Raw genomic sequence first — 72089 nt, 5'->3', positions numbered from 1 at the left:
ATGACATCTCAAATGACATCACTGATGACATCACTGATGACATCATCCATGTGATAATACAATACACCTCCTCACACTGTAATCTAACACGTTATACACCTAGTGTTAAATAGAAACTACCATTCTTGAAACCATTGACACAGTAAAACCACTTAACCACATATGCACTCACTGATTTCTAGGTCTACACACACATCCACTCATTCACCCATACAATCTTTCATGCATACAGTCACTCATCAATACAAGACCTACATATACACTCATACACCAATACAGGGACTCACACACTGCCACTCATCCATTGGGTTACTCCTACACCTAGTCAGTTATGTAAAGAATCAATCACACTCCCATTTCCACAACTATACAGTTATACACACAAAACCTTGCTTATTTAAACATAGACTAACATATACTTACTGTGTTTTACAATCACTGATACAAGTACATATTGATAGATATAGTCACTTATGCAATCACAGGCAGTTAGATATAGTCATTTATATATGACAACTCTCACATGCAGCAGCTTACACAACAACAAACATAATGATGTACACATTCAGACAGTTTAGTCAGATACCCATGCATTCACTAAGACACATTTAATTACTCACTCATGCAGTCAGTCATGCACCTACTAAATCCTTCATCGAGACACTCAAAGATACACTTACTCTTCAATATGTAAAACATATTTTAACTTTACAGAAACACACAGACACTGGATGATGTCATCAGTGATGTCATCAGTGATGTAATTTGAGATGTCATCAGTGATGTCATCAGTGATGTCATTTGAGATGTCATCAGTGACGTCATCAGTGATGTCACTAACCGTGTCATGAATGATGTAATATGTGACATCATCAGCAGTGCATTGCGGGCGCGCGAGTTATAGTGAGTCCAACTAACTATAACGTGGGAATTTCATTGGTTTTATGTAAAATTTCCAGGTAACTATCACTGGTGTGAAACCTATGGTTTTTTCAGTGAATTTAATAGGTTTTTTAAATGCTAATTCCTAACTATAACTGGTCTGAAACCTATGGTTTTTTCAGTGAATATATATATATAACAAACCCTTCAGTGCATGCGTTGAACAAACAGGCACAGACTCCGTTAATGCACGGTACAAAATTAATACTTTATTGAAAGCGTGCTGCCCATGATGCGTTTTGGCCACTTCCATAGATAGATAGATAGATAGATAGATAGGTAGATATTTTTAAATAGCCAATATCATGCTTTGATGAACAAACTAAGGAAAAACATGATATCATAATCAATAAGTCAGAAAAAGACAGTAATCTTGTGTTTTGGCACAAAGACCAATTTCTTGCACAGTCCCTATTCCCGGTTGGCCGATTATATCTACGCAGAAAAGCCTAATGGAAAAAAAGACCGAGTACCATCTCTTGTATTACAAAAACCTGATGCTGAGACTGATAAAAGGAATGCAAGATTTATCACTACCTTTAGTCAGCAGGAAAGCAAGATACGCAACATTCTATATTCGCAGTGGTCTATTGTGCTGACTGACAGATATCACACTTAAATCTATGTTACCAGAAACACCTGCAATTACAGTTAGAAAGGCTCCCTCTATGAGGGATGCACTTGTCAAATCAAGCCAAGAAAATACACCCAAAACCACCTGGTTGACCAAAAAGGGCTTTTTCAAGTGTAATTCCTTTTGCGCTTGCACATTTTCCACTAACAGGGTTGATTACACCACAGCATTTAACAACAAAATACTTCCTATCAAGGAACACTTGACATGCCACTCTGAATATGCTATATATAAACTTGTCTGCACTTGTGGTCTTGACTATATTGAGAGTACGAAACTCCCCGTACATAAACTCATTTTGCAACATATGAGGTGTCGAAAGGTAGGGCCGAATTCGACCAAGAACCCTTCAGTATTTGCCCGGCGTTAGCCGCCTTTCATACCATTCGAGATTACCAAACAAAGAGGCAGGCGCTGGAGACAGAAGGCAGGAAACAGGAGTTTATTCCGACGGAGCAGAACACGTCAAATCAGACAACAGGGTATCTTCTCGAGGTGCTCTAAACGCATCCTTGAGGCCTGGCCTCTTATACACAGGTTTATTGCTTTATTACATAAAACACATTCTTGTCAATACTTTGATGTACGGAAAGGCATCCTCGGAATCTCCGCTCCAAACCCGTTCCCACACACATTTACAGTAAAAGTCCCCACCCCGATCTCAGTAGGTGATGACTATCGCGCAGCTGGATATCCCGCCGGCTCCCGGAATGTGTGCGGCTGATCAGATCTCATGGGGTGGGGGCTTTTATCAGTCATAGATTCTTTGAAGAGGGACAGCTTCCTACTGTAAGGGGCAATAAACTGTATCCGCAGGGCTAGGTGATGGCCTGGGATCGGGCGGGACAATCGGGCACAGAGGAAGGGGTTCATCAAAGGATGCGTGATCATTAAAGGGACGGAGGGAGGTGTTAGTCGGGTACGGGATGTGGCTCAGAGGCAGGGCCGCGCTGAAGGGGTGGTTTATGGCCCAAGCATGTGAGAACGTGGGCTGTCAGCGCGCGGGGGATGCTGGCGGGGTCAGAGAGGGAGAGAGAGAGAGACGCGCTGGCTATCGGCAGTGGGCAGAGAGGCCATGGCGTTCAAAATGGCTGCTACTTACGTGCACATTTGAGCTAAAAGGGGACAAGATGGCGCCGATAATGTTTACGTCGCAATCTAGATTTTAACAGTCCTCCCTTTTCAACATATCTAGCCAGCTTGTCAATTTATGTCTATCCCCATCATATTACGGATTTCTACATCATACAAAGCTTTCATGCGTTCAGAGGAAGGATGAAGGCTATGTAGCAGGTACCTCCCCAGCCCTTTGGGAGCCAGGTGTAGGCTTTTGTACCACAGACGAAGTACATGTTTGGAGAGGTGACAAAAGAGGGTGGGTCGGTTGAGTACAAAGTTCTGGTGATGCGGCAAGTGCTGTGGCCAACCATTTGTATCCCATGGCCTGTGATGCATACGAGGCTCGAGACATTGACGACAGATAGGGCCACCGTCAGGGTGGCAACTGTTCGTTTCCGGAGGTAGGAGAAGGTGGGTCTGGCTGGATTGTTGAATATTTGCATCTCCACCATTTCTTTAGCGGGGATGTCCATGTGAACAGAGGCATTGGAGGATAGTGGGCGAAAAGGAGCAGCAGCTCTCCCGGTTTTGTTCAGCCAGACTCCATGATAAAAGTGTGACATAGTTTCGCTGGAAGTGGCATTGTCTCTGTAGCTCTCTTGCAAGAGGATCAGCCAGGCAAGGCAGGAGCCATGAACAGAGAAAGGTGAAGGGATGAAGGGGATGGAATGTCCGGTGGCATGTGGTATCAACACACAGATCCAGCAATTCGTGGCATTTGCAGCAAGGTTGTGTTGGTGCAGCAACTGTATGAAGGAGTTGTTCCAGAACTCCTTACGCCTTTCTTGGATTTGAGGTGAAAGAGAGACCAGGTAGTGTTCTTTCATGGTGGTAGGCTGTGCAGTCGTTAGAAATGTCTTATGAGCCGGTGCGTTCTCTTCCACGATCCAGAAGGTAGTCATGAGGAGGAGGCAAAAGAGAAGAGTGATAAGAAGAGCAATAGTCTTTGAGCTGTGCAAACTGTCAGTTTTCGGGTTCCTGTAGTGGGTCTTCGGATGTCCGGTTGCTTCCATCATCTTCGTATCGGGCGCTTCCATCATCTTCAAGGTGCTCAGTAGTGGGCAGAACCACAGACTTCGTTTGGTTTCTCTCCGGGCAGCCTTTGTAGTGTTAGGCCGCCGCTCTGAGAATGATAACTTAGTCAGTGGTCTACTTAACCGAAGCTCCCTCCTTTCGTCGCAGGTTATACCCTTCTCTGGATGGCACAGTGGGATCAGGGAATTTCGCCAATTCGAGTGTCTCTGTCTCAGGGTAGCAGCTCAGGGATGGTCGGTCTTTGTTCAGGTGCTCACGTCTTCGGTCGACGTCAGGGCCGGAGAGATTTTCTTGCAATGATGTGCATGCAGCAAATTTCGCTTCCCCTCCACTCGAAGAGCTGTTCGGGTGGTGATCAAGACTTCCCAGGGGCCCGTCCAGCGGGGTTCCAGACTCTTCTCCCGCTGGAAATTCCGAATCAGGACGAAATCTCCAGGCTGGATGGTGTGTCCGGGGCCCCTGGAAGCATCGGGGATGGCCTGCAGCACCTGATGATGAATAACAGACAGTGTTTTAGTTAGGTTATACAGGTAGTCAGACATTAGGACGTCCGGGACGTCGTGAATAGATGTCGGTTTGGGTGCGGACCAGATACTCATGGGCCGGCCGAAAACGACCTCGTAAGGGGTCAAGTGGTGTTTGGTGTGGGTGGAACGCATTGACAGCAATGCTAGGGGTAGGGCGTCTGGCCATTTTAGTCCTGTGGTAGCCACTATTTTCGCCAGTTTTAGTTTCAATGTGGCATTGTGCCGCTCGACCAGTCCAGCAGATTGGGGGTGAAAAACTGCGTGGAATTTCTGTCGTACCCCCAGTCCTTTCAGGATGAGCTGGATAACCTCGGCTACAAAATGGGGGCCATTGTCACTCCATAAAATACGGCAAAGGCCGTAGCGAGGGAAGAACTCTTTCAGTAGTACTTTTGCAGTGGCAATAGCAGTGTTGTCACGCGTCGGGTAGGCTTCCACCCATTTGCTAAAAGCGCACACAACAACAAATACATACTTCAGTCCTTGACATCTCTCTAACTGGATATAGTCCATCTGTAGGACTTCAAATGGATGGTTGGGGACCCCAAACCCTCCCAGGGGTACGACAGTTTCTTTCCCAGGGTTGTGTTGCAGGCAGACTAGACATTGCTGGACTAATCGTTTGGCTGAGTCTGTAATTCTATCGTTATGCCAAACTCGGGAGACAAGTTCGGCCATAGGGGCAGATCCTATGTGTGCAGGGGAATGGGCCATCGTCAGTATGGGGATCAGGTACGAGTTGGGTAGCAACCATTTGTTCGTGTCTTTTGTCCGCCAGCAGCCTTCATCATCCTTCAATCCCACCCGTGCCCATTCAGTCAATTCTTGTGGTGAGCTGGCCATTTGGATGTCCCTAATAGTTTCCCTAGCGTCCGTCCATTTTTCTGCTTGTGACCTAGTCACGTACATGCGAGTCGTCGTCCTGTTCTCGGCTGTGGTACGGGCAGTGATGTCGGCCAGTGCATTTCCCTGTCCAATGATGTCTGTCACCTTTTTGTGTGCATTGCATTTGATTACGGCAAGTCGTTTGGGGAGGAGAACCGCTTCAGTCAGAGCGGAGACTAGATCTCCGTGCAGGATGGGCGTGCCATGAGATGTCAGAAATCCCCTCTCCTTCCATAAGAGCCCAAAATGATGAACCACCCCGAAGGCATACTGGCTGTCCGTGTAAATGTTTGCTGTCGTCCCCTTTGCTAGGATACATGCTCGTGTGAGGGCAATCAGTTCTGCCGCCTGGGCGGATCGTTGCGTGATGCGGGCGGTTTCAACTACAGTTCGGGCTGTGGTAACTGCATAGGCAGCTGAGGTGGTGCCGTCGGGGAGTGTAATGCAAGAGCCGTCTACCCATAGCTCTCCGTCAGGGTTTGGGAAGGCAGTGTCTCGGAGGTCAACTCTACTCCTAGTCTGTTCGTCCGTGAGGGTCACACAGTCATGTATTGGGGGCACATCGGGATCGTTTTCAGGCAGAGGCAGCAAGGTGGCTGGGTTCAGTGTGGTGCATCGTTTCAGCGTGATGTGAGGTGCGAGCAGTGTCAGTTCGTACCCAGTCAGTCGCGCGCTGGTCAGGTGTTGTGTCTTGGTCTGGTTTAGGAGGGTGTCAACAGCATGAGGCACTAGTACTGTGAGGGAATTCGAGAGTACGATTCCCTCACTTTGTCGGATAGAGACAGCAGCAGCGGCTACTGCTCGAAGGCAGGCAGGCAAAGCTCTTGCTACAGGGTCAAGAGTGGCAGAGAAATAGGCACATGGTCGTTGCTTGGGGCCAATGGACTGAGTCAGGACAGACAAAGCGCATCCCTCCCTTTCGAGAGTGTAGAGAGAGAAGGGCTTTGTAAAATCAGGGGTTCCTAGGACGGGCGCTGAACAAAGGGCGTCTCGTAGTTCCTTAAAGGAGGATTGACATTCAGGGGTCCAAGGGAGCGGGAATGGGACATCTTTAGCCAGTAGGGAAAGTAGTGGTTTCACAATGAGGCTGAAATTTGGCAACCATTGTCGGCAGAAGGAGGTGAGGCCTACCAAAGAGCGGATTTGCTTCGGGGTTTTAGGGATAGGGGTCTCTAGAATAGCCTGTATTCGATCGGGTGTGAGCTTTCTCCCGTCTTTGGACAAGAGGTGGCCTAGGTAAGTGACTTGAGGTTGGCAGAATTGCAACTTGTTCTTGGAGACCTTGTGGCCATTTTCCGCGAGGAAGTGCAGGAGTTGGATGGTGGCTGTGACTGCAAGTGGAGTGGTGTCGGCCGCCAAAAGGATATCATCGACGTACTGTATCAACACCACTCCATCCGGCAATTGGACTGCATCCAGCTGTCTCTTGAGTGCCTGGCTGTAGATGCTTGGACTTTCAGTGTAGCCCTGGGGTGCTCTGCAAAATCTGTATGAGCGGGATTTTAAAGTGAAGCCGAAAAGGTAGCGGCTGTCCGAGTGAATGGGGATGGAGAAGAATGCGTTCTTGAGGTCGATTACTGTGAAGGTGGTGGCAGTGGAAGGAATCAGGGTCAGAATGGTGGTGATGTCTGAGACTACAGGGTACTGGGGTACAATCACTTTGTTGACTTCTCGTAGGTCGATGATGAAGCGGTACGCTTTTTCATCTCCCTCACCCTGCTTCTTCACAATGGGTAGGATAGGGCTGTTGCAAACATTGCTAACTACTTCTTCTACCACTCCTGCATCTACCAGGGACTGGATGATTTTTACCAACGCCTTCTCGCCTTCGGGTGATATCCGATACTGTGGGAGTTTGGGGAGTACTGCGTCCTGTCGAACAGTTATGTGTACAGGGTCTATCATCATGCGTCCTACGTCCGAGTCAGTCTTTGCCCATAGGTACAGAGGTAGGGTGTCGAGTAAGGACAAGTCAGTGTCAGTGATAGAAAACATGCGTTGTGTGCGACAAGATCTGAGCAGTGTTGGGTTGTCGTACAGAATGACTCGAACTCCGTCTTGGGAACACCTAATAGTAGCTCGAAAATGTTTCAATAAGTCAAGTCCCATAATGGCGTCGGGGGTGTTTGAGGAGAGCAAAAACGTCGTGTCAGTGGTGTTATTGTCCAAGTTAAAAGAGATCGTGTGGACAAGGGATTAGTGGAGGGCGTTCCATCAAAACCTATTGATGTCACATGTGAGCCAGACAAGGGTGCCCTGGGAATCAATTGTTTAGACAACGCACTACGTGTTGCACCAGTATCTACCAGAAATGGAGACTTCGTACCTAGGACCTTAGCGGTGACATAAGGGCCTTGCTGGTCAACATAGAGCTCGACTGGATCCCTTCCTTGCCCTTGGCAGTCCTATGCAAAGTCGTGGGCATTGTCGCAGTCAGACTGTTGGCACTGATTCTGTCGGGGACGGTCAAACGTGTTCGGTCTGCTAAGTCTGTCATTGTTGGTGTCGTTTGTGTGCCCTCGTCCCTGTCCTCTATTTCTCGGCCCGCACGCTACGTCTCTCGTGTCTTTATTTCTGAGTGCTTCTTGCAGAACTGGACATTGAGACTTCCAGTGGCCATATCTTTTGCAAAACGCACACTGGTCCTCATCGAGGTCTGTTCGTGGAGTGCCGGGTGCGGGTGTGCGGTCTCTAGGGGGTGGATTTCTAGGAGCATTCGACTGGTAGTTTCCTCTATACTGTTCCCTTCCTATAGTCACCCCTTGCAACTGAGCAATCATCACCCTCTCTTTCAAGTCCTTTTTCTTCTCAGTCGCTTGATCGTTCTCGTTCTTTTGTCGCTCATAGTATTGAGCCATCTGAAGGATAGCTGCGGGCTTGGAGGCCGCCCAACTACTCTCGCTAGTCTGTAGTTTCTGCGAGACTTCTGGTGTCAGGCCTTTCACATAGTTCTGGACAAACAAGTGATGTCCGGTCGCAGTGGTCATGTCCTGGCCGCTGTAATCGGAGAACACCGTTTCAAACCGGGAGAAGTATTCTGATACGTCTTCCTGGGGTTTCTGGCGACAGGCCGTTACTATCGACCAGTCCACCTTCCTTTCTGGAACTAGGGTTTTCAATTTCTGCACAATCTTATCTGGTAAGTCTAGAATGGCCTTCAAAGATTTCTGTCCCGGCTCCCGTTGTTTGTCAACATTACCGAGTTGTTTCCAGGTATGTCCGAACAGCTCAAGGTGGTCGACTTTCCGGATTTGCTTCCACACATCAGCTGTCAGACATAGCCCGAAAAACAAATTGATATCCGCTAGGGTCATAATCGTTGAACCCAGAGCGGTGGCTAATTCTGTATAGAAGGCTGTGGGGTTCTTTCGCAGATCAGGCAAGGACTTTCGGAAAGTCAGGATGTCTTGCCGAATCCATGGTTGGTAAACCCAGTTGTAAACTACCCTCCCTCTCGCATCTTGGTGGTTAATATCGTCGTGTGTTCCCTGTCCTCCTGGGGGAACCCAATAGGGAGGAGCCTCCTTTATGGGCATCATCGTGTCAATTTTTTCTACTCCGGCCTCAGTTACTGCAGGAGTCGTGGTGTTAGTCTCTGGTTTCTGTTCCGTGAGGTGGCGGAAAACTACAAGCGTACGCGTGAAGAGGTTCGTCACATCACACTCGTCCCCATCTCCGACATCAACTTTTCTATACAGAGTCGTTAGGTTTTCAGGGCCTTTTCCTTGGTAGCGGTCTTCGTAGGCATTAAGGGTATGGTAACAAAGGCGTACGACAAAGTGTCGCCTGTGGCTATTGGCATATGTATGGTACATATCCGTTATATAATCCTCACTTTCCTTCCGCACTACCAGTGTCTTTACAATCTTATCGATCCCTGCTCGTTCATCCTTACTTAATCTATTCGATCTCGCAGGGTCTTTCCTCCCAGCTTCGGAATCATCTGAAGTCGCTGCTCGTGCTGCGCTGGGCACGAGGGGTTCGGTCGGCGCAGAGGCCATGGGGACCGAGGCTCCGGCACTACTCTCGTCTGTCGGTGGGGGTTGCGGGTGCTGCGCTAAGGGTTGGGAAGGGGCATATGGAGGGGGCATGTAGATGATCGGGGGACCTAATAGTAAATCATCGTTCGTTCGCTGTTTCAAAGGTAGCTCGGGGTAAAGTGTAGAGGGTGTCCTGACGGGACACTGGCCTGATGATTCGGAATCTTGTTTTAGCTTGGTTTCCTCTCTTTCTTTTATTTCTTCCTTTAATTTGTTAGCGGCCAGGTGAGCTGCCTTGCGTAATTCCTTTTCTAACCTGACCTCATTTCTCTTCTTTCGCTGTTTTGTTTCTTTGCGCCACATGCCGAAGCTATCGAGCATAGTGGGTGTTGTCTTATTGTTATAAAGGGCTGTTTCCAGCGCGTTTATTTTGTCGTTATCAAAGAATCCTATCAGTGGCCACTGACTTCCCCGATCCTTTCTCGTGTATTTATGCCACAGCTTACTATAAGCCACGGTGACTAGTCCATATTTAGTAAACATGTCCTTATTAGGGGTGCCCTCCAGTGGAGCCGGATGGTTCACCTCTAATAAGCGGTCCGGGTCCGAACCAACTACCAACAAACGGGGCAAAAATAGGCATGACGGGTTACAAAGGGGACAAAAGTCTGCACTACCTATCCTTCACTATTCACAAGCACTAAACAGAGTATTGCGACTCTGTGCTTATTTGTATATAGAGAATAACCCAAAGAGAACCAATTCCGAACGATCAATGTTCGGACAAACAATCAATCAAATGAGGGATAAAAATAGGCATGACGTATTACAACGGGGGCAAAAGCCTGCGTTACCTATCCTTCACTATTCACAAGGACTAAACAGAGTATTGCGACTCTGTGCTTATTTGTAAATAGAGAATGATCCAAAGAGAACCAATTCCAAAACAGTAAATGCTTGGATAACAATCAATCAAATGGAGAGGGAAGTAGGCACGACGGATTACAAAGGGGGCAAAGGCCTGCGTTACCTACCCTTCACTATCTGCAAAGACTAAACAGAGTATGGCGACTCTGTGCTTGTTTGCAAATAGAGAATCTCTCAGAAACAATCAAATGAGTAATACTAGTATTTTCAAACAATCAAACAATCAATTCGCAATTTGTCGTGTTACACGACCTTACCCGGACCGCATGGACAGTTTCTCGTCTTCCGCTTCCAGCGCCTGATTGTCCTCTGTTCTCCGTAATTGCTGTGGCACTCCTGATGGTTCCCAGTCAGGACGGTAGATCCCTCGAGAGAGGTCTGCTCGGAACCGGTGAAGTTCGGATGATCGGCTGCCAGACGAGGGTCTATCGGGCAGGAGCTCTTCCCGATCGTTGCAGTCGTTCACTCTGTCGTTAGGACCTCTCCCACTGGATCCATGCGTCGCTGATGGGCCCCACGTTTGGGACACCAATTGTCGAAAGGTAGGGCCGAATTCGACCAAAAACCCTTCAGTATTTGCCTGGCGTTAGCCGCCTCTCATACCATTCGAGATTACCAAACAAAGAGGCAGGCGCTGGAGACAGAAGGCAGGAAACAGGAGTTTATTCCGACGGAGCAGAACACGTCAAATCAGACAACAGGGTATCTTCTCGAGGTGCTCTAAACGCATCCTTGAGGCCTGGCCTCTTATACACAGGTTTATTGCTTTATTACATAAAACACATTCTTGTCAATACTTTGATGTACGGAAAGGCATCCTCGGAATCTCCGCTCCAAACCCGTTCCCACACACATTTACAGTAAAAGTCCCCACCCCGATCTCAGTAGGTGATGACTATCGCGCAGCTGGATATCCCGCCGGCTCCCGGAATGTGTGCGGCTGATCGGATCTCATGGGGTGGGGGCTTTTATCAGTCATAGATTCTTTGAAGAGGGACAGCTTCCTACTGTAAGGGGCAATAAACTGTATCCGCAGGGCTAGGTGATGGCCTGGGATCGGGCGGGACAATCGGGCACAGAGGAAGGGGTTCATCAAAGGATGCGTGATCATTAAAGGGACGGAGGGAGGTGTTAGTCGGGTACGGGATGTGGCTCAGAGGCAGGGCCGCGCTGAAGGGGTGGTTTATGGCCCAAGCATGTGAGAACGTGGGCTGTCAGCGCGCGGGGGATGCTGGCGGGGTCAGAGAGGGAGAGAGAGAGACGCGCTGGCTATCGGCAGTGGGCAGAGAGGCCATGGCGTTCAAAATGGCTGCTACTTACGTGCACATTTGAGCTAAAAGGGGACAAGATGGCGCCGATAATGTTTACGTCGCAATCTAGATTTTAACAGTCCTCCCTTTTCAACATATCTAGCCAGCTTGTCAATTTATGTCTATCCCCATCATATTACGGATTTCTACATCATACAAAGCTTTCATGCGTTCAGAGGAAGGATGAAGGCTATGTAGCAGGTACCTCCCCAGCCCTTTGGGAGCCAGGTGTAGGCTTTTGTACCATAGACGAAGTACATGTTTGGAGAGGTGACAAAAGAGGGTGGGTCGGTTGAGTACAAAGTTCTGGTGATGCGGCAGGTGCTGTGGCCAACCATTTGTATCCCATGGCCTGTGATGCATACGAGGCTCGAGACATTGACGACAGATAGGGCCACCGTCAGGGTAGCAGCTGTTCGTTTCCGGAGGTAGGAGAAGGTGGGTCTGGCTGGATTGTTGAATATTTGCATCTCCACCATTTCTTTAGCGGGGATGTCCATGTGAACAGAGGCATTGGAGGATAGTGGGCGAAAAGGAGCAGCAGCTCTCCGGTTTTGTTCAGCCAGACTCCATGATAAAAGTGTGACATAGTTTCGCTGGAAGTGGCATTGTCTCTGTAGCTCTCTTGCAAGAGGATCAGCCAGGCAAGGCAGGAGCCATGAACAGAGAAAGGTGAAGGGATGAAGGGGATGGAATGTCCGGTGGCATGTGGTATCAACACACAGATCCAGCAATTCGTGGCATTTGCAGCAAGGTTGTGTTGGTGCAGCAACTGTATGAAGGAGTTGTTCCAGAACTCCTTACGCCTTTCTTGGATTTGAGGTGAAAGAGAGACCAGGTAGTGTTCTTTCATGGTGGTAGGCTGTGCAGTCGTTAGAAATGTCTAATGAGCCGGTGCGTTCTCTTCCACGATCCAGAAGGTAGTCATGAGGAGGAGGCAAAAGAGAAGAGTGATAAGAAGAGCAATAGTCTTTGAGCTGTGCAAACTGTCAGTTTTCGGGTTCCTGTAGTGGGTCTTCGGATGTCCGGTTGCTTCCATCATCTTCGTATCGGGCGCTTCCATCATCTTCAAGGTGCTCAGTAGTGGGCAGAACCACAGACTTCGTTTGGTTTCTCTCCGGGCAGCCTTTGTAGTGTTAGGCCGCCGCTCTGAGAATGATAACTTAGTCAGTGGTCTACTTAACCGAAGCTCCCTCCTTTCGTCGCAGGTTATACCCTTCTCTGGATGGCACTATGGGATCAGGGAATTTCGCCAATTCGAGTGTCTCTGTCTCAGGGTAGCAGCTCAGGGATGGTCGGTCTTTGTTCAGGTGCTCACGTCTTCGGTCGACGTCAGGGCCGGAGAGATTTTCTTGCAATGATGTGCATGCAGCAAATTTCGCTTCCCCTCCACTCGAAGAGCTGTTCGGGTGGTGATCAAGACTTCCCAGGGGCCCATCCAGCGGGGTTCCAGACTCTTCTCCCGCTGGAAATTCCGAATCAGGACGAAATCTCCAGGCTGGATGGTGTGTCCGGGGCCCCTGGAAGCATCGGGGATGGCCTGCAGCACCTGATGATGAATAACAGACAGTGTTTTAGTTAGGTTATACAGGTAGTCAGACATTAGGACGTCCGGGACGTCGTGAATAGATGTCGGTTTGGGTGCGGACCAGATACTCATGGGCCGGCCGAAAACGACCTCGTAAGGGGTCAAGTGGTGTTTGGTGTGGGTGGAACGCATTGACAGCAATGCTAGGGGTAGGGCGTCTGGCCATTTTAGTCCTGTGGTAGCCACTATTTTCGCCAGTTTTAGTTTCAATGTGGCATTGTGCCGCTCGACCAGTCCAGCAGATTGGGGGTGAAAAACTGCGTGGAATTTCTGTCGTACCCCCAGTCCTTTCAGGATGAGCTGGATAACCTCGGCTACAAAATGGGGGCCATTGTCACTCCATAAAATACGGCAAAGGCCGTAGCGAGGGAAGAACTCTTTCAGTAGTACTTTTGCAGTGGCAATAGCAGTGTTGTCACGCGTCGGGTAGGCTTCCACCCATTTGCTAAAAGCGCACACAACAACAAGTACATACTTCAGTCCTTGACATCTCTCTAACTGGATATAGTCCATCTGTAGGACTTCAAATGGATGGTTGGGGACCCCAAACCCTCCCAGGGGTACGACAGTTTCTTTCCCAGGGTTGTGTTGCAGGCAGACTAGACATTGCTGGACTAATCGTTTGGCTGAGTCTGTAATTCTATCGTTATGCCAAACTCGGGAGACAAGTTCGGCCATAGGGGCAGATCCTATGTGTGCAGGGGAATGGGCCATCGTCAGTATGGGGATCAGGTACGAGTTGGGTAGCAACCATTTGTTCGTGTCTTTTGTCCGCCAGCAGCCTTCATCATCCTTCAATCCCACCCGTGCCCATTCAGTCAATTCTTGTGGTGAGCTGGCCATTTGGATGTCCCTAATAGTTTCCCTAGCGTCCGTCCATTTTTCTGCTTGTGACCTAGTCACGTACATGCGAGTCGTCGTCCTGTTCTCGGCTGTGGTACGGGCAGTGATGTCGGCCAGTGCATTTCCCTGTCCAATGATGTCTGTCACCTTTTTGTGTGCATTGCATTTGATTACGGCAAGTCGTTTGGGGAGGAGAACCGCTTCAGTCAGAGCGGAGACTAGATCTCCGTGCAGGATGGGCGTGCCATGAGATGTCAGAAATCCCCTCTCCTTCCATAAGAGCCCAAAATGATGAACCACCCCGAAGGCATACTGGCTGTCCGTGTAAATGTTTGCTGTCGTCCCCTTTGCTAGGATACATGCTCGTGTGAGGGCAATCAGTTCTGCCGCCTGGGCGGATCGTTGCGTGATGCGGGCGGTTTCAACTACAGTTCGGGCTGTGGTAACTGCATAGGCAGCTGAGGTGGTGCCGTCGGGGAGTGTAATGCAAGAGCCGTCTACCCATAGCTCTCCGTCAGGGTTTGGGAAGGCAGTGTCTCGGAGGTCAACTCTACTCCTAGTCTGTTCGTCCGTGAGGGTCACACAGTCATGTATTGGGGGCACATCGGGATCGTTTTCAGGCAGAGGCAGCAAGGTGGCTGGGTTCAGTGTGGTGCATCGTTTCAGCGTGATGTGAGGTGCGAGCAGTGTCAGTTCGTACCCAGTCAGTCGCGCGCTGGTCAGGTGTTGTGTCTTGGTCTGGTTTAGGAGGGTGTCAACAGCATGAGGCACTAGTACCGTGAGGGAATTCGAGAGTACGATTCCCTGACTTTGTCTGATAGAGACAGCAGCAGCGGCTACTGCTCGAAGGCAGGCAGGCAAAGCTCTTGCTACAGGGTCAAGAGTGGCAGAGAAATAGGCACATGGTCGTTGCTTGGGGCCAATGGACTGAGTCAGGACAGACAAAGCGCATCCCTCCCTTTCGAGAGTGTAGAGAGAGAAGGGCTTTGTAAAATCAGGGGTTCCTAGGACGGGCGCTGAACAAAGGGCGTCTCGTAGTTCCTTAAAGGAGGATTGACATTCAGGGGTCCAAGGGAGCGGGAAGGGGACATCTTTAGCCAGTAGGGAAAGTAGTGGTTTCACAATGAGGCTGAAATTTGGCAACCATTGTCGGCAGAAGGAGGTGAGGCCTACCAAAGAGCGGATTTGCTTCGGGGTTTTAGGGATAGGGGTCTCTAGAATAGCCTGTATTCGATCGGGTGTGAGCTTTCTCCCGTCTTTGGACAAGAGGTGGCCTAGGTAAGTGACTTGAGGTTGGCAGAATTGCAACTTGTTCTTGGAGACCTTGTGGCCATTTTCCGCGAGGAAGTGCAGGAGTTGGATGGTGGCTGTGACTGCAAGTGGAGTGGTGTCGGCCGCCAAAAGGATATCATCGACGTACTGTATCAACACCACTCCATCCGGCAATTGGACTGCATCCAGCTGTCTCTTGAGTGCCTGGCTGTAGATGCTTGAACTTTCAGTGTAGCCCTGGGGTGCTCTGCAAAATCTGTATGAGCGGGATTTTAAAGTGAAGCCGAAAAGGTAGCGGCTGTCCGAGTGAATGGGGATGGAGAAGAATGCGTTCTTGAGGTCGATTACTGTGAAGGTGGTGGCAGTGGAAGGAATCAGGGTCAGAATGGTGGTGATGTCTGAGACTACAGGGTACTGGGGTACAATCACTTTGTTGACTTCTCGTAGGTCGATGATGAAGCGGTACGCTTTTTCATCTCCCTCACCCTGCTTCTTCACAATGGGTAGGATAGGGCTGTTGCAAACATTGCTAACTACTTCTTCTACCACTCCTGCATCTACCAGGGACTGGATGATTTTTACCAACGCCTTCTCGCCTTCGGGTGATATCCGATACTGTGGGAGTTTGGGGAGTACTGCGTCCTGTCGAACAGTTATGTGTACAGGGTCTATCATCATGCGTCCTACGTCCGAGTCAGTCTTTGCCCATAGGTACAGAGGTAGGGTGTCGAGTAAGGACAAGTCAGTGTCAGTGATAGAAAACATGCGTTGTGTGCGACAAGATCTGAGCAGTGTTGGGTTGTCGTACAGAATGACTCGAACTCCGTCTTGGGAACACCTAATAGTAGCTCGAAAATGTTTCAATAAGTCAAGTCCCATAATGGCGTCGGGGGTGTTTGAGGAGAGCAAAAACGTCGTGTCAGTGGTGTTATTGTCCAAGTTAAAAGAGATCGTGTGGACAAGGGATTAGTGGAGGGCGTTCCATCAAAACCTATTGATGTCACATGTGAGCCAGACAAGGGTGCCCTGGGAATCAATCGTTTAGACAACGCACTACGTGTTGCACCAGTATCTACCAGAAATGGAGACTTCGTACCTAGGACCTTAGCGGTGACATAAGGGCCTTGCTGGTCAACATAGAGCTCGACTGGATCCCTTCCTTGCCCTTGGCAGTCCTATACAAAGTCGTGGGCATTGTCGCAGTCAGACTGTTGGCACTGATTCTGTCGGGGACGGTCAAACGTGTTCGGTCTGCTAAGTCTGTCATTGTTGGTGTCGTTTGTGTGCCCTCGTCCCTGTCCTCTATTTCTCGGCCCGCACGCTACGTCTCTCGTGTCTTTATTTCTGAGTGCTTCTTGCAGAACTGGACATTGAGACTTCCAGTGGCCATATCTTTTGCAAAAGGCACACTGGTCCTCATCGAGGTCTGTTCGTGGAGTGCCGGGTGCGGGTGTGCGGTCTCTAGGGGGTGGATTTCTAGGAGCATTCGACTGGTAGTTTCCTCTATACTGTTCCCTTCCTATAGTCACCCCTTGCAACTGAGCAATCATCACCCTCTCTTTCAAGTCCTTTTTCTTCTCAGTCGCTTGATCGTTCTCGTTCTTTTGTCGCTCATAGTATTGAGCCATCTGAAGGATAGCTGCGGGCTTGGAGGCCGCCCAACTACTCTCGCTAGTCTGTAGTTTCTGCGAGACTTCTGGTGTCAGGCCTTTCACATAGTTCTGGACAAACAAGTGATGTCCGGTCGCAGTGGTCATGTCCTGGCCGCTGTAATCGGAGAACACCGTTTCAAACCGAGAGAAGTATTCTGATACGTCTTCCTGGGGTTTCTGGCGACAGGCCGTTACTATCGACCAGTCCACCTTCCTTTCTGGAACTAGGGTTTTCAATTTCTGCACAATCTTATCTGGTAAGTCTAGAATGGCCTTCAAAGGTTTCTGTCCCGGCTCCCGTTGTTTGTCAACATTACCGAGTTGTATCCAGGTATGTCCGAACAGCTCAAGGTGGTCGACTTTCCGGATTTGCTTCCACACATCAGCTGTCAGACATAGCCCAAAAAACAAATTGATATCCGCTAGGGTCATAATCGTTGAACCCAGAGCGGTGGCTAATTCTGTATAGAAGGCTGTGGGGTTCTTTCGCAGATCAGGCAAGGACTTTCGGAAAGTCAGGATGTCTTGCCGATCCCATGGTTGGTAAACCCAGTTGTAAACTACCCTCCCTCTCGCATCTTGGTGGTTAATATCGTCGTGTGTTCCCTGTCCTCGTGGGGGAACCCAATAGGGAGGAGCCTCCTTTATGGGCATCATTGTGTCAATTTTTTCTACTCCGGCCTCAGTTACTGCAGGAGTCGTGGTGTTAGTCTCTGGTTTCTGTTCCGTGAGGTGGCGGAAAACTACAAGCGTACGCGTGAAGAGGTTCGTCACATCACACTCGTCCCCATCTCCGACATCAACTTTTCTATACAGAGTCGTTAGGTTTTCAGGGCCTTTTCCTTGGTAGCGGTCTTCGTAGGCATTAAGGGTATGGTAACAAAGGCGTACGACAAAGTGTCGCCTGTGGCTATTGGCATATGTATGGTACATATCCGTTATATAATCCTCACTTTCATTCCGCACTACCAGTGTCTTTACAATCTTATCGATCCCAGCTCGTTCATCCTTACTTAATCTATTCGATCTCGCAGGGTCTTTCCTCCCAGCTTCGGAATCATCTGAAGTCGCTGCTCGTGCTGCGCTGGGCACGAGGGGTTCGGTCGGCGCAGAGGCCATGGGGACCGAGGCTCCGGCACTACTCTCGTCTGTCGGTGGGGGTTGCGGGTGCTGCGCTAAGGGTTGGGAAGGGGCATATGGAGGGGGCATGTAGATGATCGGGGGACCTAATAGTAAATCATCGTTCGTTCACTGTTTCAAAGGTAGCTCGGGGTAAAGTGTAGAGGGTGTCCTGACGGGACACTGGCCTGATGATTCGGAATCTTGTTTTAGCTTGGTTTCCTCTCTTTCTTTTATTTCTTCCTTTAATTTGTTAGCGGCCAGGTGAGCTGCCTTGCGTAATTCCTTTTCTAACCTGACCTCATTTCTCTTCTTTCGCTGTTTTGTTTCTTTGCGCCACATGCCGGAGCTATCGAGCATAGTGGGTGTTGTCTTATTGTTATAAAGGGCTGTTTCCAGCGCGTTTATTTTGTCGTTATCAAAGGATCCTATCAGTGGCCACTGACTTCCCCGATCCTTTCTCGTGTATTTATGCCACAGCTTACTATAAGCCACGGTGACTAGTCCATATTTAGTAAACATGTCCTTATTAGGGGTGCCCTCCAGTGGAGCCGGATGGTTCACCTCTAATAAGCGGTCCGGGTCCGAACCAACTACCAACAAACGGGGCAAAAATAGGCATGACGGGTTACAAAGGGGACAAAAGTCTGCACTACCTATCCTTCACTATTCACAAGGACTAAACAGAGTATTGCGACTCTGTGCTTATTTGTAAATAGAGAATAACCCAAAGAGAACCAATTCCGAACGATCAATGTTCGGACAAACAATCAATCAAATGAGGGATAAAAATAGGCATGACGTATTACAACGGGGGCAAAAGCCTGCGTTACCTATCCTTCACTATTCACAAGGACTAAACAGAGTATTGCGACTCTGTGCTTATTTGTAAATAGAGAATGATCCAAAGAGAACCAATTCCAAAACAGTAAATGCTTGGATAACAATCAATCAAATGGAGAGGGAAGTAGGCACGACGGATTACAAAGGGGGCAAAGGCCTGCGTTACCTACCCTTCACTATCTGCAAAGACTAAACAGAGTATGGCGACTCTGTGCTTGTTTGCAAATAGAGAATCTCTCAGAAACAATCAAATGAGTAATACTAGTATTTTCAAACAATCAAACAATCAATTCGCAATTTGTCGTGTTACACGACCTTACCCGGACCGCATGGACAGTTTCTCGTCTTCCGCTTCCAGCGCCTGATTGTCCTCTGTTCTCCGTAATTGCTGTGGCACTCCTGATGGTTCCCAGTCAGGACGGTAGATCCCTCGAGAGAGGTCTGCTCGGAACCGGTGAAGTTCGGATGATCGGCTGCCAGACGAGGGTCTATCGGGCAGGAGCTCTTCCCGATCGTTGCAGTCGTTCACTCTGTCGTTAGGACCTCTCCCACTGGATCCATGCGTCGCTGATGGGCCCCACGTTTGGGACGCCAATTGTCGAAAGGTAGGGCCGAATTCGACCAAAAACCCTTCAGTATTTGCCTGGCGTTAGCCGCCTCTCATACCATTCGAGATTACCAAACAAAGAGGCAGGCGCTGGAGACAGAAGGCAGGAAACAGGAGTTTATTCCGACGGAGCAGAACACGTCAAATCAGACAACAGGGTATCTTCTCGAGGTGCTCTAAACGCATCCTTGAGGCCTGGCCTCTTATACACAGGTTTATTGCTTTATTACATAAAACACATTCTTGTCAATACTTTGATATACGGAAAGGCATCCTCGGAATCTCCGCTCCAAACCCGTTCCCACACACATTTACAGTAAAAGTCCCCACCCCGATCTCAGTAGGTGATGACTATCGCGCAGCTGGATATCCCGCCGGCTCCCGGAATGTGTGCGGCGGATCGGATCTCATGGGGTGGGGGCTTTTATCAGTCATAGATTCTTTGAATAGGGACAGCTTCCTACTGTAAGGGGCAATAAACTGTATCCGCAGGGCTAGGTGATGGCCTGGAATCGGGCGGGACAATCGGGCACAGAGGAAGGGGTTCATCAAAGGATGCGTGATCATTAAAGGGACGGAGGGAGGTGTTAGTCGGATACGGGATGTGGCTCCGAGGCAGGGCCGCGCTGAAGGGGTGGTTTATGGCCCAAGCATGTGAGAACGTGGGCTGTCAGCGCGCGGGGGATGCTGGCGGGGTCAGAGAGGGAGAGAGAGAGACGCGCTGGCTATCGGCAGTGGGCAGAGAGACCATGGCGTTCAAAATGGCTGCTACTTACGCGCACATTTGAGCTAAAAGGGACAAGATGGCGCCGATAATGTTTACGTCGCAATCTAGATTTTAACAGAGGGCCATCGTCAACTCGGACCCCAATTACCCGGTGGCAAGGCACCTTTAGCTGGTTCACAAAAATAAACTCAAGGACCTAGAATACACTGTTCGAGGGGCGGTTCCAATTTCCGGACGGGGTGGGAATCGTGAAAAAATTCTCCGTCAGCTGGAGTCTCACTTTATTCTGTCCCTAGATACTAAAATGCCGAATGGCCTCAATAACAGCAAGGATTTATACCACTTCCTATGATCCCTTATGTGTATTCTGAATTCTATACAGCATAAGGCTCTTTATTTCTCTAGCCACTGTTTTTCAATGTAGATACATTTGGATTTAATTGATCTTGTGTACATTTGTAACTTACTGTTTACCGTTTTTTAATCAATGGCATTTTAAGAGTATTCTTTTCAGGCTTGAACAGACTTTACTAGCTGCTATATTCATCTTTGGTATTTAACTTAGTATGTTTCCCACTATTTTTCACATGTATAGGCACTGTAGCACTTTACAGACCCACTTGGTAGCAATGCCGCATGTTAGATCAGACAGCTCTCATCTAGATCTATCATTGGCGTATATTTGGTATTGCGAGATTTTGCACATTGCCAAACGAACACATAGATTTTCTTTGTTTGACAGTTGTTTAACTTGCCACAGATGTAGGTTCTGCACATTAGTCTACATCTCAAACTGTTCCATTTTTTTGACATCTGCAAGCACTAGCACTTTATTAGTGGTGCTCACTGCATTTCCAGTACTGACAGCCCAATAGCAAATTTTGCACTTGCATTTTATTAAGTGTCCTCTAAGTATCTCATAAAGGTATAGTTTATATTACTTTTCCTAGTATAATATATTGTCGATAGCACGTGCTTAGACAACATACCATTTACTGGACTACTGGGGGCATCTAAATGCACTTGCATTTTTCTACCATGCAATTCTAATAGGCTGTTAAATGCGAGGACAATATGAGATTCGGGCATTGTTCTACTTGTAAATGTTAATGTTAATGTTAATGTTAATGTTAATGTTAATTGGCATTTATAGAGCGTGTTATCACCTTCAGGTCTCTAAGCGCTATAAGAGAGATCCCAGCCATTGCATGAGGGGAGTGTAGATGGTTAGATTACGTACCAGGCCTCTGAAAAAAGCACTGTTTTCAGTTTCTTTCTGAACGGGAGAAGGGTGTGTTCCTTGTGTACATTCTCCGGCAAGTTGTTCCAAATTTGGTGGATGGCTGTAGAGATTGCTCTTCCTCCTTTAGAGGACAAGTTAAACCGGGAGCAAAACAGGAGGCTGACCTCCGAGGACCCTAGCACCCTGCTAGGAGTATATTTAGCTAGCCGGTCTTCAATATATAGGGATTGGCCATAGATGGCCTTGTGTGCGATGCAGAGGCCCTTAAACTTTTTTCTCTGTCTAACCTGGAGAAGGTGCAACTGTCTTAGGAGAGGGGTAGCGTGGGTTCACTTGGGCACTCTAAAAATTAGTCTAGTGGCATCGTTCATGATTACCTGTAATCTGGCCAGCAAGTTACCCCGGAGGCCGATATACAGAGAGTTACCATAGTCGAGACGTGACAGTATCAGAGCTGACACTGCCAATCTAAGTGTATTGAAGGTGAGAAGGGGAGCAAGCTTTCCCAGCTGTCTCAGCATGCCTGTACACATTCCCACTACTGCCGATACCTGCTGGGTTATGGAGAGCTTGGCATCGATTTTAATACCCAGGCTTTTTACAGCCACGGCCGGCTCCGGGTATGTGCCAAGTTCTTGTGGCCAAAATTGTTCCCTCCAGGGGTTTGAGTCTGAGGTGACAGCCAGTATTTCTGTTTTGTCAGGATTCATTTTGAGGGAGTTGGCCGTCATCCAGTTAATAGTGAATTTGAAGATGTTTTGAAATATTGTGTGGGCGGTCGGGGCATTTTCTATCTGAATGAAGAATTGAGTGTCGTCAGCATAGTTGTAGATTTGACACTCTATATGGTTCAGTGCCGCTATCAAAGGCTGAAGAGGAGGGGAGACAGTGGCGAACCCTGTGGTACCCATATGAAAGTAATCCTGGGTCAGACACGTGGTCGCTCATCTGTATTCTCTGGGAAAGATCCTTGAGAAAAGATGTCAATCATGCGAGGGCCGTTGGGAACCTGGATGCCCAGCTCCAAAATCCGCAACATTAGTTGGTCATGGTTGACCGTGTCAAATGCTGCGGATAGGTCTTGTAACACCACGGCACATGGCTTTTTCTTGTCAGCCTTAATCTGAGTTCATCTAGTACAGACAGCATAACCAGTTCCGTGCTGTGATGAGCCCTAAACCCTGCCAGGTTGAATTGCAGGAGGTGGTTGTCCTCTATGTGGTTGTACAAAACTTTTAGCACTTGCTGTTCCAACACGTTTGCCAGGAAAGGGAGTTGGGAAATCGGCCTATAATTTTTTAGGTTTTTCGTGTCGGCCCCAGGTTTTTTAGAAGCGGGATAACATGTGCTTCCTTAAAATTAGAGGGGGCATGTCCTGTTGCAAGGGATTGGTTAAGAAGCGAGAGAACCTCACTTTCTATCCCTGGTAAGGCTACCTTGAAGATCCTAGGTGGGCAGAGTTCTGCAGGTGACCCAGACTTCACTCGCCCTATTAACTGAGACAAGGAATCATGAGTAAGAATAGGGAAAGTGGTAAGTAGTTTATCAAAAGTGAGGGGCGGTGGTGCTGGCGCCAAGATACACTGGAATTTGGGGGTGGAGTGATTTCCGTTAATAGGTCCTTCACTTTTGTTGCAAAGAAAGACTTGAAGTTGTTACAGTCTTCCTAGCAGAAGGAAGGCTTCTGTTCCCTGTCTTGTCTCAGCTCTTTCAAGATAAGAAAGGTCTCTTTGTTTGTTGTCGGCGGCTGTAATTTTAGCTTCATAGAATTCTGCTTTTCTTGTGAGAATTGCCTTTTTATAGATAGCAAACGTAGCATTATATTCTAACCACGCACCTGGTTCGTAAGCTTTCCACCAGACTTTCTTGCACTGGCGGAGTGTTTGTTTCAGGGTTCTCAAACCATCGTTGAACCAAGGGGCTCCCTTACCTTTGTCCGTAATTCTTTCCCTGGATGTTGGGGCTACCCTATCAATAGTGTTCTTTAGCCTTGCCGACAGGGCAGCACTTCCTACTTCAAGATTTTCCTGTGTAGGCACGGTACTAGCTGATTTATGTAGTTTAGTGACCAGGTCATCAGCACTCATTTTGTTCCCGCTCCGCAACACTTTCCATTCTGAAGATGGGCTGGCTGCTTGCTTTGAAAGTGGGAACCGGCCACTAAGTACATAGTGGTCAGACCAGGGGCAGGGACTAATGGATATGGGACTGGTGAAGGGAAGGGATGACCAGACCAGGCCAAGTATGTGGCCTTTCTCGTGAGTGGGCCCATTCACTAATTGGCAGAGTTTTAAAGAGGTCAACTCCTCCTCTAGCTGTTTGGCCTTGCTGTCTTTAGGGATCTGGTCCCAATGCAGGTTGAAATCACCCATCACCACCATACATACATTGGTACCCTGAGCGGATGTCGTTAACTAGTTCTATGAATACCACAATGAACCTGGGTGACCTTCGTGGCGGACGATAAACTAGCAAAATAGCTAGACATGCTGTCTCGGAGTGAAACTTGGCCTCCAACACATCAGCCCCCTCAATGCTTTCTGCACAGAGAGTCTCAGCCTTTAATTGACGATTATACAGGATTGCAACCCCACCCCCTCTGGAACTACCAGGTCGATTGTGGCATAGTGCTGCATAGTTCGGGGGCATGACGGCTACTAAATCTGGGCTTGAGGATTCTTCAAGCCAAGTGTCTGTGTTTGAACTTTTTAAACTTTTAAATTACTTGAAAACTGTACCTTTGCACTTGTATTTTACACTGAGATCGCCTCACTCCCAGCGCCCTCTCACGTCCACTTTGATTACTTACAGTTCTATCACGGTCTAGTGTTTCAGGAGAGCCAGCCGCTGCACAGCAGGGCTGAGTGGTGGGTGGGAGGAGTCACACACTTAATAGCGAAGCTGGAACATAAATATCGGCATATGTAGTGTTCTCTTATAGATGTGATGTGTTTACAAACGCAACTGTTCAGACAATGTATTTAAACTCATTGTATTATTTACGCTGAAATATCACAAACTAATGAGATTTATGCTGTTATAGTTATTGAGCATATGTATATTTATACAAACAATGCTGCTTGTGTGATGAACTGTTGGTAGTTGGTAGTTTCTTGGCAATCCCAAGGGCCTCATTTATGAGGCCTTGCGTCAGTTTCGCGCTTCCAATGCATCACTATTTGTGACGCATCGGCGGTGTAAAACATGCCTCCTGTTGCACACTATTTACAAAGTGATGCGTCACTTTGTAAACCCCTGCGCTACATTATACCTGGGTCAGGTATAATGTATGCAGGGGGGGCGTTCCCCCGCAATATGCTTCGTAGAAGAGACGCAGTGAAATCTATGAGATTTCACTTCGTCACTTTAGGACACTGTTACGTCAGAATCTTGTGCCTGCCTCACAGCAGGCATATGACTGATGCAGACCCTTTCACATGGGGCTTGCCATATGTGAAAGGACGCATTGCTGGAGTTCTGTCTCTTTTGTTATAAACTCCAGCAATGCGTCAGTTTTGCTCTTACAGTAACGTCAAAATTACTGACGCATTTGTAACTCCTTGTGACATGATGCATCATACATTAAATATGACGCATCAGGTATGTCGCAAGGAGTGCTCACTGAGAAGTGACGCATCGCTGCTTTCACGCAGCGATGCGTCATTTCTCACAAGTGAGACGCCAAGTATTAAAAGTCTGTTTTTCATTGCCATCCACACTATAGTCACTTTTTCACAGCAGATAGTGCACTTTTTCTATTTGGTACTACCCGTCAAAAAGCGTGTTATTTGATCAAGCTCACGGAGGCGAGCGAAACTCGTCAGTGGTGGGCACTATGTCCGAGCAGTCTTTGGATTTACTGTGATGATAATAAAATATGCGCTTTGCACTTTATCCTGTTGTGTTCCTGATTCGATTTTGATTGGATGTTCTTCAAGAGGTCCTCGCAAGACGATCCCAGCTTGAACGTGTAAAGCGGGGCTGGAACTGATTTTGGAGATATATTTATATTCCAATTCATAGATGTTGACATCTATATCAGAAATAGTAAACTGTAAACCAGATTACATAGAGAAAAGACGGCAGGAAATGCAGTTCTGCATGCTAGTAGCGCTTACCCTGGTCATCTCATCAAGAGTATACCATATGAATTTCTGAGAATGCGCAGAATTTGTAGTTCAGATACAGATTTAGAGGAATGCCAAACTGAGGCCCAAAAGAGATTTCTTGCACGTGGTTACCGTCCTAAAGAGCTAGAGCAGGCCAAAATCAGGGATAATAGCCATACGAGAGTAGAGTGTTTAAACACCACTACTAAATCAAGAAACAAAGAAGTGGTAAACAACAGCCTAGATCCCCAAACAAGTCAAGAGCAGATCAGACTCATAACTACTTTCAGCATGGAGGAAAAGAAAGTCAGGGGGATCATGAATAAACATTGGCCAATATTAAAAACAGACATAACCTTATACGTTTTAGAATGCACCTGTAAAATGAAATATGTTGGGAGTACCAAATTACAGGCATTCAATCGTATTCTGCAACATCTATGGGCAATAGTCAATTCTGACGAAAGCTATCCTGTGGCCCGTCATTTCAAATTGGTACACAACATAAATTTTAATGACTTGAGTTACTTTGTCAATGACTCTATACCCAAAAATATGAGAGGGGGTAACAGGGAAAAACAACTGAGGCCACTAGAATCTAGATATATCCTATTATTAGATACTAGGATTCCAAAAGGGCTTAAGACCTGCATAATTTTCTGTAAAATATTTTAACGCCTTCCAGACAAATCAATCTGTATAACTGTATATGATAGGCACTTTGTTATGCTCACCTATTAAGTGATTTCTGTGGTGTTGGCTCTCGTATTGAGTTTAAATTAAGGTTTAACAGCTCCCTTTTTATCTTAAGGCTTTCCATGAGGACTGGTTTAGATCTTGTTTTTCGCCTTGACTCTAACTTTGTTTCAATCAGGTCGCTGGCTGGTATCGGGTTCAGAAGAATGGAGGGTTTTTTAATATATAAGGGAACTGCGCTACAGTTATGTTTTAATAGTTTTCTCAGCGGAAGTATACGACTATATTGTCCGTTCAGATGTATAGAGTATCTCATGTGATTGATCATGTGTACATACAGAGTTGTGAGGTTATCTGTCTACTGTTTGAGTTATGATAATTGTAGTGACCTACAATTTGAAATTAAATTCCAAAATGAATTTTAGGAATTTATGCACTTGCACTTACATAGGGTAATTATATTCGAGCATCATTTGCTATGCTGCACACATTTGTTTTTATTTGTTTCAGACATTTTTACCCTGGATTTGATATGATTTTAATATCTCATATTCATGGATAGTTTGCTTATTTGCACTATTTTGCACATTTTAAGGTTTTTCGCACTAGCACTTTATTACCTTTCTAGGTTACATTGTAATTTGGGAATCCAATTTGAGCCAAGGGTTGATGACATAATAATGCTGCATTAAATAAGCCACTTGGCAGTCACGGAGACATGACTACTTGTTAGTTTTAAAAAAATTGTTTTAAAAAAACTTCTATGTATAATGTTGTTATCCTTCATGTCTTTTTATGTATTTTTGTATATTTATAATATTTTAGATATTTATATACATTAAGCGTATTTATTCTGAACCTAACGAATATACTCGAATAGGAAGTATTTTCTTTAGCTCTATATTTGGCCTCACGCAACGTAACCTTTGTGTCCAGGAAGTCACTATAAATTCACTATTTTTGTTTCCGGGGTGGTGATGTGATCAAGGCTTTGGTGACGCAGCCGAAACGTGTCATGTTGACTATGGAGAAATAAAGCACTAAGAAGAATACCTTGCATGTTTGTGGTCTGTACCTGATTTGTCTACTAAAGGATATAGTAGCACTGGACTGTTGGTGATATATATATATATATATATACATATATACATATATATATATATATATATATATATATATTCACTGAAAAACCATAGGTTTCACACATGTTATAGTTAGCTAAAACCATTGAAATTCTCCCGTTATAGTTAGTTCAGCTAACTATAACTTGCGCGCCCGCAATGCACTGCTGATGACGTCATATATTACATCACTCATGACATGGTCAGTGACAACACTCATGACATCACTGATGACATCTCAAATGACATCACTGATGACATCATCCTTGTGAAAGAATGGCAGACCTCCTCTTAGCGTAATATAACCTTTGATACACACCTTCAAAAATAGAAACTAAAATTTACAAAAAAATGGAGATACCAATACCAGTTAGAACAACCTATTCAGAAATTCAAAAATCTACATACACATCCACTCATTCACCAACAGTTCTATATAGTCACTCATACATGTACTCACTCATCATATGGACTTACACACCTATACATCCTGTTACACACCGATACTCATCCATACAGTTACTCACACACATACTCACACATGCAAATAAACTATCAAACATCCATTTACTTGCATATACAGCTATACACACACCACTACACTTATTTTTACAGAAACATACACATACTTACTCTCTTAAACAATCACTTATAGAAACACATACTTATGTATACACAAACTCTTCCAATCTCTCACTCTCACATATAATCACTTATATACATCATTACTCACATATAGTAGATTAAAACATATGTAGTTACTCATAAAGATACTATTGAGACAGTCATTCACTCACACTCACAGACACACCCATACACACACTCATCCACCGATACAGTCGTGCACACATGCTGTCTTCAAAACACATACAAACAGTGAGTTACTCATTCATGCATCTATGCGCTAGGTAATGCTCCCCACCGAACCATACAGACACTCATACTGATACGCAAAAATCAACTAATAACCCATATACACCCTCATGTAGCTACTCACCCATGCAGCCACTTATACACAAAGTGAGACACTAATACAGATAATTAAATATTTAAACATTACTCGCTAATACATGTATTCACTAAGATACACCTAATAAGTCAGTTATACAATCAATGTTTAAAAAAAATATCCATTTAGATACTTATTCATCCTTTTATTCTTCCATCGACCTTTAGATATACATATATAAAAAATATTTATGTTTCAGACAGATACACATTCACTGGATGATGTCATCAGTGATGTTATCAGTGACGTCATTTGAGATGTCATCAGTGATGTAATGAGTGATGTCACTGACCATGTCATGAGTGATATGTCACATCATCAGCAGTGAAATGTCCATCTAACTATAACATGTGTGAAACCTATGGTTTTTTCAGTGAATTTCTAAGGTTTTTTAAAATGCAAATTCCTAACTATAACGTGGCTGAAACCTATGGTTTTTTCAGTGAATTTCAAAGGTTTTGTAAATGATAATTTTAAAAGGTATTAGTTCGAGTTACTGTAAGTATGGTTAGAATTACTTTTCAGGATCAGAAGTGGGCTGAAAGATGCAGCACTGAGGTCTCTCTTGATAACAGGTGAGTAAATCAAAATTCGTAGTTCGGATGATTTTAGAGTAATTTTTTAAAGTTCCAAAACTCCACACTTAGAAACATTTCCTAGTGAAACCAGTCAATGTTAGCCTCTGGAAGGAAATTCAAGTTACTGTAAGTATGGTTAGAATTACTTTTCAGGATCAGTAGTGGTCTGAAAGATGCAGCACTGAGGTCTCTCCTGATAACAGGTGAATAAATCGGAATTCATAGTTCGGCTGATTTTAAAGGAATTTGTTAAAGTTCCAAAACTTCACACTTAAAAAAATTTCCAAGTGAAACCAGTCAATGTTAGCCTATGGAAAGAAATGCAAGTTACTGTAAGTATGGTTAGAATTACTTTTCAGGATCAGTAGTGCGCTCAAAGACGTCTCTTGTGATAACAGGTGAGTAAATCGGAATTCGTAGTTCGGCTGATTTTACAGGAATATTTTGCTCAATAGTAAAGGAAGGGGGCGGGGCCTGAGGTAACATGTGTGCAAACACGCCCTGTGGCGCGTTTTAGGTTGAGGAATTAATTCCTCTTCAATCTTGAGGTCTCCTGTGAGCCTACTAGCCCACCAGGTACCTCCAGTATGTGCCAGGGAGCTGTGTTGCAGAGAGGTGTTCAGAGGGCACGCCCCCTTTTTACAACACTCTGCTACACAGCTCCGTGGCGCTTACTGGAGATACCTGTTGGACTAGTTGCCCCCTAGTGGACCTCTTGATTGAAGAGGAATTAATTCCCCTACTTAAAACGCGCCACAGGGCATGTTTGCACTCACATCACCTCAAGCCCCACCCCCTACCTTCACCACTGTGCAAACACGCCCTGTAGCATGTTCTAAGTTGGGGGATAAAGTCCCCTTGCATACTGGGGGTCCCTGGGGGCCAACTAGCCCACCAGGAACCTCCAGTATGCGCCAGGGCGCTGCGTTGCAGAGTGGTTTGTTTTAAGCACATGTAAATAGGACTTTCTATGTCTATGGATTGGACTGCATTGTTTATGATTTAAACACGAATGTGTAAAGTTTTTGTTGGCACTGATGAAGGCGGGAACGCTGAAACGCGTTTGTCAACTTGCTTGCTGAAGCGTTTATCAAATAATATATAACTTAACCCCCCCCTGGATTGCTTTTTTGCGTGCTCTCGAATAGTGTTTTGTGGAAATACAAGACCGGAGTTGTGTATATATATATATATATATATATATATATATATATATATATATATATATATATATATATATATATATAATGCCACAAGTTCCTAACGTCGTAAGGAACACTCGGACACCCAGGCTTCTTGCAATAAATTTAATAGGCAAGTGCATAAACAACGCGTTTCGCCATTACGGCTTGCTCACGCTTGTAAAACAATGCAATCCACCATTTAAATACACTTCACAGCGTGTCATTCGTGTATCCCCTACCCAGTGAAAAAACTAATATGCAACTGTGGTGGCCATCTCTGAATATTCATACATGCCTAAGTACTGAGACATTCGATGTTATATCAGCATCTATTTAACTTCAAATTGTACTATAATACCTTTCCTGTGTAAAGTACATTTTGTAGATATTATCGGACTCAAATATAATGAAAATAGAATTTCAACAAAAATATACATTCAAACGGGTCATCGGCAGATAGAATTGTCCAAAATTCCGCAATGCTAACTTGACATATATATACGCTATTGTCACATGCTACAACCCCGTTAATAACTGCGGTATGTAAACACGAGCCATATTTTCTTAGTTAATCCCTCATTTGTCAGTGTGGATTGCGTTTTGATATACACACGCCGATAGGCTCCGAATATTTTGATGTATCAACCGGCATTCTAATAAAGTTTTATACAAAGAGCACAATCAGAACAATAACGCCCAAGTGGGCCATGATTATTGTTAAGCTCATTCCATTGCCATATGCACAAAAAATCATATCTCATCTATGCCCAAGTGGGCTATCCTCCTACACAAAATGTAATTCATATGACCATGTTAACTTCAATGCATAAAAAAAATTCATAAATGTTTCCAAAATATCTTCACATAATGTCCAACCATTAGCTGGCTCCAACAGGTGCAATGAAGAAGAAGTGCATCCATCTGTGAATACAAATATTAAAATCCATAAAAACAACAGACTCCTATGCAGAACTAATATTGTACAATCTCAATTATACAAATGAATAGCTAATTCTTCACTTAAATTAAGTCCCTTTGGGTAAAGAGTATCCAGGTCGATGATATGGGAAACCAATTACATCCTAGTTTCCCTAGATGTCTGTAGCCTCTACACCAGTATTCAACATGACCAGGGACTCTCTGCCATTAAACACTAACTCAAAACCAGGTATAGAAATTAGTGCAAGGGTGCCTGCGTTGAAAGGCTGATTGATTTTGTGCAGGAAGGGATACCTTCCTGCACAAAATCTATCAATCCAAGCAGTTTCCTCTTTCTATATGTTCTGCTAAAAAAGATAATACGAGGAGAAATTAAAACAGTTCTTCTGGTTGTGTCTCCCTGACGCTACCCCTTGGATGGTGTTAGATTCTTATGCATTCCCATTTCTCGTAAATTGGGAATGCTTCTGATACCATGGGTGTTGCACAGGAACACCCACTGTAACACCCATGGATCACCCCTTTTGATTAGTATTCTACATGAATTGGCAGTGTGCATCAACTATTATCCTGCCTTAGAGAGACAGTATTATTGCAGAATCAGATTTGGGATCTTTGCCCTTGCTCTTTTCTCTGTTTTTTAATTAGTCTTTTGTAATTACAGCCATCAAGTTATTATTGGCTACGGAAGAATGGAGTAAATTCACACAATCTCATCAATTTCTGTTCATTAAGGTTTCATTTAGCACATTATTCAAAACACTTGCTAACAAAAAAAGGTTTTAACCATTAGATACATTATTATGATGATGATGTATTATATTTTTTCAGACTATACTAATTTCTATGCTAATGTAAATATATAACTGTATAATAAATATGTTGAATTTTAATCTGAATAATAAGTCATTTTGCACAAAAATAAATATGTTTGTAAAATTGGATTTAATTACAAACGTTTTGGCAACACTGTATACCCTCAAATAGATAATATGGTGACATCATGATCAGTATGAGGGAAATTAATTAGCTATTATGAGACATGTTTCTGTTTATATGTTTTTTCAATATAATAAGTAATATTTTTTACAATGTAATCAGAACTTTCTGCTAATATGCGTTGCAGCAATAGCCCCGTTTTAAAGAAATTGTTGCCTACAATAACAGCAATATTAGCTCAGTGAGGGGAGAACATTTGGCAAATAAGGAGCACTGGGGCATATTACCATGCCCCTGCGGCATTTATATGCTGCCAGAGCATCTTTTTTGTGTTGCTTTGGTGGCGCAGTTGACCGACCCATATTTACAAGGACAGCGAAAGCCACCATGCGTGCTTTCCATGGCCTTGTAAATATGGAGTAAGGCACTACCTTACTCTGCATGGAAGGAGCGCTCCATGGATATTGCTGTGGGTGTGCCCACGCACCACCCATGGTTTTTGCCACTGCCCCAGATTTATAAATTAGTGTAAATCAAAACTAACACCTTCCCAAAGCAGGTGTCAAGAGGAGAAATGTTTACATTTCTCCTCGTTTTTTCCTCTTTCCACGTGTGCTGCATTCTACAGCACACATCGATCGGGGAAAACGCCTTCTTTATTATTCTTTTCTGTGCAGGAAGGTGTACTTTCCTGTACAAAAACAAACATGTTAACAACACAGACAACCTTGCATCATGGTGCAGTGGTGCCTGTGTTGGCACTCGACTGCAGTTTGTGCACCATCGCTGGCAGAACGGACAGGTATCCGCCGTATCTTGTATATAAAGCGTATTCCTGCCCTTTTCTTTTGACATAGGGAAGCACAGCTAGAAGGCTTGCGTGCTGCCCTACACCAAAATATTGTAAATATGCCCCATTGTTTTCCAAATAATAATGTTATGACTTGACTAACATTAGAAACATGATTGACCAAATAGGAGGAAAGAAGTGTTTCTCTTCTATGGACCACTTTGCTTTATATGAAACTGAAACTATTTAAAGATGACAAACTGTGTTGTACCTGCTTGATTCCTACGTACTCCTCAAACTTGTGAACTTGTGTTAATTACAAAATATTGCAAGTTGTTCTTTTTGCTAATTTTAAATGAACATATTTACATTGATATGTTACACTAAACTGTAAGAAATGTGTTAAAGGACTTGCCCCGATACAGGTTTTGTAATAATTCATCTATGGCTGGTAACTTCTGTTACTGACCCCCATCTGAAATACAAGGTCCCAATTTACTCTGAATCTGATAAATTTCACTCGAAAATGTAGGCTGCTTAAAAAATATGAGAAGTCTTTGTACAATTCCAAAAACTATATTATTGTTTGAAATGGACCCAGAATTACCAATTCACAGAGTAATTTCTTATTGCTAAGGTGACTCTTTGGGCCATATGTATCAACAAACTATTTTGCGATTCCTAAATAGCGATTTTTAAGGAATCGCTTTTTAGGAATTGCAAAATGGTATGTATGAAGAAAATCGCTATATTTTAGCGATTCCTTAATCTTCCTTATTTGCAAATTCGCATTTTGTGAATTCGCAATTAAGGAATAATTATCAATGCATTCCTATGGGCCAGGAGGCCCATAGGAATGATTGCGAAATAATTCTCAAATTGCGAATTCGCAATTTGCCAATCGCAATTTGAGAATTATTTCAAGGGTGCAGGGGTGTCTCAAAGACACCCTGCCGCACCCCTGAAATGTACATGTGTGTGCATATGGCGCACATACATGCCCTATGGGCATGTGTGTGCATCACATGACACACATTCAAAAATGCCACATTGTTCATTTTTTGAAGAATGGTACATACATAGCATTTAAGGAATCGCAACATTGCGATTCCTTATATGCTATGGCAATATAAGGAATCGCAAATATTTGCTATTCCTTATTTTACGGATATTACATACATACCAAAACATGCAAAACGGCCGTTTGCGATTCGCAAAGGCCGAAATTCTGCGAATTTCGGCCTTTGCGATTCAAAAACGGCTTGATACATATGGCCCTTTATGTCCACCTTGTAAAATCTTTTAACTCTGTCCCAGTCATGCCAATCTGCAAAACAATTTCACGGGGCTTCAGGTACATACTCCAATACAGCATGGCTCGTAGAGCAGCCATATACTGCCAGGCTCGACCTAAAAACGACTGAAAATCCACTTGTGCAGTGAGTTCTAGCTCATCTTTCCTGCCACTGTGTGATTTCAACTTCTCACTGGGTGACCTTGGGACAGATTCACAGAATTAATTTAAGACAAAATCCTAAACTTACTACTTTTGGTAATCACAGAATGCACTTACTACTTTTGGTATTCACAGAATGGATTTACGACTACTAACTTTACGTCCGCACTCGGGCAGGAGATTCCGGCCTGGAGGCGGAGCTTCTGGCCCAGAGGTGGGGATCTGGCCGGTGGTGGAGATATAGTCATGGCTGAAATCTCCACATCCGGGCTGGAAGCTCCGCCTCTAAGCCTGTAGCTCTGCCTCCAAGCCAGAAACTCCGCCTCCAGACCAGAAGCTCCGCCTCTGTGCCGGAAGCTCCGTCTCCCGGCCAGAAGCACCACCTCCCGGCCGGTATCTCCGGCCCGAGTGGAGACGTAAAGTAAGTAGTCGTAAATCTATTCTGTGAATACCAAAAGTAGTAAGTGCATTTTCTGAATACCAAAAGCAGTAAGTGCATTCTGTGAATACCAAAAGTAGTAAGTTTAGGATTTTGTCTTTAGTTAATTCTGTGAATCGTGCCCTATGTGACTATCTCAAGGGTGACGAAATCGTGGGAGACACAGTGGCACCATGTGGGGTGGGCAGTCTGTCTGTCCTCAAAGTACCAATTAACCTGGTATTGTTAGGGGCAGATTTAAGAAGGAGAAATTCATAATAATTTCTCTTTTTCAGATTAATGGGTAGTTAAGACCTTATTTTTGCAGCATCTGGAGTTTGCTGTCCCGAGGAAAGTAATGTATTTATCTATGGTAGAGCTCCAAAACCCTGTTGTACTTCCTTGAGAGGGCGTTTTCGTACCAGGGCACTCCATCATCATCTAACACACTTAAACCATTCCCACTACAAGAGTATGTGTACGGAGTAATCTGACTTCCAGTGCAATTAGCATACTAAACAGTTTGTAATAAGTGACAATGTAGATTTTCCACAGCCTTATAATCAAAAAATCTGGATATTAAGGGCATGGAGGCTAAGATAATGCAATCTCCTTTTATTGCCAGCTCATAGCAGCAACAATGGAGAGGATTTCGAACTTTCAATACATGATATTCTTGTATATAGTACAGCAACTAGCGGCCATCTTCCTTCTTCCCACGCTGAAAACAAAATAAACTTATAAGTCTAATAAAATTCCAGTTGAATGCATCCTGATGAACAAATTGTAAGCAGAAATCCAACTTATGTTTATCTGAAAGAAAGTAGAAAAACAATTACCCGGGCGGGTATAAGTGGTGGGATAATCTTAGCTTCCGTGTCCTTAATAAAATCAAGATTTTCTGTTCATCAGGCTGTGGAAAATCTAAATTTGATGGCATGGCACGGAGGCCAATATTAAGAAAGTTTAAAGTGCATTCAATACATTATCAATTACATAAGACATTGGTTTAAAAAACAACAACTTTTCAACATGTTTTCATTGGACCAATCTGACGCCTTTCAAATGTCTTGTAATCCTCCTCCCAAGATGAAAGCTTTAGAGGCCGATGCACCTCAAAGTGGATAAGCACCAAAAATAGTGATGTCTACTCCCCCTTCATACATCACTTCTTTCACCCATCTAGCTAAGGTAGGAGGAGAAACAGTTTGTGTGGCATTTTGTGAGACATTAATAGTTGAGCAACTCTGTTTCTCAGATTTTGAGTCCTCTTTTCATATTCTTTTAAGCATTGCACCACACACAGTCTTGGGTTTCCCAAGAAGTAAGGATATGAAATGGTTAAAGAGAGTCCTAGTTCTTCTTTTAATATAGAAACAGACACCTTCAGGTTGGTATGTGTTGTAATATTCCCTCTTATCCTTTCTTGCTATGGTACCTTCCTGGTAACTACTAAAGCTCTAACATCTGAGGTACGTCTAAAGGAAACCAGACATAAGTAGGTTGTGAGTTTGTATGAGAGCTGTTTTAGGGACAAAGATTGGTTATCACCCCAGTTTTCAAATACTTGTAAGATCAGTTTAACATCTCATAGAGAGGTTTACATTGATGTGGGTAGTTTCAGGACCCTTATGCTTCTCATTATTTTCCTGGTTAGTGAATTTTGGCCGAAATACAGGGACCTTATGTCAAAGGTCCAGAGACCTGGTGGGTATGCTTATGGTTACTGCTTACTAAGTCAGTGTGTACCATAATTTGTGTGTGAGAAAGAAAAAATTTCTTTCTAGAGTCCCCTCACTCACCGGGGTTGCCCCACGGTGACATGCTTCATCATTGGGGCCATCCCAGTTCTCTACGAAAAGGGGCGTGCTGCGACAAGGCGACTACGCTGGAGCACTAGTTTTGTGAGATGACTATGTGTGGTGCAAGTGTGATGATGGTGGAGTGGGTGTGAGATTAAAAATACCGTGCTAGTGGGCCTCAACAATTTATTTCGCTCCTAGTGTGGTATAAAAATTAAAAAGGGGTAACACTGTGTACTAACTTTTACTGAGCTAGATCAGTGTTCAGGTCAACATGTTTCAAGCTCCCCTAAGCTTTTCTTCAGGACCATACAGGGTCCAGCCCTGTATTGCCACTCCTATTTTCTAATGAAAAAAGTGTTGCTAAAGAAATATATACATATATGTGTGACAATCTACGCTGTTATTAATAAACATGCGTGCTGTACATACGTTCTGTATTTCACTGCGTTTTCTGAAAGATAGAATAACAAATGTTAAATGGTAGACAACCCCTTCCAGGAAGGGGGCAACTCACAAGCATCTCACTCCAACTAGGGCGTGAGTGTGCCCATGGCATCATATTGACGCGTGCTGGTTTCCAAGACGGTGTTGAGAAATAAATCACTGTGAATAAAGTGGTTTAGTGATTTACACATAAAACATACAAACACATAGACTAAATGTGACTATAGACAAAACACACTATGTACAAACACGAAATAATATGGCAGATGGTTATATTTACATAAAAGAGTGTATGGTTACACCCCATGGTCTTAGGCGAGGGCAGGAACGCCTCGTGGAAACGTTGCTGAAAAAAGGGATTATCAAAAATGCAGAGTTAGAAAGTTTTCCCTTTTCCTTCTCGTTGGCCCATTCGGATTTACCGTCTTTCTAGCAAGATTCCATAGCGCATTCACTTACTTCCTATTGGCAGACCCGCTCGGTACTACCTGGTTGCTTCCTCACCCGACCGCATACTGATATGAGGCCGGGCTGGCGGTGTATTTGATGCGCGTGAGCTGCCGAGTGGCGGGAAAACGCCTATGTCTGCTAGAGCGCGCACTGGGGCGGCCATCTTGGTGGGATGTAATCGCGCTCGGCGCGAGTATGAATTAAAAACAATGTTTATTAAAGAGTCTCGCTTGGTACAGGAAAAAGAAATAATTTAGGGCGCTGATGTTGGCAGGGTCATTCTTGCACAACAATTTAGAACACAGGATGATTTTTGCGTGGTTGCACATAATATGGGTTTGATCATAGACATGTAGGTAACGTAGCATTGGCAGAGAAGCAAGGATGGTACCTCTCATGTCTGGGTTCAGCTAGGTGTACTAGTTTTGTTGAGAAAACAGGTAAAATTATTTCAGATAGTAGGGACAGTTTTTGTGTTCAAACAGGTCGGACCAGCCTTGAACAGTCATTAGAAAAAATGATAACTATGGGCGAAATGCTCCCCACGGGATTTCATCATTGAGTTGGGTGTCTGTATGGAGACGAAACACCCATCTTTGTTCTTTTTCATGGAGGGTGCGTTCCAGATTGTCTTTGTTTTTCACTGTCTCTAATACTACCCAGGACAGGTCATTGGGTGTATGATTCTGCTCAATGAAATGGGTGGTCATTCTTGTTGTGGCTCGCTTGCACCTGATGTTACTTCTGTGCTCTACTATGCGAGTACTAACCTTCCTTGTCGTCATTCCTACATAGTGAAGGTTGCACGTACAGGTTATCAAATACACAACCCCACTTGTGTTGCAATTAGAGAAACCTTTTAGTTCCCATCTCGTACTGTTGTTGAAAGTAACGTTTTTGGTTGGGGAGGTCAAATGACAGACACTGCAGTTGTTGCATGGGAAATGACCGTCCGGTAGTGGCTGGGATCTAACTGTCTGAATTACTGCTGTGGGGCGTGTGTGTACCAAATAATCCTTTAGATTTTTACCTCGCCTATGGCTAAACATAGGAGTGGGTATGTGTAGGCCGCCGCTGTTAAGTATCGGCCAATGTTTCTTGATTATTTTAGATACATTGTTTGAGACTTGATTGTACGTGGTGATGCAGATTGGTTTTCTGTCCTCAAGTTGAGTTCTTTCTTTGGGTTCCAAAAGTGCTTCCCTGTTGTTGTTGGCCGCCCGTTTTTTAGCTTCTTTGATCAGTTTGTTTGGGTATTTCCTGTGTTTGAGCTTGTTGCTTAGGTCTTCCGCTTGAGTTAGGTAGTCTGATTTCTTGCTGCAGTTCCTGCGTAAACGGAGGAATTGTCCAAATGGCAGATTTTGTTTGAGATGGCGAGGATGAAAACTGTCAAAGGTCAAGAGACAGTTTCTTGCCGTCTCTTTAAAATGAGTTGTCGTCACCAGTCTCCCTGACTCAGCATGGATGTTTAGGTCAAGAAAAACTAGATCAGTCTTACTCATTGAGCAGGTAAACTTCAGGAAAGGATCCTGTGTGTTAAGCCACGTGAGGAAAGTCTGTGCTTCTTCCTCAGTGCCCCGCCAGATCAACAAAATGTCGTCGATATAGCGTTTCCAGTGGAGGATATGGTGTCTATGTGGATTTCCTTCAATCAGTATTTTGTTTTTCTCCAGTTGGTGGACGTACAGCCCGGCTATACTCGGCGCGAATGTGCTGCCCATACTGGTCCCATGTTGTTGTTTATACAGGGTCGATTCAAAACGGAAGAAGTTCTCACATAGTGCCAGTTGGCAGCATTCAAGTACCACATGGCGAGGAGTCTGGAACGACCACTCGTTTTGGTACAGTACTTCCTCTAGAATCTGTAAAGTCTCTCTGTGTGGCAAGCTGGTATAAAGACTTTCAACGTCCAGACTTATTAATAAGCTGGATGTCGTATCAAAGGTTAGATCTTGTAGCAGGCATAGCACGTCCTTGGTATCCCTTAAATAGGTGTCCGTTTTCTGCACGAGGGGTCTGAGAAAGGCATCTGCGAATTGTGAGAGGGGCTCCAAAATTGAACCTATCCCCGAGACTATTGGCCTCCCTGGTGGGTTCTCCAGTCTCTTGTGTATCTTGGGGATGGTATAAAAATACGGTGTTACTGGTTTTCTGTTTGTTAAGAAATCAATTTCTTTTTTACTAAGCCAATCGTTGGCTTGGCATTCCTCTGTCAAGTACGCAATTGAGATTCTTAGGCGTTCTGTCGGGTCTTCACCAAGTTTGGCGTAGTTTCTTGTGTCCCCTAGTAGGCGGAGGCATTCATTCCTATAATCCGTAGTATCTTGTAAAACAATTGCCCCGCCTTTATCGGCGGGTTTTATGGTGATTTGACTGTTTTTGGATAGTTCTTGTAACGCAGAATATTCAGCTTTGCTGGTGTTATGAAATACTTTGACAGTTCGTGGGTCCAACTCCTGAACCTCTCGCATGATCGCCTTCTCAAAGGTTAGTACCTCCACTGGTAGACTATGTGAAGGAGGGACAAAATTTGATTTCTTGTGTAATCCTGTGTCACTCTTAGTTTGTACTTGGGGATCCTTGTCTCGAAAGAATACTTGTAGTTTAATTTTCCTCAGGAATTCTTTTAGTTCGCAGCATAATTTGAACTTGTCTGTGGTTGGGGTGGGTACAAAACCCAGGCCTTTGTTAAGCACTTGGGTCTGTATAGCAGTGAGACATAGTGAGGATAAATTTACCACTAAGTCGAGCTGGCGCTCGCTGCTGATTCCGGTGGGCCTTTGCTCCGTGTGTGACGTGCGGTGGTCGCCACTGGTTCCGCCCATTGTACTCCCTGATTGGGTTTGTTTTTTGCTCTTTGTGCCTGGCGGCCTCTCCCTAAAAAAGGTTTCATTTGGTTTCCCTGGCCTCCTTGATCATTACCCCAGTTCTGATAGTTTGGTTGGTTGTACATGGGTGGGCCATAGAAGAAAGGTGGGGGCGGAGGGCAATAATTATATGGATCTTGGTACATAGGCCACATCGGTGCTTGGTTGCCTCTGTAACCCCTTCCACTGCCTCGTCCTCTTCTGGCTCTCCTGTTCGGGGTAGTGCTGTAATTACTTGATCCCCCAGAGCTATTAGATCCTGTGTCGGAACCATCACTATCAGTATTGTATCCTGAGTTCTTGTTGTTGGTTCTGTAATCATCCCTAATGTAAGGGTACACTTTATCGTGAGCAAATGCTTTTTTATCCTTAGATAGTTTGATGTATTTTGAATCCCTCAGGCTAATTTCGAAATCGGACATCGTCTTGTTTAGCTCATTTAGTCTTTTCGTTAGCTCTGCTGGAGTTTGAAAGGACTTTAGGCGTATCTCCATGGAATTTATCTCTTCCAAGAGATAAATTCCATGGAGATACGCCTAAAGTCCTTTCAAACTCCAGCAGAGCTAACAGAGCTAACAGAGCTAACGAAAAGACTAAATGAGCTAAACAAGACGATGTCCGATTTCGAAATTAGCCTGAGGGATTCAAAATACATCAAACTATCTAAGGATAAAAAAGCATTTGCTCACGATAAAGTGTACCCTTACATTAGGGATGATTACAGAACCAACAACAAGAACTCAGGATACAATACTGATAGTGATGGTTCCGACACAGGATCTAATAGCTCTGGGGGATCAAGTAATTACAGCACTACCCCGAACAGGAGAGCCAGAAGAGGACGAGGCAGTGGAAGGGGTTACAGAGGCAACCAAGCACCGATGTGGCCTATGTACCAAGATCCATATAATTATTGCCCTCCGCCCCCACCTTTCTTCTATGGCCCACCCATGTACAACCAACCAAACTATCAGAACTGGGGTAATGATCAAGGAGGCCAGGGAAACCAAATGAAACCTTTTTTAGGGAGAGGCCGCCAGGCACAAAGAGCAAAAAACAAACCCAATCAGGGAGTACAATGGGCGGAACCAGTGGCGACCACCGCACGTCACACACGGAGCAAAGGCCCACCGGAATCAGCAGCGAGCGCCAGCTCGACTTAGTGGTAAATTTATCCTCACTATGTCTCACTGCTATACAGACCCAAGTGCTTAACAAAGGCCTGGGTTTTGTACCCACCCCAACCACAGACAAGTTCAAATTATGCTGCGAACTAAAAGAATTCCTGAGGAAAATTAAACTACAAGTATTCTTTCGAGACAAGGATCCCCAAGTACAAACTAAGAGTGACACAGGATTACACAAGAAATCAAATTTTGTCCCTCCTTCACATAGTCTACCAGTGGAGGTACTAACCTTTGAGAAGGCGATCATGCGAGAGGTTCAGGAGTTGGACCCACGAACTGTCAAAGTATTTCATAACACCAGCAAAGCTGAATATTCTGCGTTACAAGAACTATCCAAAAACAGTCAAATCACCATAAAACCCGCCGATAAAGGCGGGGCAATTGTTTTACAAGATACTACGGATTATAGGAATGAATGCCTCCGCCTACTAGGGGACACAAGAAACTACGCCAAACTTGGTGAAGACCCGACAGAACGCCTAAGAATCTCAATTGCGTACTTGACAGAGGAATGCCAAGCCAACGATTGGCTTAGTAAAAAAGAAATTGATTTCTTAACAAACAGAAAACCAGTAACACCGTATTTTTATACCATCCCCAAGATACACAAGAGACTGGAGAACCCACCAGGGAGGCCAATAGTCTCGGGGATAGGTTCAATTTTGGAGCCCCTCTCACAATTCGCAGATGCCTTTCTCAGACCCCTCGTGCAGAAAACGGACACCTATTTAAGGGATACCAAGGACGTGCTATGCCTGCTACAAGATCTAACCTTTGATACGACATCCAGCTTATTAATAAGTCTGGACGTTGAAAGTCTTTATACCAGCTTGCCACACAGAGAGACTTTACAGATTCTAGAGGAAGTACTGTACCAAAACGAGTGGTCGTTCCAGACTCCTCGCCATGTGGTACTTGAATGCTGCCAACTGGCACTATGTGAGAACTTCTTCCGTTTTGAATCGACCCTGTATAAACAACAACATGGGACCAGTATGGGCAGCACATTCGCGCCGAGTATAGCCGGGCTGTACGTCCACCAACTGGAGAAAAACAAAATACTGATTGAAGGAAATCCACATAGACACCATATCCTCCACTGGAAACGCTATATCGACGACATTTTGTTGATCTGGCGGGGCACTGAGGAAGAAGCACAGACTTTCCTCACGTGGCTTAACACACAGGATCCTTTCCTGAAGTTTACCTGCTCAATGAGTAAGACTGATCTAGTTTTTCTTGACCTAAACATCCATGCTGAGTCAGGGAGACTGGTGACGACAACTCATTTTAAAGAGACGGCAAGAAACTGTCTCTTGACCTTTGACAGTTTTCATCCTCGCCATCTCAAACAAAATCTGCCATTTGGACAATTCCTCCGTTTACGCAGGAACTGCAGCAAGAAATCAGACTACCTAACTCAAGCGGAAGACCTAAGCAACAAGCTCAAACACAGGAAATACCCAAACAAACTGATCAAAGAAGCTAAAAAACGGGCGGCCAACAACAACAGGGAAGCACTTTTGGAACCCAAAGAAAGAACTCAACTTGAGGACAGAAAACCAATCTGCATCACCACGTACAATCAAGTCTCAAACAATGTATCTAAAATAATCAAGAAACATTGGCCGATACTTAACAGCGGCGGCCTACACATACCCACTCCTATGTTTAGCCATAGGCGAGGTAAAAATCTAAAGGATTATTTGGTACACACACGCCCCACAGCAGTAATTCAGACAGTTAGATCCCAGCCACTACCGGACGGTCATTTCCCATGCAACAACTGCAGTGTCTGTCATTTGACCTCCCCAACCAAAAACGTTACTTTCAACAACAGTACGAGATGGGAACTAAAAGGTTTCTCTAATTGCAACACAAGTGGGGTTGTGTATTTGATAACCTGTACGTGCAACCTTCACTATGTAGGAATGACGACAAGGAAGGTTAGTACTCGCATAGTAGAGCACAGAAGTAACATCAGGTGCAAGCGAGCCACAACAAGAATGACCACCCATTTCATTGAGCAGAATCATACACCCAATGACCTGTCCTGGGTAGTATTAGAGACAGTGAAAAACAAAGACAATCTGGAACGCACCCTCCATGAAAAAGAACAAAGATGGGTGTTTCGTCTCCATACAGACACCCAACTCAATGATGAAATCCCGTGGGGAGCATTTCGCCCATAGTTATCATTTTTTCTAATGACTGTTCAAGGCTGGTCCGACCTGTTTGAACACAAAAACTGTCCCTACTATCTGAAATAATTTTACCTGTTTTCTCAACAAAACTAGTACACCTAGCTGAACCCAGACATGAGAGGTACCATCCTTGCTTCTCTGCCAATGCTACGTTACCTACATGTCTATGATCAAACCCATATTATGTGCAACCACGCAAAAATCATCCTGTGTTCTAAATTGTTGTGCAAGAATGACCCTGCCAACATCAGCGCCCTAAATTATTTCTTTTTCCTGTACCAAGCGAGACTCTTTAATAAACATTGTTTTTAATTCATACTCGCGCCGAGCGCGATTACATCCCACCAAGATGGCCGCCCCAGTGCGCGCTCTAGCAGACATAGGCGTTTTCCCGCCACTCGGCAGCTCACGCGCATCAAATACACCGCCAGCCCGGCCTCATATCAGTATGCGGTCGGGTGAGGAAGCAACCAGGTAGTACCGAGCGGGTCTGCCAATAGGAAGTAAGTGAATGCGCTATGGAATCTTGCTAGAAAGACGGTAAATCCGAATGGGCCAACGAGAAGGAAAAGGGAAAACTTTCTAACTCTGCATTTTTGATAATCCCTTTTTTCAGCAACGTTTCCACGAGGCGTTCCTGCCCTCGCCTAAGACCATGGGGTGTAACCATACACTCTTTTATGTAAATATAACCATCTGCCATATTATTTCGTGTTTGTACATAGTGTGTTTTGTCTATAGTCACATTTAGTCTATGTGTTTGTATGTTTTATGTGTAAATCACTAAACCACTTTATTCACAGTGATTTATTTCTCAACACCGTCTTGGAAACCAGCACGCGTCAATATGATGCCATGGGCACACTCACGCCCTAGTTGGAGTGAGATGCTTGTGAGTTGCCCCCTTCCTGGAAGGGGTTGTCTACCATTTAACATTTGTTATTCTATCTTTCAGAAAACGCAGTGAAATACAGAACGTATGTACAGCACGCATGTTTATTAATAACAGCGTAGATTGTCACACATATATGTATATATTTCTTTAGCAACACTTTTTTCATTAGAAAATAGGAGTGGCAATACAGGGCTGGACCCTGTATGGTCCTGAAGAAAAGCTTAGGGGAGCTTGAAACATGTTGACCTGAACACTGATCTAGCTCAGTAAAAGTTAGTACACAGTGTTACCCCTTTTTAATTTTTATACCACACTAGGAGCGAAATAAATTGTTGAGGCCCACTAGCACGGTATTTTTAATCTCACACCCACTCCACCATCATCACACTTGCACCACACATAGTCATCTCACAAAACTAGTGCTCCAGCGTAGTCGCCTTGTCGCAGCACGCCCCTTTTCGTAGAGAACTGGGATGGCCCCAATGATGAAGCATGTCACCGTGGGGCAACCCCGGTGAGTGAGGGGACTCTAGAAAGAAATTTTTTCTTTCTCACACACAAATTATGGTACACACTGACTTAGTAAGCAGTAACCATAAGCATACCCACCAGGTCTCTGGACCTTTGACATAAGGTCCCTGTATTTCGTACATAGACTGGAGGCCGACCTGGTTTGGTTTAACCTCCTTCTCCCCCTTCTTTGTTAGTGAATTTTGGCCAACAGGTAGTCCATCTATCAAACAGTGACCAGCAGAAATAGCTGATCTTTAGACGTTTACTGTACTGTATGATAAGCCTGAGCCAAATAGTTCTATTAAGTAATTAATTATATGAACTATATTAATTAAAGTGGGATGGGATTGATACTCAATTGAACACACCAATGAACCCATTTATTCCAAGCCAATCTATATGCTTTCCTTGTGCCAGATGCCCACAACTCAAATATGAGTCTGAAAGCATCTGGCGAAATACCTGGGATTTTCCACTGTCTCCAGAAATCTTACATGCCATCAATGTGAGGGAGGATGAATTTCTCCCCAAGGGCCTAGAATTTGTCTCATAATTCCGTGTTAGTAAAGGGAAGTCAATTGTCATCTCCAGAATTATTGGAAACCCTGCTTGAGCTCTCCATAGTGGGGTTATGACTACTACTGTTTCTTTGAATATGTGTGTGTGCAGAAGGTAGCATGGTAAATGGCGAGAAAACATATGGCCTTAGGCCTCTCCAGTACTGTAGGAAGGCGTCTACCCTAGCAGCTTGAGGGTCTGGTTTCCAACTGAAAAATTATGTCAGTTGTGTATTCAATCTGTCTGCAAAAAGATCTATGCTGAAAGGGCCCCATGTGTGTTGGATATTGAGAAAGATCTCCTTGTTCAGTCTCCAATTTCTGGAGTCTCTGAAGTTCCAAGAGAACCAGTCTGCTACAGCATTGCTCAAACCAGGAGTGTGTTGTGCTACAACTGAGATCCCTTTGCTCAAACAATAACCCCAAAAGTCTTTTGCTAAATCTGTCAGGTCTTTGGAGTGTGGCTCCCCCATGTTGCTGACATATTGAACTGCTGAACCGTTGTCCATGCGAAGCATTACACAGCATTTCATCATTTCCTGTGTGAAGCTGCAGGTTTTCAAAGGAGGCCGCTCAGAGTTCTAGGCAGTTGATATGCAATTTTTTCTCTTGGTTTGACCATCACCCCCTGTAAAAGAGTTTCCGCATCTCGCTCCCCATCCTTCTAGACTTGCATCTGATTCTATTCTTAGTTCAGGTTCCTACCCGAAGATTGCCCTCCCATTCCAAGCTTGTGCATTCTTCATCCACCATTCTAGTTCCTCCCTCGAATCTGGATCCAGGGACAATGTTTGAGAGTATGAAGGGTTTTTGCGAAGGCATTTCTATTTTAGTCTTTGGAGGGCTCGGTAATAGAGAGGACCAGGGAATATAGCCTGGATGGTTGAGGATAGAAGTCCCAGGATTCTTGCTAAAGTTTTTAAAGTAGTACTCTTTTCTGATAAACCCTTTTTAAATTATTTGTGTTATCTTTTTAGCTTTTCTTTGGGTAAGCGTACTTCTGTATGAAGAGCGTCTGCGATGAACCCCAGGAACTCTATGTCTTGTGCTGGAGTGAAGCATGATTTTTTTAGATTTATTACAATGTCTAGTTTATCTAAGATCTCTGTTGCCCATTGTGTATATAGAGATATGAGGTCCTTGGAATGTCCCACTTTCAGGATGTCATCGAGGTATATTATTAACCTTACTCCCTTAGCTATGAGCCATGCTGCTATTGGGCGAAGCACCAAGGTGCTGAAGAAAGTCCGAAAGGGAGACTCAAAAACTCTCAGAGTCTATTTTGCTACGTGAATGCGGAGGTATTTTTGATGAGGGGGCCAGATTGGGATAGTTAGGTAGGCATCTATGAGATCTAACCACATTAACCAGTACCCTTTTCTTACGAAGTCTCTTAACAGATATATCCCCTCCATTTTGAGATAAACTACCCATTTGTTTAATGTTTTGAGGTTTACGACCGGTCTCATACCTTTGTACATTTTCTCTACTAAGAAGATGTTGCTAATAAAGCCAACCCCTGGATTGAATGCCTCCCGGATGGGGCCTTTGGCTAGTAGATCCACCACCTCCTTTGTCACCTACTTTGAATGCTCTTGTGAAAAGGTAATTTCCCTTTGAGTCTTTGTTTGAACAGGGGTGTCTTTGAATTCTATTTTGTATATCCTGACTGTTTGTAGCACCAAAGGATCTTGTGTCAATGAGTACCAGTTTCATAGAGCTGGGTCAGTCTCCCTCCCACCTTTATAGGCGAAAATAAAAGCTCTTTACTATGACCTACCTGTTGAGAGGCTTTTTTGTCTTTGGACGCCTCTGGAGCGCCTAAAACAACCTCTTTGTCATTGTGGGTATAAGTTCTGGTATAAATTGTACGCAGGTTGATAGAATATGTTGCCTCGTGCCGTGAAGGGTCTTGAGGAAGGTATGCCTCAGCCGGGGAACCGACCCCTTGTTCGCACGGCCCTACCAAAAAACTATCATGAAAAACGTTCCTTATCTCTTTCTGAGTTTTTTGGATGGAGCTAAATATGCCCACATACTTGGCCATCCATACTAATAATATAAAGAGAGAGCCCAAACCTTTAAAGTGGGTAATCTCAGTAACCAGAGCACTAATCACAACACCCAATACAGCGTTGGAAAGGGCAGTTGCAGCAGTAGAACATAGGCTATGCAGACGGCCACCATATACATTTTTCTTTTTTATTGTTTTTATTAACTTTTCAAGAAACAGTGGTGTTCATCACAATCATACAGTGCAAGACATACAATTGTACCGTAGGACACCATATACATTTAAAAGGTAAAAGAACGTGCCAGCAAAGTAGTCCCTTGTGGGCGTGTCTGCGTTGTGCTGTGGGCGTGGGCTGGGGGCGTGACTAACGCTGGGGGTGTGTGCTACGGCCATCACATCGTCGGCTGTGGGCGTGTGCTGGGGGCGTGACAAACTCTGGGGGCGTGACAAACACTGGGGGGTGTGTCCGCTCTTCATGCCATGTGAGTCGTACATACAAGCGCCAATTACGTTGCTGCGCAGCATCAAGGGGCACGCTGGGGGCGTGGCACGCTGGGGGCGTGAGAAACGCTGGGGGCGTGTGTCCGGCCTTCATGCCATGTGAACGCAATTGCGCCGCATCAAGAGACACGCTGGGGGCATGAGAAATGCTGGGGGCGTGTGCAACATTCCGCCCTTCATACCATGTGGGTCGTACATTAATCAGAAGATCGTCTGCTGTGGCCGTGTGCTGGGGGCATGACAAACGCGTTCAGCTGGAGGCCTGGTAAGTAACATTACTGCAGCCTCTCCTGCGCGCTGTTACTGAATCTCTCATTCAACTAAATTAGATGCGCCTGCTACCATCAACCAGTGCTCTAGCCGGGCTCAGGCAGCGGACCAGTACACTAATTACACGCGCCTGATAACATCAACCAGGGCTGCAGCTGGGCCTTAAGCGGGGGAACACGCGCCTGCTAACATCAAACAGGCCTGCATCTGGGCCTAAAGCGGGGGAACACGCAAATGAGCGTGTCTGCGGGGACAATTACTGCAGCCTCTCTTACTCGCTGTCACTGAACTCTCTCATTAAACGGATTTACCTGCGGCTGATAACTCTCTCATTCAACAACATTACATGTGCCTGCTAACATCTACCAGGACTGTACCCGGGCTCAGGCGGCAGATCACTACACCAATTACACGCGCCTGCTAACATCAACCAGGGCTGCAGCTGGCCCTTCTCCGTCCCTATTCTAATGAAACAAAAAATGTTGTCTACCGCGAGATTTTAAAATAAATTGCCCTTGCCAGATACACACATTACACACATTCTATTTCATACCCGGACAACTTCGGGACAGGCTGCTAGTTTCTTTAATATAAACGTAGTCAAAAAGTTGGCCTTGGGAGGATGGGCCTCCTTCTTTATTCACAGACTCCATTAGTTTGGGGTTTAGCTTGAGGAGAATATTCTTTCTTCTTTCATTTGAAAGAGCTGTGTTTGCGTTTCCTAAAAGGCAAACTGTTCTTTGCGCCCACTCGCGCAATTCCTTGGGATCCACTAGCATCTCGCTTAGGTAAGCGCTCTCAGCCATCTCGAAAATCTTGATGAGAGGGCCAATAATATTTAAGAGGCTGTCCTGGCATAAATAAAGTGCTGCATGCTCTTGGTGCACATCTGATCCGCAGACCAACCCAAAATATGAAAAATCCAATTATGGGAGGCTCAAGAAAAAGAGAGAGCGGTGATAAATGGGTTCAATTTCTGCCTGCAAGAGATGGCTAGCATCTGTACAAATGATGGCCAGCACAAAGAAGTCAGAGCTCAAATCATTCAGTCACTGTTGCGATGAGTGATCCTGCGTTAGCCAGGGATAAATCTTGAGAAAAGACTAATACTTCCAAGGTTGCATGATCTCTCGCACAGTAGTGCAGAAGAAATGGAAGTAGCCCTTGCCAGATAACAAACACATTTGAGCCGTGCTGTGGTAGTAGGAATGATAGAAAAGGTGGCAGATGCAAAGAGAGGCAGACCACCCCCTTAACAGCAGCATGTATGCCAAGAGACAAAGTACTGTTGTAGAGTAACTGTGTCTTGGATGCGCACATACCCTTCAAATGCCCCTCGAAGAGGGAAACTTGTTTGAAATATGCCAAGGTGGACAACTATGTATGAGTCTGAGGGAGTGGAAAAGTACTCCAGGCAAGTTCTGCACCAACTGCATGCCTCACCACCTTGCCATAGAGCAGTAACTATGACTCCCAACAGACAGGACCAATATGAAGCTCTGAATTAGCACATTTTTCTGGTGTCATTCAAGAGACGAGGCTAGGACAAACAACAGCCCCTAGCAACTTAACCAAAAATAGACAAAATGGTGAGGCGTTGTTTGAAAGAGGCAAGTCTGTTGCTGTGATAAATATGGAGCAATATCAAGCACCAACACCAATACATCAACCACTGCTAGTTCCTACGAGCACCTTAATATAAGCATATGGAGGACACAAACGCCAATTACCTATCTGTGCAAAATAAGCGACAGTGAAGAATGGAAACATCAAGACCCAAGCCTGTTTCAATGTTACCTCAGAGGGAGATGGAACACCGTGGGAAATCAGAGCCCCCTCTTCTCTGTTCAGTAATTACATGAGTGTCAGGGTCAGGACATATCCAGGACTTTCAAGACTTATTACATGGACTGTGGTGCTACAGAGGCACATCCTTGAAACTCCACATTGCCTAGACAGCACAGGCCTTAAGAATAGATGAATACCATTCCACTTTCACTCCTGATTTCATCGGAGGCGGTCGCTCCTCCACGCTGCTCCCTTCCCTGAGAGAGTGTCTGGTATCGTAGCGCCCACATCTTGACAAGACTTATGCCTGCATTAATTCAATTTAATTACCGCATTGTGCCAGTTCGAGTCAGAACGCTCAAATCTATTACCGCAATGTTGCGCTGCCCTGCCGAGTTAACGAGCGCTCATTAGCATACTACCGCGTCGCTAGTCTGAGAAAGCGCGCTGTAACATTCTAATTAAGTGTGCTGCCTGTGTGGAATTTTCTGTGCCTGATTGTGAATACAGTTCGCTTTCTGTAGTTGATATTGTGCCCCAACCCGATTGCGCTGTTTGGCTGACTGCCATTTTGTATCCTGTTGTTGTTTTGTGCCTCCCTGCCCTGAACTCCGCCCCGCTCCCGCCTCCCAGCTGCTCCTCCCTCGCCCCTCCCCTTCTACTATCCACTTATGACAGATGCCTTTCCGCGCAGCGTTCACGCGCAGCGGTCGCGCCCCATGCGCGCTGAAGGTGCGCCAAAGGTAAGCCGGTCTACGCCCGTCCGTGCCTGGACCGCGCCCAGCGCCACACCCCCTGGCCCCCGCCGCACCCTACCCTCTAGATACACATATGATGCCGCAACTCTCCTCGCCCTCAACCCCGGACGCATACCACAATGCTGCGAAGCCACCCCAGTACGTACCCACGGCCCATTCGCCCGCCTCTCCTGCAAGTTCAACTGCATCAGGACCCTCACCAAATCCACTTCCTCCAAACAAAGCTCCGACTCCAACCACCTGAAGTGCATCCTACTCAACACCCGCTCAGTCCACAGACATGCAATTGAGCTCTGGGACCTGCTCGACACTGCTTCACCGGACATCGCCTTCCTTACAGAAACATGGATGAACACATCATCTGCTCCCGACATCGCCATTGCCATACCTGATGCCTACAAGATTATCCGTAAAGACCGCACCAATCAAACAGGAGGAGGCCTCGCCATCGTCCACAGAAATAACATCAAAATCACAACCAGCTCCGATGACATTCTTGTAACCGCCGAACATCTCCACTTTCAGATCCACACCGACCCCACGACCACACTCAGAGGCACCCTCATTTATAGACCTCCAGGCACCCGCACTCAATTCAGCGATGACATCACGGACTTCATCAGCCCACAGGCCCTCGCCTCCGAGAACTACATTCTTCTAGGAGACCTCAACTACCACCTTGAAAACAAACACGACAGCAACACCTCCACCCTGCTGGACAACCTGGCCAATCTCGAACTCAAACAACTTGTTGACACCCCCACCCACACAGCCGGACACACGCTCGACCCTATCTTCACCTCCAGCAAGCACATCTCATTCGACCGCACTACAGCTCCCCATTGGACGGATCACAGCTGTGTTTACTTCAACTACAAAACCACCCTGACTCACAACCGCCCACAACCCATTCCTCGGAGAAATTGGAACAAAATCACCACCGACCAACTCCTCACATCACTCAAACAAAACCCTCCCCCCCTCTCATTGGACCCAGACCAAGCGGCCACCAACCTCAGGCAATGGATCACCCTCAGTGCAGACGAACTAGCACCCCTGAAAAAGCACCAGATGAAATCAGCCAACAAAATGGCTCCCTGGTTCAATGATGAACTTAAAATATCCAAGAAACTATGCCGCACCATGGAAAAGAATTGGAGAAAAAACCCAACCTCAGACAACATGGCCTCCCTTAAGACAGCCACCCGCAAACATCACCAACTGATCAGATCTGCCAAGAAATTAGCACTCAAGGAACGTCTCGACAACAACACTCACAACAGCAAGGAACTCTTCAATATCTTCAAAGAATTCACCAACCCCACCGCAGCATCCAACGACATCACTCCCTCCCAAGACCTCTGCGATGCACTATCCTCCTTCTTCTACAACAAAATTGCCGACATCCACAACAGCTTCGAGAACTCTCCCAGCGATCAACCCGCCCCACCCCTTTCTGATCCTACTCCTCCAACTAACAACCTCAGCGCCTGGAACCCAATCTCCACTGAAGACACCATGCACCTCATGAACTCAATCCACTCTGGCTCGCCTTCTGACCCCTGTCCCCACCACATCTTCAACAAAGCTGACTCCATCATCGCACCCCAACTCCGCAATGTCATCAACTGCTCGTTCAACTCTGCCACCTTTCCAGAAAGCTGGAAACACGCCGAACTCAGCGCCCTCCTGAAAAAACCCACAGCAGATCCCTCTGAACTGAAAAACTACCGACCCATATCCCTCCTCCCTTTCCCTGCCAAAGTCATCGAGAAAGCCGTCAACAGCCAGCTCGCCGCCTTCCTTGAATCCAACAACTCCCTTGATGCATCTCAATCTGGATTTCGAGCCAAACACAGCACCGAAACCGCCCTCATTGCAGTGACCGACGACATCCGAACACTCCTGGACAACGGAGAAACAGTGGCCCTCATTCTACTCGACCTCTCCGCCGCCTTCGACACAGTCTGCCACAGCACCCTTATACAACGCCTCAGCAACATCGGCATTCAAGGAAAAGCCCTGAACTGGATCATCTCATTCCTCGCCGGGAGAACTCAAAGAGTCCGACTTCCCCCATTCTACTCAGAGGCCACCGAAGTCATCTGCGGCGTACCTCAAGGATCCACACTCAGCCCCACCCTCTTCAACGTCTACATGAGTGCTCTCGCCTCCATCGCGCGCCAACACAACCTCAACATCATCTCTTACACCGACGACACCCAGCTGATCCTCTCCCTCACCAAAGACCCCAGCACCGCCAAAACCAATCTTCATGAAGGCATGAAAGAAGTTACCGATTGGATGAAACAGAGCCGCCTAAAACTCAACTCAGACAAAACGGAAGTGCTCATCCTAGGATCCTCCCCATCAGCCTGGGACGACTCTTGGTGGCCTTCCGCTCTGGGCACAGCACCCACACCCACAGACCATGCACGTAACCTTGGCTTCATCCTAGACTCCTCTCTTTCGATGTCCAGACAAGTCAACGCCGTCTCGTCTTCCTGCTTCAACGTACTTCGCATTCTCAAAAAGATCTTCCGCTGGATCCCCCTCGATACAAGAAAAACTGTCACCCACGCACTGGTCACGAGTCGGCTGGATTATGGTAACACACTTTATGCCGGAATCACAACAAAATTACAGAATAAACTCCAGCGCATCCAAAACGCATCAGCGAGACTCATATTAGACATCCCGCGCCAAGATCACATCACCGGACATCTAAAAGACCTCCACTGGCTTCCCGTCAACAAAAGAATTTTGTTCCGCCTTCTCACCCACGCACACAAGTCCCTCTACAATCTAGGACCCGAATGCCTCAACACCCGACTGTCCTTCTACAAACCCACCCGCCAATTAAGATCGTCCAACCAAGCCCTCGCCGCAGTCCCGCGCATCCGGAAATCCACCATGGGTGGCAGATCCTTCTCCTTCCTGGCTGCCAAGACCTGGAACTCACTCCCCACCCGCCTTCGCCTTACTCAGAACCACAGCTCCTTCAGAAAAGAACTGAAAACCTGGCTATTCGACAAATAATATACCCCTTCCCCTAGCGCCTTGAGACCCTCTGGGTGAGTAGTGCGCTATACAAATGCACGAACTTGAACTAGAACTATGGTGGAAAAAGAATTGGAACGACTGGAACAGCTGGATATAATTGAGAAAGTCAGTGATCCTACACCATGGGTCATCACAACAAATCTGAAATCCAAAACAGCCCGGAGCTGTGCGATTGACCATTGGCATACACACGAATGGCACATCACTCCCACAGTGGACGATATCATTGCAGATCTAAATGGGGAGAAACAGGGCTCAAAACGTGAACTGTATGTTGGACCACTAGCTCCTCCCAGCCAGTAGATACAATACAACATTTTCTACACACCGTGGCCCACATAGGTACAAACGTCTCAACTTTGGCTTGCCAGCTGCAGCCTACGTCTTTCAGAATGCTATTAGAGAAACCTTGTCCAGCTTGGAGGGAGTTATTTAGCACAGTGATGATATCCTCATATATTCCCAAAACCTAAATAAAACCATCAACAATCAAGGGTGATGTACAAAAGACTGAAGGAACAGGGCCAGACATGACAGTTCACAAAGAAAAATACTCTTTTATTGATAACCAGGACAATTAATCCGCTAAATTTTATCAAAAGAAGGTATGATGTAGACCTGCTACGTCAGAGATGATCCAAAATGCTCCTGCCCTGATGAAGCTTCCTATGCATGGCCAATTGTTGCAGTAGATTTGTACTAAACATGACTATGCAATCTGAACCCACAAGGGCCAAGTCCATGGGGAAACCAAGCCGAAGTAGCAATCACTGACGTCAAATGAGCATTGCTCCATGACACCATAATGACATACTGCGACCTCCCAAAAAAATGCTGAACTTATTGAAAATGCAGCCTGGTGGGCTGAGGTGCTCTCTTGGTGCAGGAACATGACCAAGATGGGTCAGAAGGACAGCAACTGAGTATGCAAGCAGGGAGCTGACAGATACAGAGACAAGGTATATACAAATTGAGCAGAAAGCACTGGTCATCAAGTGGGCCCTTCCACCAGTATATCTATGGAAGGGTGTACCATGTTTTGACAGACCAGAAGCCACCACTGTACCAGTGTACTGGTACGTCACAACATCCCTTTCTGAGAATTGAGAGATGGGTGGTCCAACTCCAGCAATACTTTATGTAAAGAAACCAATAGCAAGCTTCTATTTTAATTAAACCTAAACAGGGTGCAACAAAGCAGTAACCACAATTTATAATGGGCATAAAAATATAAAAAACAACAATATTTTAGAAAAATATATTTTCAATGTATTTTCTTGAACTTTTATAAAGCTTGATTAGTTCATTCATCAGAATTATTTTTATTCAAAACATAATCAAGAGTTTTTAAATATTACTATTCTAAAGACAACAAAATTACATAAAATGTAGATAGTGACAAAAAAGTATTCATCTTGATATTGTCCTATTAGAACATGAGATAATAATATATAATAATCCTTAATTTATTCACTCAGACATGCAGAAGATAACAACTTGATGAGGGCAAGTTTTAGATAGGAACTACGCACGTTTCGGCACTACTGCTGTCATCAGGGAAGAGTCTATTCCCAAAAAATGGAAAAGTAAAACTTTGTCGGATGAATCACTTATTTAACTGGTTGCCAGGGAAAGTGGTCAGTAAGGTTTATTTAGAAAAGAGCAGACAATCCTATAGATTAGACTGTTATCAATCCTACGTGATGCGCTGGGTATCGACCAAGCGACAAATTTGGGTCCTCTTATATTGGGGATTACATTTTTTGCCATTGTCCAACAAGAAATGGCTTTAAAATATGCGACGTAATGCAGCGGAAAATTTTATGTTCATTCGCGATGGTTTTCCCAAGGATAAATGCGAGTGCCAAATGTGCACTATACTGGGGAAACAGTCAGTCTCAATAGCAGTGATACTTCCTAGTATTATATTCAATGGCGAGGATTTTCACAAAAGGAACTGCGAGTGCCGGATTTGCACTCTACTGGGGGAATTAGTCAGTATCAAAGGCAATGATATTTTGTGATACTTCATTTCTATGTATTGATCCAGCTCATGGTATCTGCGACGCACTGCTCCAATCTAAATCGCCAAACCAACTCCAGCAATATTCATTCACAGTGTCATACAGGCAATGGGTTAGACACCCTGTCGACTACTTGTTGAGACAACTATTAATACCTAGGCAAGGAGAGGCAGCAACCCGTGATGAAGGGAAGTTTGTATTTACCTAGTGATACAAGGGTTCTCCCCCAAGTCCATGTCAACAAAAGGCAGCCGCCTCTCGTGTAGATGATTGCATTACAATGACAGTGCATGCCATGGGACCACATAAGTGGAGAGGCACACCTGTGGATCCCTTCAGTCAAACTGATGGCCAGGCTGCTGTGTAGAGTGAGGGATAGAGGGAGAGCTGCACTGAGAGCACTTCGGCAGAGGGCCCTGGTACGTGCACATCAAGACCACCATAGAATCACCAATACCAAAGCAAGACTAAGGGACAATCTGTGGCAGATCTGTTGGCTGATGAGAGGGCATTTTGCCCAGCCCTTGTTATAACTATGGAACTTTGCATCATATCATAGACGAAGGTCAGCATGGATTTTGGCAGCTTTTCAGAAGGACGCTTGACACTGATGTTAATCAATCGACATTTATGGTTTCCTTTAGCAGATATCATGAAATCGACAGCCAAGTGAAAGATGCACCTGCTCCTACACATTACGTTTGGGCTGCCAACTTAAATGCAGACAGACAGTGGGCCCCTATTCCAATGGGCTAGATTTAGTGACTATCTACGTCACTTTGGAATCAAACATTGAGAAACCATACCGCAATGGCCACCACCCAACTGTGAGGTGTAACACTCTATTTATACCATCAACAAGTTCCTATGGATTGCAGTGGACCATGGTGAAGATATAAATGTGAGTCTCTACCAATTCTCGAGAATGTATCATGACACGCTGCACAGCACCCCCCAGTTCCCACCTTGGGAGCTAATAGAAGATCATCATGATATGGAATGGCCAGGCAAGCCAGTCAGTCAGTCAGTCAGTCAATTATATTTATTCGATTATTAAAAATCATAAAAGAGCGAGCAATGATACATAACAACATTTCATTTCATCAAGACACATATTAATATAAAACAATATATTTTTTTTAAAAACCCTAAAATCACAATATACAGAATAAGTTATACATTGATATTAAAAAGAGTAAAATCGATAGGATATATAAAAAGTAAACATTAACCTGGGACAAGGTGCCTAATTTTAGAGTGATGCTTATTTATACGTACACCTGCAACCAAAAAGCTAGCAACATGGAATGCTACTTTTAAATTCGGAAGAAGTTGCAGGAACAACAAAGCTGGTTTTACCTGTGTAAAACCCAAATTGCACAGTATTGGTGGCAAATATTTTTTCCTAATGTCATGATAATGGCTGCAGAAGAAAATAAAGTGAGTCGTGTCCTGGATGGAAAAATTATCGCAATCGCACGGTTCAGCATTTTCAGGTCTAGTCCACTTTTTAAAATTACCCAGAATGAAGTGGATCAAGTCCAGACGAAATCTCGTTAAAAGGAAACGATGGTATGATTTGTTTACCAATAGAAGGTATGGTTCCATTCCTTGGACTGTTATTAACATACAATGTTTCCTGACCGTAGGTTTATTTAAGTCTGTGGCTTCCCTCTCCGAGACATAATGATTTGTCAGGAGATTTTTTACTATTTTTATGTCTTCCTGACTTATCAAATGAGGAGAAGAGAAAAGTTCAGGTCGGCCAATTATTGTCAACTGAGTCTGGACATATTTTAGCCATGGAATATTACATGCTCTATCCAGGGCTAAACAATCTTTAAGGATTGAATGGTTTAAAGTCAGCTCCTGGTTTAACCAGACTTTCAACCATCCATAACTGGGGCTGATTTCAAAAGGTCGGTAATATAGCCCAAACCAAGCTCTGAATGTATAATGTATGTGGAGGTTGATTGAGGGACAGAAAGCAGAGTTCTCAAAAATTTATTTTCTACTTTCTGGATTTTGTCAGACTCATGATTTGTATACCCCCAAATGACAGAGCCATATTGAGCAACCGACAAACATTTAGCTTTGTAGACCTTTATAATGCTTTCCATGGGACGGGCTCCAAGTTTTCTGGCAAAGCCAAGCAACCCAGCAGCCGCTCTTGGTACAGCGTTGCTTTTAGCCAAAAGCTGGGGACCCCACGTGCCCTTTTCATCAAATATCACTCCTAAGTAGGGAAAGGACGGAACTCTCCTGACCTCTTTCCCAGCACAGAAAAAAGATTTAGTCTTTCTTTTCCTACCTGCAGCTCCTGCTATCATGACATGGAATTTTTCTACATTAGTTTTCATGTCCAAAGAGGACATAAACTCCCCAAATGATGAAATGAGTTTATTTAATGCCACTCCGGAGCGAGCTAAGAGGACAGCATCATCCGCGTACAGGAGGACAGGTATCTTTATCTCACCTGCACGCGGGATGTCAATATGGGAATCTGCCAGAACTGCCTCAAGCTCATTTATATAAAGAGTAAAGAGGAGGGGGGCAAGGATACATCCTTGCCTAACCCCCCTCTCTGACTTAAAGTGACAGGTGAATCTTCCTTCTCTAGTCACCCTAACCGAGGTTTTAAGGTCTCTGTGTAGCTCCGCCAGGTACCTCACCAAAGGGGCATCAATGCCCATGGACAGAAGGACCCCCCACAGCTTAGCTCTGTTGACCAGGTCAAAAGCTGAGGAGAGGTCCATAAAGGCCATGTACAGAGAGCCCCCCTTGGCAATAACATATTTATTTTTGATCAGCTATAGATTTAAACACTGATCTAAAGTTTCTCTTTTAGCTCTAAAACCATATTGTGCATTTGATAGGGCACCCTTCCCTTCTAAAAGCTGATTCAGTCTTGCTAAAAGGACTCTCCCTAGGATTTTAACACTAGAATCAATAAGGGAGATTGGCCTATAACAGGCCGGGTCTGTCCTTTGTCCCTTTTTAAAAATCGGTATTATGGTAGACTTAGACCAGCTAGTAGGAAAAATAAAATTTCTTGTGGCATTAAAAATATTAGTGAGAATTTTGGTGCTTAATTCGGGGGCACTCTTAAAGAAATCTGCGGGAACCCCGTCGGGGCCCGGTGCCTTTTTCGAATGTGTGTCACTAATGGCTTTTTTTACCTCATCAGTGCTATAGTAACTGCTGCTTGTGTAAACTGCATTTCAGAACCTGAAATGTTATCAGGGCAGCTATAGATGTTACTGAAATGTGTAACCCACTGTTCATCGGGTATGGTGCAATCTGCTCTCTTTTTCTCTATACCCACAAAAAAAGGGTGGTTTATTATCGCCCAAAATCTAGAGCTATCCCTCTGTGTGTCGGGCGACAATAGATCGTTCCAGGCCTCGTTTTTGATTTCAGATTTCCTCGTCCTGATAGCATCATTGAGAAAAAAATATAATAATGCTATCAGTTCTTTTTCTCTTGGTTTGTTTTTTAGAGCCTTTAGGAGGATCGAATGAGCCTTGGAACAATTTGAATCGAACCACTTTGGGCCCCTGTTTGTATGAGGCTTGTTCTTTACAGTCAGGTCTATATTGACCTGATTGCAAATGACGCTAAAAGCTTCTATCAAGGTGGTAACAGAGTTATTATTATCCAAACAGATTGCAACCTCCATCTCTACTTTAGCCAGGGAATCCTGTATAAAGGTAATTGGGGTTACTTGGTCCCATTTCAGTATGCGGTTCTGATCTCCCAGCACTAGGTCAGTCACACATAAAGCTTCAATTTCTCTTTTCCCTAAAACTCCCTGAGATGCAATCTCTAAAATTATTGGGTTGTGATCACTAAAAACTGAAATTTCTACCTTGTAATTAAGCACATCAGGCAAAATACCGGACGATAAAAAAATATAATCCACAATTGTACCGGTATTATTACCCACATATGTTGGTAGCTTCAGACATGTGTTACTATTGTGAAACTCATAAAGATTAAAAGTTGCTAAGAGTGATTCCAAAGCCTCTCCACGTGGTGAGTGTTCAAAGTGCGGGATAGAGAGGTAAGGGGGGAAATACTCATATTCCACACGGCAATCCATATTACATGGGTGAATATTACAGTCTCCCATGAGAATTACGTCAAAACCATGAACACTATTCTCACTGTGGGTGGACAAGAAATCCTCTAAAGCTACCAAATGCTCGTTCAAGATTTGACTGACAGGAGAATTATAAAAATTTACAAATAATATGGGCTGTGAGTTTTGTATGGTTAATTCAACCGCTAAGATATTTGTTGAGTTTGTTTTAATCTGTGTTGGTTTTCCTTGTATATCTAAGGAAATATATATAGCCAAGCCCCCCTTTGCCCTTCCGGAGCTGCTAGGTACTGCAGGTACAAAGAAATGAGAAAAGCCGTCTAAAACAAGTTTGTCGGACCTTTCCCAAGTTTCTTGGAAGGCAAGAACGTCGCTGGTTCTGACCATCTCCAACCAGTTCTTATCGTCGAATTTAGATCTGATTCCAGCGACGTTCCAGCTCAAAATTTTGCAGGCCCTGACGGCTATAGGTTTTGGATCTAAATGCCCAGAGATGTGCAATGGACTCTCATCATTTGTATCTTTTCTAAGAGAGAGTCAATCGTTTTGATCCATGAAGGACAATGGGGCGTAGCGATTGAATAATTGAAGGGGTTCTACGAAAGAATTTTGCTGCGGTAGAAGGGGGTAATGAGCCATTACATTATGTCTTGTGTCTTGCACCCTTCTAGAGTTAAAGTCCCAAGATCTATCCCACCCTGGTGCAGGAGTCCTTGGATGAGTGACATTTTGTTGCTCCCCATAAAAGAACTTCAGGGTCAGGGGGACAACAGTACCCTGTCTGCGTTGAGGAGGGAATAAGTTAGCAAGTATGTTAGGGAGTACATCTTGATTTGTGAGGCTCACTGTCACACAGTCCCCTTTAAACTTTTTCGGCCGATTTCCCAGCCAGGGGACCCTAGTTGCTGACTGAATTACGTTTGCCAGTTGATGTTTTCCCCCTGGGGCAAACCGCATATTACTAGTTAGCCAATGGAGAGCCTTACTTGTGAGGGAGGTGGGGCTTTCCACTGTTCCCCCTTCCAAGGGAGGGACATTTGCTAATACAAGAACCACTGGTGTGGCCTCAACTAAAAATTGTAGGGGGTCCGTGGGGTGAGCAATTACTGGGGGTAAGCTTACAGGGGGACTAATGTCTGTTGGGATGTTAATTAAAAGAGGGCCCTCATTAGTAGTAGATGATGATGTTGAAAGTTGGGGCAATAAGTTTTCAACAGACGATTGGATCCCTACACCATCAGTTACAGTGTCAGTAACCACATTATCCCCTGTATTATTACTGAAATTAGTAATTATCGTGGTGATATTTTCTACCCCTCCTGCGATCGTAGTGTGGAGACCACCCAATCTTTTGATCTCCGCTTGCAGTTTATCAATTTTAGATATTAAAGGCTTTACAATGGTATTAATTTTTAGCTCAAATAAGTTAGCAATCCTTTCATAAAGTGTGTCCTCAAAAGTATGATTTTGTGTGTCCTCCACTAAGTTAACTTGCTTTTTCTTTGGGGTAGTAGCCTTCTTCCTTCTTGTCCCTGGACGTAGTCCGCCCTGCTTAGGTGGATTTTTAGTACATAATCGTCTTGGCCTTGTTGTGCGCCCTTTCGGTGTCTGCTCATCAGATGTAATTCGAGCATGTCTCTCCTGGCCAGAGTCATTATCAGAGTCACTTTCGCCCTGTACGTTGGAGGCCTCAAAGGCTGGGAGGACAATGTCAAGTACACTGTTTAATCCTTGGGAAATAGGGCCACTGATTATGCTGTCCTGATTGGTTTCCTGCAAAATAGTGTCGTCAATCAGGACGGATGCAGTCGGGGACAAGCAACAAAGGTCTGGAGATTGGCTTAACCCAAGAGAAGTTCTCCTCTGCGTATTTATTTTCTTCACTGTCTGAACAAGGTAGTTGTCAAGAGTATTTTGTGCGGCTTCCTTCAGTTTCGTAGACATATTTGCAATATACTCACAGTCTAAAAATTTTAGAATAAAACAAAGGCTAATAGGAAACTCGGTAAACTTTTGAGTCTTACTTGGTGTGATGATTCCTGCAGCGTTTCTGGCCCTGCCCCTGCCTCTTCCTGCCGATGAGGGCCGTAGAGGGCCCGCCCTTTGCCCGGGCTTAGCCCCGGGCGTCCCGCTCGCGTCCCGCGGAGCGGACCTCAGCGCCGATTTAAAGCGCCTCCGGGCGCTGGCGCGAGGTCAGAGGTGCGCGCCGCCGCTGAGGCTTCCGGGAACTGTGGTCCCGGGGCGGTGGCGCGATGGAATGCGTAGGATGACTCTCGGGCGGTGGCGGCGTTCGTGGACCCTTGTGCAGCACTCCAGGTAAGTTTAATGATGTCCCCAGGCTCCGCCGACCTCAGCGCCGATTTAAAGCGCCTCCGGGCGCTGGCGTGAGGTCAGAGGTGCGCGCCGCCGCTGAGGCTTCCGGGAACTGTGGTCCCGGGGCGGCGGCGCGATGGAATGCGTAGGATGACTCTCGGGCGGTGGCGGCGCTCGTGGACCCTTGTGCAGCACTCCAGGTAAGTTTAATGATGTCCCCAGGCTCCGCCGACCTCAGCGCCGATTTAAAGCGCCTCCGGGCGCTGGCGCGAGGTCAGAGGTGCGCGCCGCCGCTGAGGCTTCCGGGAACTGTGGTCCCGGGGCGGCGGCGCGATGGAATGCGTAGGATGACTCTCAGGCGGTGGCGGCGTTCGCGGACCCTTGTGCAGCACTCCAGGTAAGTTTAATGATGTCCCCAGGCTCCGCCGACCTCAGCGCCGATTTAAAGCGCCTCCGGGCGCTGGCGCGAGGTCAGAGGTGCGCGCCGCCGCTGAGGCTTCCGGGAACTGTGGTCCCGGGGCGGCGGCGCGATGGAATGCGTAGGATGACTCTCGGGCGGTGGCGGCGTTCGTGGACCCTTGTGCAGCACTCCAGGTAAGTTTAATGATGTCCCCAAGCCAAAATCGGGAGGCCGAGGATTCCCCAATTCGACCTGGAGACCGAGTGCTTATATATAGCCAAAATGAGGGTGCAAATTCCAGACACCCTTCGAGAAAGACCCATGGACCGCTGATGATGTCAAGAGTGCCATGGGGCAGACCACTGAGAAGGAGAGCAGGTAACCCATAATGTTTAATGGTTTATGATTGTGCACCGGGGGGAATGCAAACAACCTTGAGGGAGACACAATAGGGCAGATCGCCCCCTCGCCACACAGATAGGGAAGACCTGACCCTAGGCTGACCCTAGGAAGAGAACAACCAATGCTAGGGGACAAGCCCCAGAATCACTAGGGGAAAGAGAAGAATAGGAATATTTAGGGACTAGCTTGGAATAGGATGCCAAGCCAGTCCCTAAATATAAAGGTAAAACCAAAGACCAAAACAGTTCCCTAGCCAGGTTTGTCAACATTCCGTCCTTCATTTGTTTGCTGTAACACTTTTTGCCCTAAGTGTGATGGATATGCCCAGACTTGGGACCCTTGCTCACTGTGCCACTGTATTCAAGCTAGCCTGGCTGAAGAAGGGTGACATAACCTGAAACTGGTCCCAGGATGCTTGTTTCCGGTCCAGGGAGGACCTGGCCTGGCAGTTCGGTCTGAACTGTTTCCATGAGGCTCAGGATCAAGACTGATTTGCATATGGCTGGGTCCAAACTGGGGTGGCGTAGTGGACAAAAGAATGATGGATTTAACCAAGATCTTTTGACTGGGGGAGAATGTTTGCATTGTCAGCATTCTGTCCATCATTTCTTTGCTGTAACACTTTATGGAACAGGCTAGATACCTGAAGGAGTCTAAAGGACTGAGCTAAAGTGGGAAGGGATATAGTGAGCTATTCAGCCCCCCCTGCAGCTGTGTGCAAGCGAGCAGGAAAAGAAAAGGGAGCGGACCACTCAAGGTCCACTCCCAGACTGCAACTGGAGTGTCTGTCGAGGTCTTTCAGCCCAATGGGCGTTGCGCGCCGGATACAAGCCGCCATAGTTGCTGCTTATTTATCTTATGCAACTAACAACCAGTGACAAAGCCAATAGTCGTCACTTATTGTTGGTATGATATTACTTGTTGTATCATATATCTGGATGCAATGACAGAAACAGCAAAATACAAGTTGGGCGGCATACTATGCAAAGCACAGATTTTAAGTTTAAGTGGTTTCATACCACACCCTTAATTACATTGGCCACTCCCCTTTGAGAGACCCCAGTTTTCTCATCTCACTTATAGCCCTGGTCTCTTGTTATTACTGCGTATAGCGCTGAGTATAGGCCCAACATACTACAGCACCATATAAAACTATTAAATATATGTTTAAATATATAACGAGCATCAAAATGAAATTTGCACGAAGATTATGGCTGTTTTATCTCTGTATTGTTTTACCATAATCTTTATTATACATTTATTTTTATTTATTTTAGCGATTTGTATAGCGCCTAGTGACCCAAGGGCATCCCCGCGCTGTAAGGAGATTGTTTATCCTGTAAGGAGAGGGAGGGAGGAGGAACAGTTATTTCGGGAATAGGTGCGTTTTCAGTTTTTTGCGAAAGGTCAGGTAGATGGCTTCCAGTCTGAGGGTGCGTGGGAGGGAATTCCATCTCACGGCCGCTTGCACTGAGAATCGTCGGCCTCCGGTGCGGGTCCTTTTGAATTTGGGGACGTTGGCTAGGTGCTCACTGTCTGAACGGAGGGATATGGATGCTTTGTAGGGGGTGACCAGGCTGCTGAGGATAGTAGGGCCAGATCCGTTGATAAGTTTGTGTGTTGTACACATGGCTTTGAATTCCACCCTTTGGCGAACAGGGAGCCAGTGCAAGGCCTTGAGGGCTGGTTTTGCTGACACTCTCGAAGGAAGGTTCGTGAGCAGACGGGCCGCAGCGTTCTGTGTCCGCTGTAGTCTAGTCAGGGTGGCCTCTGGGGCGCCCAGGTAGACCATATTGCTGTAGTCAAGACGGGACAAAACTAGCCCCTGGATGAGAAGTTTCCTAGAGGGAGGAGGAAGTAATGGGAGGATCTTACGGGTGGTGCGCATGAGCCCAAAACAGGTGCCAGCAGTTTTGGCCGCTTGCGTCTTCATGGTGATCTCCGGTTCGAGCCATACTCCAAGGGTTTTGATTTCACGCTTCGGGGAGGGGATTTCTCCGAATACGTCGGGCCAGACTGTTGGGGGGATGGTTGCCCATTGTTTTCCCAGGAGCATCACTTCGGTCTTAGACCCGTTTAATTTTAGTGATGAATCACTCATCCAGCTGTGTATTTGGGTAAGGCAGTTCGCCAGTTTCTCTGGGTGGTCGGCTAGTTGGGATAGAGAGACGACCAGTTGAGTGTCGTCAGCGTAGCTTACCATTTTTATGTTAAATGGTGTCACCACGTCTTCCAGGGGAGCCATATATGCGTTAAACAGCGTCGGGCTCAGGGAAGATCCCTGCGGGACCCCGCTTGTGAGGGGGAGGGTGGCTGAGTGGTAGATGCCGTCCCATACCTGGAACGTGCGTCCGGTGAGGAAGGATTCTGTCCAACTAAGTGCCGTCCCGGTGATCCCTGCTGCCTCGAGCCGATGGAGGAGGACACGGTGGTTGACTGTGTCGAAGGCTGCGCTGAGATCCAGGAGGATCACTGCCACTGACCCTCCTGAATCCAGTATGCGCCTTGCCTCCTCGATGACGGCGAGGAGGGCAGTATCTGTGCCATGGCCCGGGCGAAAACCAGTTTGGGATTCCCGTAAGATGTTGTTTGTTTCAAAGAACTGGGACAATTGTCTGTTGACCAGTTTCTCAGCTAGCTTGCTGATTGCCGGTAGGAGAGAAATTGGTCGATAGTTTCCCATGTCTGCTGGATCGAGCTGAGGTTTTTTAAGGAGTGCTTTTACCACCGCGCTCTTCCAGCTGGCAGGAACAGATCCCTGGGTAAGTGAGCTATTAATGAGCTCCGTGACCGTGGGAACGATGACAGGGGCAACGGTTTTGAGGAATCTGATGGGAGCCGCATCAAGTGGTGAACCACTTCTCATTTTGGTCATGGTTCGCTCGACTTCCAGACATGTTACTGGCCTGAATGTCTCAAGTTGAGGACGAGGATGACTTTCGGTTTGACTGGGGGGTGTCGAATTGTCCAAGTGGCTGGTGGGCCCGGGAGGGGGAGGGAAACTAGTATACGGGCGATTTTATCGTTGAAGTACGTGGCTAGGTCATTACTTCGGTCCACCGATGGAACACTGGAGGACGGTGAATGGGGTACTTTGAGCAGCTCCTTTACGATTATGAAGGATTCCCTGGCTGAATTAGAAGATTCTGTAATCCGCGTGTCATAGTGGGAGGCTTTGGCGTGCCTGATGGCATCTTTGTAGAGTCTGACTGTATTGTGGTATGCATCCTTGCTGGAGTGCTGCCAGTCTTTCCTCCAAAGCCGTTCGGCTCTTTTGCAGTTTTTACGGAGGAGTCGGAGGTCAGTGGTATACCACGGGGCGGACCCAGGTTTTCCGTTTTTATCCTCCCTAGTTCTTAGTGGGAGTACGGAGTCCAGGGAGGTGGTGATCCACTCTCTGAAATTGCTGTCAGCGACAGCCGGATCGTCTGCGCGTGCCGGGCTGGTGTTTTTAAGAATGCTGGCCCACTCTTCGGTAGGAAGTCTGGACCAGGTCCTGTCCCTGATGTAGGTGGGCGGTTTTTGAGGTTTCCTGAAGAAACCTGGCAGTAGGAAGGAAATTAGGAAATGGTCTGTCCAGGGTAAGGGGGAGGAATCCTTCACTTGCATCGATGGAGTGTTAGTGAACACTGGGTCCAGCAGGTGACCCTTGGTATGAGTGGGTCCGGAATTAAGGAGGTGGATGTCAAGAGCTGCCAGATCAGCGATCAGGTCAGCAGCTGTCTGGTCGGTAGGGTCTTCGAGATGGATGTTAAGATCTCCTATTATCAGGAAATTCGATATGGAGTGGGCCAGGGTTGTAACAGTGTCCAGGAGAGCGCTCGCGAAAGGGCCTGGATGCCCGGGAGGGCGGTAGACAAGGACTCCTGTCAGAGTGTTGGTCGAGTCTAGTTTGATTGTAAATTGCAGGCTTTCAGAGTCAGGGATCTGTGCATCCTCAGATTTGCAAAGAAGGTGGTCCCGGTGGATGATGGCGACACCGCCACCTCGGCCTAGGGGGCGGGGTAGGGACTGAATGAGAAAGCCTGGAGGGGTTGCTAGCACCATGTCTGCCTCAGAATGTGGGGCGAGCCATGTTTCCGTGAGGAAGAGGATATCAATCTTTTGGTCTTCAATGAGGTGGTTGATCTGCGTCGCATGTTTGGGGAGCGAACGGCAGTTAAGTGAGGCCAGTATCAGGGCAGCAGGCTTGTGAGGTTTTATAAGTAATTTGCGTTGTACTGGCTTGCAGAGGGTGCAGCGGGTGAAGGGTCCATTTAGGTCGTGAGTGTATTTACAAGAGGGGGTGGGGGGTCTGAGACTTAGTAACTCCCGACGTGAGTATCTTACCTTATGGGCAGCTGTATCCGGCAGGGGCAGTGGCCCTAGGCCCGGTCGTGCGCAGACGGGCGCATATTCATACATTATATTTTATCACGGTCTGCTCTCCGTTCATTATTATTTTTAACTGTTGTCGTGACAGGGTACGTTGCGACAGCTAAGACGACATTAAACTCTGGGCGAGGGGAGCAGCATGCTTTATGCCCTTTAAAGTAAGACAGACACGAGCAATTACTGGTATGAGTGCATCCGAGAAGGTCTTCAGCCACGCCGTACTGTTAAAAATAGAAAGGGTTTCAGAGAAAGGGATGGTTTAGATGGAGAAAAGATGACCTTCAGATGAAATATTCCTGCAGCTTCTTGTCCCCATATAAACTCCTTCCCCCGGCTGCTCTCCGGTGTTAGAATAAACACATTTTCGCCCATGATTAATCTGTGAGAGGTTAGAATCAAAACACGGGGAGGAGCTCTCGGTTAAATGTCGGATTCGGAGTGCTTCAAAACACGGCGTGTTGACACCCTGTGAGTGTGTGTGTGGGGTGCACGAACGGTGCCCCCCTGCCATGAAAGGGTGCAGAGCCAGGTGACCTCACTTCCTCTCTCGGCCGATAATGCCGGCTTGTGAGGCCCGGCGGTGACCCCGGCTCTTATCAGTCTCCAAAATCTGATTAGCATATGGGCCCACTCCGCCTCGCCAAAAACAGGAAATCAGCCTGAAAGGCTAGACAAATATTGTTAGCTTTCATGCCATCTGCCGTGATAGGGCGCGCGGCGGCTTTCAGCGGCTCTCGAGGGCCATCGATCGGGCGTGCGCGCAGAGCGCCGAGCTGCTATCAGCGGCGCTATGAAAGGCCTGCCGGAAGCGCCCTGCGACCCCCGGGCGCTCCGCAGATGCACGGCCTTTGAAATATGTGTCTCTGTGTTATTCGAGGTGACAGCAATACTATTTCATCTCGTGCCTGCGCAGATACCATTTCGTCCTCTGCGATATGCTCGGGTTTGATTTCGGCTCAAATTAAATATATTTGAGAAGGCCTGGCCTGCACAGTTTTTGACCTTGTGCTCTGGCAGGCTGTCGCCCAGACTGGGGGAGCTTGGGCCAGAGAAATCTGACCGCTGGGACAAGGTTTCTGAGCTCCCCAGTGGGTCTCTGTCTAGCCTGGGTGCCTTATCCAGTTCTGGTTTTATTCTGTGCATTCTGGTACTTTAGTAATGTTTACACCCCAGCCCATCAAACACAGAACACTCCAAGTCCCACAATGGGATGAAAAAAAGCAGGATTGGATGCAGTAACATGAGACAGATTCAAATCTATGATGCTCCAATTTGGGCAACCATTTTATTGGATTCCTCTTAGATCAACAGGTCAACTTCTCAGAACTAAAATGCTGGCACCTTAAAATAACACCCCATAACATAACCTTTCACCTCTCGGCTGTGTCTAAGGCTTAATCTGGTAGCTAGATTCTAAAGTCTCTGCAGACTGTGATTTATGACTAGTCCAGTGTGAATGATATTACAGCAGGCAGTGTGTCTTTACCAAGACTCAACTTACCAAGTTACCTCTTCTTTGAGCTGTAACATTTTCAGAAATGTGAAAAAGTAGGGTCAAGTTCAACAGGATTCGGGGGACTACAAAGGGTGACCAGATTTTGAGAACCATAAACCGGGATAGACGAGAAATAAAAGTAGGACCAGGGCTTTAAGTGGGATGAAAAAAACCTGGGGAGTCTCCCAAAGGGGCGTGTCCAATGTAAATAAGGGCGTGGCTGAAATACACATAGTTTACACTCTGTGCTTAGCATATAGCCAGTGCTTTAAATGGGCCGGTACTCACAGGGACAGAGTACCGGCACTTCCGATTTTTTTTGCTGTCAGTACCGGCACTTCTCTGTAGCCAGGGAGAGTACCGCTATCCTGATTACCGGCAGGCACAGGTTATGTTTTTCCTCCACTCAAGGGCAGAGACCGCTCTGCTTCCGAGGAGCTTGTAATTCACTTGGCTGAAGCCGCCATTTACAGAGTTGCTGGTAAAGATACCCGCTGCACCCATTTGAAAGGCCCCAAACTGCAGGGGGTTGACAGGGCCACGCTGTGATTAACTGGACAGGGTCTCTAGACAGACCCTGCACTGCCAATCAGGTGGGCAGCGACCGTTCCGGTGCGCAGCGACCATTCAGGTGAAAGTGTCATCATCATGACTTTCATTTTGTGTAATTAGTTAATCTGTTTTTTTACATAAAAACAATTCTCATATGTTTTATTATGTGCTGCAACAGGTACAGAAGTAATTATGCATGATTATATTGAGGCCTTAGCCCCACCCCTAGCCCCGCCCACAGGCCACACCTCTATTTTAATGAGTACCTGCACTTATTTTTCCCCATTTAAAGCACTGCATATAGCAGAGGCGCAACTAGAGCTGAATTTCGGGGGGATATGGCTAATACAAATTTTGGGGGGGGGGCTAATACTTCCAGCAATAGGCAGAGTGGAGAGGCAGGGGCTCTAAGAAGGAGTTAAAACACAACAAAGCCTCCTTAACAAGTAAAGGGTAATTCGTAGACCAGTGAATTACTCTGGTGCGGCTGTGCGTGTGCCCGGGAAGCTGTCTCAACCCGGGCTGACACACATGATGGGGGAGTGTAGCCCTTGGAGCCCAATCGGCGTTGCGCACCTGGCATATAGTGTGCCGCCGACTGGTATTTTGCTGTTTCCGTCATTTCATACAGATATATGATCGAAGAAGTAACATTGTCCATAATCACACAAATTTGATCAAAGCACTGAGGCCATGATTTTAATCTGGGTCCCCAGGTTCCAAAATCAGCAGCTCTAGCCACTAGGCGATATCTCCTCCCTGCGTATGATATGGTTTAGATTTTTAAGGGGTAAGGGTTTCAGAAGGTTGGTATAAAAAAAAAACATATATATATATATATGCTCAACTCCGTGCTATCGCTGCAGCAGTCTGATCTTTGCACCAGCTCCAGCCAATACAGACACGGACCAAATTCTTCGTTGCAAAATTATTCTTTATTGCGTGCTACTGTGTCGCCATAATGTTTCGGCTCTGAGGAGCCTTGATCACATGAATTTAAATGATCATATATGTATTACTCTGTGCGGTCTCCACTGGGTAGTTATAGTTAGGTCTGCGTTTCGTTTCTGATCCTGAGATTCGATCCGTTTACGACCTCAAAATTGCACATATGGCCCTTTAATCTTCATGTTTACAAACAGCCAATATCATTCATATGAGAGAGTACCACACCAAGCATTTAAGTGGTTTGTGGTAAAAGCTATAGTATGACTATGTATTATATGGAATAAAGTATCCTCTGATGTACAGCCTTGAGAACATTGCAAGTCACCTCAGAATTCTACAACCTTATAAAAGAAGTCGACCCTCTATATGGTCATGGAACTCCTCTGTGACTTGCAATATCCTAATAATGTGCAAGAGGGGGTGCTCTATGCCATATATCTCAGGACCTTTGGATGCTGCCAGATATTCCTCAGCCGTTGCATTTTTATCATAAGTAAGTCAGCCATACACATCCGAGCAGTTTTAGATTTCTTCAGTCCATGCCAGGCGGGATTCCCCGTCTAAGCCCCCCCTTCCCTCCACCACCTCAGAGAACCAGTGTGTTATCTACACGATGACATCTAAACGGTTCATCTGTCGGCGCCGCATTTTAACCGCTGAAAAGAGATTAGGTGCTTTTCGGTCTCAGCCTCTCATATACTTTCTTATTTCACTTCCCATCTTTCGCAGGGTGTTGTTTTATCTTTGTTTTTGCCCTTTGAAGCATACGTTCCTAAGCAACAAATAGCTACCGGGAATGCTTTTCGTCCAGCGAATCTCTGTAGAGAGAAATAAGTGATTGTGTGCCCGGGGAAGGCGCCCCGGCTCTGGGCAGCCGTTTTCCAGGTCAGTGTACGAAAGGAATCCTCTAAATGTCATGACATCACATCTACAGCATGATGGATTTTATAAAACAAAACACACAATCAGTTATGTCCAGTAAAAATAGAGGAATTTATATTAAGCCAATGCTTAAAAAAAAGCTATTTTTTTCCTCATGAATTTGAGTACAAAAAAGTTCAGATATTTGGGGAATTCTACCCCCCTTACCCCCCCCCCCCTTTAAATCTCTCAAAAGGTCAACATAGAGAAAGCGTAAAGCTTGTCAGAGCTGTCCTGAGGCAGTGGGTGTGTGTTCCCCTCCCAGGCGGCGAACACTTCCCAAGAGCCATCGAGGCGGAAAAGTAAACAAACCACTGTGCCCCGGTCCGGCCTGTGATCTGGAATGCCAAATACGCCCCTGCTCCTGCCCCGATACCTGTTTTCCCAGGGGTCACTGCCGGTGGCCCAGCCTCAGATCGCACGCGGCGCTTCCTCTGACCTTCTTGCCTTTTAATACTATTGATACTTCGGATTTCCCAAGTGACTGTCGATTAAGGACCGCAGCGCCACAAAAGTTTTTTGTTGTATCAATGATTGAGCCTTTGTTATGGAGTGAACTTTTCTGATAAAGAACTTTAAAACTATGAAAATCATTTATGAAAAGTGATACATCGCTGCGTGAAGACAGCGCTGCATCACTTTTGATTGCGCTCTCCTTGCGACATAATGGATGCGTCATATTTACAGTATGACGCATCATGTCGCAAGGAGTTACAGATACGTTAGTATTTCTGACGTATCTACAGGCGC

This window comes from Lissotriton helveticus, chromosome 3_2 (assembly GCF_964261635.1).
Source record: "Lissotriton helveticus chromosome 3_2, aLisHel1.1, whole genome shotgun sequence".
NCBI classification, from domain to species: Eukaryota; Metazoa; Chordata; class Amphibia; order Caudata; family Salamandridae; genus Lissotriton; species Lissotriton helveticus.
This window is presented reverse-complemented; position numbering follows the sequence as displayed.